At 42.3% G+C, this 72,089-nt stretch overlaps 1 protein-coding gene across 1 annotated transcript; it reads left to right on the forward strand.

Annotated features, from left to right (window-relative positions):
* The first annotated feature begins 18,255 nt into the window (after positions 1 to 18,255).
* Positions 18,256 to 57,267, forward strand: GPR142 (G protein-coupled receptor 142). The gene is made up of 4 exons (XM_069750738.1): positions 18,256 to 18,402; positions 38,747 to 38,806; positions 39,339 to 39,506; positions 56,117 to 57,267. The coding sequence occupies exons 3-4, from the start codon at positions 39,362 to 39,364 to the stop codon at positions 56,992 to 56,994; spliced, it is 1,023 nt and encodes a 340-aa protein (XP_069606839.1). The 5' UTR covers positions 18,256 to 18,402; positions 38,747 to 38,806; positions 39,339 to 39,361; the 3' UTR covers positions 56,995 to 57,267.
* The last annotated feature ends 14,822 nt before the right edge of the window (positions 57,268 to 72,089 follow it).

Raw genomic sequence — 72,089 nt, forward strand, 5'->3', positions numbered from 1 at the left:
CGATTGTAGTTGGTGGACTGCACCACCCTACTCATGTGTCTGCAAATGCAATGACACTACTGGCAAAGCAAGTCTGGTTGGCTCCAGGTTTTGGCAACTATGCAAGAGACTATTGTGCTGCATGCGCTATATGCCTGGCACATAATCCCGGACAGACAACAAAGACCCCTATGAAGCACCACGTCCGACCTCTCTACCCGTTTCAGCGATTACAAATAGACTTTATCCAGCTGCCAAAAAGTAATGGGTATGAGTATGTGTTGGTATGTGTGGACATGTTCTCGGGGTGGCCAGAGGCCTATCCAGTTCGGAAGGCTTCAGCTAAAAACACTGCTGTAAAGCTAGTTGCCGAACTGATACCCCGTTACGGTCTCCCTGAAGTGATCGAGTCAGATAGGGGTACTCATTTCACTGGAGAAATATTTCAAAATGTACTGAAAATGTTGGGTGTTGAAAGTCAGTTACACACTCCGTACCATCCTCAAAGTTCTGGTAAGGTGGAACGCATGAATGGAACTTTAAAATTAAAAATACAGAAAGCCATGGCTGAAACAGGAAAGCCTTGGACAGAATGCCTTCCACTGGCCCTTTACTCAATACGCAATACCCCAAGGGGTAAGACTAAACTGTCTCCATATGAAATTTTGTTTGGCAGGACTGCCAATTTAGGATGTTATTTTCCACAGTAACTTGTGTTAAATATTGAGTCATTGACTTCTTATGTGCAAAATCTTCAGAAACAATTAACTAAGGTGCATGCACAAGTTTTTGCTTCCCTTCCAGATCCTGACAACACAGAAGGAAGTCACAAGTTGGAACCAGGTGATCAAGTCTATGTAAAAAGACACACCAGAAAGGCTCTAGAACCAAGGTTTGACGGACCCTTCCAAGTCCTGTTGACAACACCTACATCAGTCAAGCTTGAAGGAAAGGCATCATGGATACATGCAAGCCATTGCAAGAAAAGCAGTATAAACTCATGATATTGATGTTAATAATGATAACCTCAACGGAGGCGTGGGATAGACTGAATTCTCTAGCCCCTTTGAACAATAGATTCGTACAACATCATAGAAAATTAGTGCATGACTTGTTAAACAATACACAAACCCTGACAGATTGTTGGATCTGTACCCATTCGCCGGTATCAGCCACAAGTATACCTTTTCTAGCAGTTCCCGTATTAGCAGAAGAAATATTCGCTTGGCCTAATTGTTCAGACAACCTGGCCAACAACCAAATTGGTAATGCTAGGCTGTGGAATACTACAATCGCCATACCAATTGTGGGATGGGTAGAATTTCCTTGGTGGCAGGGTAATCTCTCAGGGAGTAACACACATCTACAATATTTAGCATTTAGGGGAGGAAAATGGGTACCTAGAAATAAGACTGGATTAACTAATTTAGGACAGGTCCCCACAGAAAATCTACAGCTTAGTTTCAGTACAACCGTCCCCCCCTCTGATGCTTTCAAACCTGTAGTATTGGAAAGATACATACATAATAGAAAATGGAAACATTCTAAATTGTTCCCCCAAGGTGATGCAAACAGTTGTACAAGTAAGCTGGGGAACCTGGTTTGTAATAAATCCGATGAGTATATCAAAGGAATGCCTGTATGTGGGAATCCCGCAGCCGGGTACTGTAGCCCCTTGGGACAAAAACCCTCTTGGTGTATGCTTCAGAATGTATCTAGATTTGTGGACTAGGCTCACAGATTGGTATTGCAGCACTCAGCTCTATGGGATCTGCCTGAAGGTACATTTTGGATATGCGGAGAAGGAGCATATAAATGGCTTCCCGTAGGTATAAAGGGTACTTGTACATTAGGACGCCTAACCCCGGCTACATTCATAATTTCAAATAAACAAGTGAATATGCAAGCCGTGCCCAAGCACACACTGTATAAAAGAGCTGCAGATAACTCACCACGTCCCTCGGGGAGGCCACATATAGTACAAATGGGAATTCCTAACAAAATTGCTAGTACCATTTTTATTTATCCTATGTTAACACAGATGTGGGATAAATTAGTTAGAGCCACGGATTATCTAGATGATCAGATCTGGGATATATTGGATATACTAAACACTAGTATAGCTGTACAGAATCAGCTTATAATAGTCACTAACCAACATACCCTGGTATTGGATTACCTAACTGCCTCACAAGGGGGTATGTGTCAAATCATCGGACCCACCTGCTGTCATTATATAGACCCGAATAGTACTATGAGTATGACATTTAAATTAAAGGACGTACAACGACTCAGAGATCAGTATGACAAAGACAATGACCAGAATAAGGATAGCTGGTGGTCAGATACCTTTTCTTTTCTTAACCCAGCCAACTGGTTCAGAGGAATCGGTGGGTGGGTTGCTGGGATTATGCAGAGCATAATACATATAGTTATGATTATTGTAGTCATATACGTACTATTCCAGATTGTGCTCAAGAGTATCTCAGTATGCACAGATAAACTTTGTGTAATAGATGCAAGAGTATAAAGTTTTTTTTCCTTCTTCTCTTATGTTATCCTTTGCTAATACTGATTATTGCGCTTATTTTGCTATTCCTTTGTAATATCTGTACTTATTGCAAAACAAAGAAAAGGTTGCGAGAGTTAAACGGAAGAATTAATACTAGATTTGATTCTCTTATTGAATACAAGCATGTACATGTGTAATACCAAATAAAGGCTTTGTCTTTGGCCCTCTGGTAATAAAATAAATAAAAGAAAATGTCAAAGGGGGGAATTGTGGAGATCAGACTGAACTAAAGGAATCCATCTTGTCTTCTTCCTGAGAAATCTCGCTTACAACAAGATACATTTCTGCTGACTTGACATTTCCTTTTATGGAAGTAATCATGTGTGCATTCCTTCTTTCAATAGCAGCCTTTCATTCACCTTCCAGATGATGTAACTTTCTACTGATAAAGACTGGTATAGATTGTTTATGTAAGAGATAGTGAAATATGAGCGCTTGTGCGCATGTCTGTAAAAGAATAATTCTTTTCTATATAAAGGGAGGGCAAAGCCCAGAGAGAGAGTTGTGCTCCTGGGCTTCCCCTGTATATGATCACACAATACCTTGTTTGCGTGTCATTTACTCAGGATCCCTACCTCTAGTAAGCTAGGGACTGAGAAGGACTTAACAACTCTTAAGAGATGTAGGCTGCGTCCAGTCACAAATAGCCTGAACCTTGACGGGATCCATCTCAATAGTAGAAGGGGAAAAAATATACCCCAAAAAAGAAATCTTCTGGACTCCAAAGAGACATTTAGAACCCTTTACAAACAAAGAATTGGCCCGCAGGACCTGAAACACCTTCCTGACCTGCTGAACATGAGACTCCCAGTCATCAGAAAAAACCAAAACATCATCCAAATACACGATAATAAATTTATCCAGATATTCACGGAAAATATCGTGCATAAAAGACTGGAAGACAGAAGGAGCATTAGAAAGTCCAAAAGGCATCACCAAATACTCGAAATGGCCCTCAGGCGTATTAAATGCGGTTTTCCACTCATCACCCTGCCTTATCCGCACAAGATTATACGCACCCCGAAGATCAATCTTAGTGAACCATTTAGCCCCCTTAATGCGAGCGAACAAATCAGTCAACGATGGCAAAGGATACTGATATTTGACTGTAATCTTATTCAAAAGACGATAATCTATGCAAGGCCTCAAGGAACCATCTTTTTTGGCCACAAAAAAAAAACCTGCTCCCAAAGGGGACGAAGATGGACGGATATGTCCCTTTTCCAAGGACTCCTTAACATAATTCCGCATAGCAGTATGCTCTGGCACTGACAGATTGAACAAACGACCTTTAGGGAATTTACTGCCAGGAATCAAATCTATAGCACAATCGCAATCCCTGTGAGGAGGAAGCGAACTGAGCTTTGGCTCCTCAAAAACCTCCCGATAATCAGACAAAAATATCGGAACCTCAGAAGGAGTAGATGAAGCGATAGAAATCGGAGATGCATCATCATGAACCCCCTGACATCCCCAGCTTAACACAGACATTGTTTTCCAGTCCAGGACTGGGTTATGAGTTTGTAACCATGGCAGACCAAGCACTAAGACATCATGTAAATTATACAGTACCAGGAAGCGAATCACCTCCTGATGAACGGGAGTCATACGCATGGTCACTTGTGTCCAGTACTGAGGTTTATTCATAGCCAAAGGTGTAGAGTCAATTCCTTTCAAAGGAATAGGAACTTCCAGAGGTTCCAGACTAAACCCACAGCGATTGGCAAATGACCAATCCATAAGACTCAGGGCAGCGCCTGAATCCACATAGGCATCGACGGAAATGGATGATAATGAACAAATCAGCGTCACAGACAGAATGAACTTAGACTGTAAAGTACCAATGGCAACAGACTTATCAACCTTTTTTGTGCGTTTAGAGCATGCTGATATAACATGAGCTGAATCACCACAATAAAAACACAATCCATTTTTCTGCCTATAATTTTGCCGTTCACTTCTGGACTGAATTCTATCACATTGCATTATCTCAGGTGCCTGTTCAGAAGACACCGCCAAATGGTGCACAGGTTTGCGCTCCCGTAAACGCCGATCAATCTGAATAGCCATAGTCATGGACTCATTCAGACCTGTAGGCGCCGGGAACCCCACCATAACATCTTTAATGGCCTCAGAAAGGCCATCTCTGAATTTTGCAGCCAGAGCGCACTCATTCCACTGAGTAAGCACCGACCATTTCCGAAATTTCTGACAATATATTTCTGCTTCATCTTGCCCCTGAGAGAGAGCCAATAAAGCTTTTTCAGCCTGAATCTCTAGGTTAGGTTCCTCATAGAGCAAACCCAATGCCAGAAAAAACGCATCCACATTGAGCAACGCAGGATCCCCTGGTGCCAATGCAAATGCCCAATTCTGAGGGTCACCCCGCAGGAAAGATATAACAATCTTGACCTGCTGAGCAGGGTCTCCAGAGGAGCGAGATTTCAAGGAAAGAAACAACTTGCAATTGTTCCTAAAATTCAGAAAACTAGATCTATCTCCAGAAAAAAACTCTGGGACAGGAATTCTAGGTTCAGACATAGGCGTATGTACAACAAAATCTTGTATATTTTGAACCTTAGCAGCAAGATTATTCAGGCTGGAAGCCAAACTCTGGACGTCCATGATAAACAGCTGAGGTCAGAGCCATTCAAGGATTAAGAGGAGGAAAGAAGCAGTCAAGCTGCAATTAAGGCTAGGCAGCAAACACTGAGGAGGGAAAAAAAAAAAAAAAACTTCCTCAGACTACTTTTCCTCCTACTTCAGCCAAAACGATGACCAATTTTTTTAAGGCCGGCTATACTGTCATGATCCCAATGGCAGGGGATCACAAAAGGACAAGCACAAAAACAAAACAAGCTCTAGGGTGATGGAACCTGAGCTGACCGCGATCCCGAACCCAAACACACAACCAGCAGCAGCCGGGGAATGTGCCCACGATGATTCCTAGACGTCTCGCGCCAGCCGAAGGATCAACTTCGGAAACACAGACCTCACTTGCCTCCAGAGAAACACCCCACAGAAATAGCAGCCCCCCACATGCAACAACGGTGAAATGAGAGGAAAGCACATACGTAGTTATGAAAACAGAATCAGCAAAAATGAGGCCCGCTAAAGCTAGATAGCAGAGGATACAAAAGTGAACTGCGCGGTCAGCGAAAAACCCTTCAAAAAACCATCCTGAAATTACTTGAACTCATGTGCCAACTCATGGAACATGAGGAGTAATTTCAGCCCACTAGAGCAACCAGCAGCAAGGAATCACATATCTGCAAGCTGGACTAAGACAAAAAGTAAGCAAAACGTAGAGCAGGAAAATCAAAACTTAGCTTGTCCTGAAGATAACAGACGCAGGGAGCAGAGGTAAAAAGACACGCTGATTACATTGATAGCCGGCGAGGAAATGACAAAAAAGCCAGGTTAAATAGGAAACACCCATAACCTAATGGAACAGGTGGACACCAGAGACCGCAGAGAACACAAGTCACCCAGTACCATCAGTAACCACCAGAGGGAGCCCAAAAACAGAACTCACAACAGGTATCCAAGAAGTATCGTTTCTCCTTGCTGAGATTGACATGCTAAGCATGCCGAGATGAGGAGACTTAAAGCCGCAATGCTCTTCTGGGAAATATGCTAATTATGCAAATTGTCTCTTCAAAAGGAAGATAACTAGAACTCTAGTGCCACCTACTTGAAGGTAGCAATCCTACAAGTCAATGTGGACCCTTTAACAAGCCTTGTCACATGTCTTAGGATAATAGCTAAAATGATCTCCAATGCCTTAGAATGGAAAGCCAAGCCAGAGAAACGTGGAAGAAAACAGAAGACTACCATTCGAATGGATGTAAGAATAGCCAGGCTCAGCCAATGATCAGCTCCAGGATGATCAAAGACAGTCTCAAGTTACCTGTGAATGCTGTGACATTTAGAAGACGCCTGTGTGAAGCTAATCTCTTAGCAAGAAGTCCCCGCAAAGTCCCACTGTTATAAAAAAAGACATGTAATAAAGCGGATACAATTTGCCAAAGAACACATCAACTGGCCTAAAGAGAAATGGAGAAACATTTTGTGGACTGATGAAAGTACAAAATTTTGGGGGGGTCCAAGGGCCACACAGTCCGTAAGTCAACCCCCCAAACTCTGCATTCAAGCCACAGTACACTCTGGCAGTGATGCATGGTGCAAGCATCATGGTATGGGCATGTTTCTCTTACTATGGTGTTGAACCTTTTTAGCGGATACCAGGGATCATGGGCCAGTTTGCAGATATTAAAATACTTGAAGAGGTCATGTTGCCCTACGCTGAAGAGGATTTTCTCTTGAAATGGGTGTTTCAACAATACAATGACCTTAAAAACACGAGTGAACAAGCAAAATCCAAAATCTTGGTTCCAGTCCATGAAAATTGAGGTTATGGAGTGGCCAGCCCAATCCCTGGACCTTAATCTGATATAACACTTGTGGGGTGACATTTAAAATGCAGTTTATGAGGCAAAGCCAACAAATGCCAAAAAATTGTGGGATGTAGTCCAAGCATTCTGGGCTGGAATAACAGGTGACAGGGGCCAGAAGTTGGTTGACTCTATGCGACATAGATGTGAAGCAGTTCTAAAAAACTTTGGGGCTACAACTAAATATTAGGATAGTAATTCATAGGAATGCTAAATCCACAAAAAGATAGTACATATTGCGTAAAAAAAAAAGACAAATGCAGACACTGCTACTTTTTAGAACAGCTCAATGTTAATTTTTTGTTATTTTCTATAAAATAGTTAAAAATTATATACGTTTCTCTTCATGTTTTGAATTAGAAAACAGTGTGCAATGTTCCCAATGCTGGAAATAAAAACTAGTAAAAATATTTTGTGATTGACTCATGTTTTTGAACACACTGCTATTATTTTGAACATACTGTACATTCCCATAGAATGTAAGTCCGCAAGGACAGGGTCCTCTCCCCTCTGTACCAGTCTGTCACTGTAAACGTGTTTACTGTAAACAATATCTATAACTCTGTATGTAACCCCTTTCTCATGTACAGCACAATGGAATTAACGGTGCTATATAAATGAATAATAATAATAATTATTATTATTATTTATTCGTATAGCGCCATTAATTCCATGGCGCTTTACATGTAAGGAGGGGTATACATAATAAAAACAAGTACAATAATCTAAAACAATACAAGTCATAACTGGTACAGGAGGAGAGAGGACCCTGCCCCCGAAGGCTCACAATCTATAAGGGATGGGTGAGGATACAGTAGGCGAGGATAGAGCTGGTCATGCAGCGGTTTGGTCGATCGGTGGTTACTGCAGGTTATAGGCTTGCCAGAAGAGGTGGGTCTTCAGGTTCTTTTTGAAGGTTTCTATGGTAGGTGAGAGTCTGATATGTTGGGGTTAGAGGGTTCCAGAGTAGGGGTGATACGCGAGAGAAATCTTGTATACGATTGTGGGAAGAGGAGATAAGAGGGGAGTAGAGAAGGAGATCTTGTGAGGATCGGAGGTTGCGTGTAGGTAAGTACCGGGAGCTGAGCTGCGAAGATGCATACACAAAAGGTGCACATAGCCTCGACGGGTCCGTCAGAAAAACGGCCCCCGTGCACCCATTTTTTACAATCTGCACAGGATTCGTCTTTTCAACATTTTGACGGATCCTGTGCAGATTGTAAAAACGGAAGTGTGAAAGAGGCCTAAGGGTACCGTCACACTATACGATTTACCTACGATCACGACCAGCGATATGACCTGGCCGTGATCGTAGGTAAATCGTAGTGTGGTCGCTGGGGAGCTGTCACACAGACAGCTCTCCAGCGACCAACGATGCCGAGGTCCCTGGGTAACCAGGGTAAACATCGGGTAACTAAGCGCAGGACCGCGCTTAGTAACCCGATGTTTACCCTGGTTACAAGCGAAAAACTAAAAAAAAACAAACAGCACATACTTACATTCTGGTGTCCGTCAGGTCCCTTGCAGTCTCTGCTTCCCGCACTGTGACTGCCGGCCGTAAAGTGAAAGTGAAAGCACAGCCGCTGTGCTCTGCTTTCACTTTATGGCCGGCAGTCACAGTGCTGGAAGCAGACGGTAACTATGTGCTGTTTGTTTGTTTTTTAGTTTTACGCTTGTAACCAGGGTAAACATCGGGTTACTAAGCGCGGTCCTGCGCTTAGTTACCCGATGTTTACCCTGGTTACAAGCGAACGCATCGCTGGATCGCATCGCTAGATCGCTAGATCGGTGTCACACACACCGATCTAGCGATGACAGCGGGAGATCCAGCGATGAAACAAAGTTCCATACGATCTGCTACGACGTACGATTCTCAGCAGGATCCCTGATCGCTGCTGCGTGTCAGACACAGCGATATCGTAACGATATCGCTGGAACGTCACGAATCGTACCGTCGAAGCGATAGAAATGGTATAGTGTGACGGTACCCTAAGACTCAAGATAGAGGATGAAGGTAAGAAAACTGGAAATGGAATTGCAAGGAAATAAGTACTGTATATATAAAGGAAGTACAGAGTGTGATAGACAATTAGGATTGTGCACAGAAACCTACAGACAGTGTCAGCTCGCCGCTGTTATACTGAATAAAATGATACCTTGGTTGCTGAAATCCGTCTGGTGGTTGTTGTTTAATCTTTATTTTCAGTTTTGAGTTAATGATATGCCCGTGCCCCGGGGCGGCCTGTGGGAAGTCTTCATGTGGTGCTCTGCTTAGCTATTCATACTTATGGCTTACGACAAGTCACTGATCCCTCACTGACCTGCCCCCTAAGTTTATATAATGAATATTATATATATCTTGGGAAAAAAATCCCCTCTGCAGTCAGGTGGCACCTGCGCTGCAGCCTGATCACATATGTAATGTGTATGTAATTCATTTGTTTGAGGTTATCTTGAAATTCATTTAAAAAAAATCTGTTTGAAAATGGCACCGGCCACACCTGGGCAGTAGCAGCTATCGGTGTATATAGAGGTGATCCGATAGCTGCTACTGCAGAGGTGTCGGTGGCGCCATCTTTGAAGAGAAAAAAAAATCCTTCTACAAGATGGCGCTGGTGGCACCTGCACAGTAGCAACTATCGGCAAATCGCCCCAGTGGACCTGAATTGCAGCGTTGACCATTCTCTTATTGCCAAACACCATGGGTGGCATCATGAACAAATCCCCTATAAACTTTAATTTACTTTTATTGGATGCCCATGGCCCGGACCAGGTCACTGCTGCCGTGACCACCCCTCTTCCTTAAGAACCGTTGGACCCGGCCCGAGTACCCCATGGCTCTAGCGAGGGCTCCATTTTGGCATCATGAACAGGATGGACCGAGTCAAGTGTGCTTATCATGGGCTGGGTTGGCAAACGGTGCGAAAAGCTGTACCTGCCCACTGTAAAGACTTCAATGCAAAAATGACTTGTCCATCAGGAAGAGGGATGCACCTGCTGGTATGGCTGGTAGGAAAAGAAGAAGGATCCGCCCATGAAGGGTGGAGAATGGAAGGAGCATGTGTGGATGCGCGGGAAAGTGTGCTGCGGGAGAGGCAACAACTTACCCAGTGAGCACCATGGCGAGCGGCGGATGGAGACCTCCGGAGCATGGGATGGAAGTGGTGGACTCCCCCAGCCAACAGAAAGGTTCGGACCAGATGCCTGTGGTGGGCCCTGAGTTCCTTGGAGTCGAGGTGCAGGAGTTGAGTCTCCAGCTCCTGGAGACACAGCTTACTGCAGTCGCAAAGTGTAAGGAGGCCCTGCTGAAAAAAGTGTCTGAAAGGAGGGCAGCCTCGCGACCAGCATCCCCGACCCCAGCGGAGGAGGAGGAGGAGGCAGGCAGTGGAGAAACAACGGATGCATGTACTGTAACCAACCCTGCCCCGGTGACTGAGGAGACCCTTGTAGGCCCACTGAAACTTCCATCAGCCCTAAAACCCGGCCAGGTGTTTAAAAACTTCTGGGACTGGACGGCAGACATCGGAGATGGACAGGCGGCTTGCTGCAGCCAGAACTTATGTCCCGTGGGGTGCATATTGAGAGAGCGGTCATCCAGTGGGAGCACCAAAGGACAGACTTGATGGCGTTCCTGGGGGAGGCCCAAGAGGGGAGAAAACTGGGTAGAAACCCTCAGTTGGGAGGACTACTACCGGCAGTAAGTGCCCAGAAGGGAGGCAGACCAGCAGAGGACAATGGAGGAGCGGAAAATGAAGGCCAAGCCCCAGGCCCGCAAGGCTAGACATGCTGACTGGGGTCCAGTAAGACAGGCACCGTAGTGTCCTTTGACTTGAAAAAGGGATGGGGTTTCATCAAAGAGTCCGGGATGACCTCTGAACTCTTTGTAGAAGTTGAGAGCGACTACTAAGACAAGTTAAACTGAATGTTGGTGAAACTGAGTGTTTGTTCTGTTTAAAGACAATGTGGTCATGGACGGTGAATGGCTAGAACTTTTATTGTACAAAGTTAGCACTTAATCTGCTCCTTGTGGGTTTTACAGTAAACATTTAGAGTGTGAGTGGGACACTCCATCTTTTTTTTTTAACTCAAATAGATTTTTATTAAGAATAACATTGCATTTTACATGTTACAATCTGGTTTTCATTACAAATTTTACCACTATCAAACCCCAATATCCCCAACTTATCCACCCCTCCCAATAAGACAGCTCTCATCATTTAATATCACTTCCACAAACGATACTTAATGGATCTCATCACAATTAGAACCGCATATGCCATGTTTTGTCACCGAGTCAGGTCGGGACACTCTATCTTTAACAGAAGACCAGAGAACAAAAACCATCTGGCGTGGCCGAAGAGTGGTCCAACGAGGTGACCAGCTATGCCCTGTAGCCACACCCAGGGCCTACGTTGGGGGTTTGCGATGGGTTCCCCCATATTGCGCTCAGGACTGAGGACAGTGAGAAAGATACCCAGCTCGGGATCTCCCTATAACCTGCTGAACTTGATGGGGAAAACTTATTTTGGAGAAATGCTGTGTTTTGTGCTTTGTTGTTTATATGTAACGTTCAAGTGTCCAATACCTCCCATAAAGGGAAGAAAGAGTTACATGCAAGATTGTTTTACCCGTTTTACTTGTTGAATTGCAATTCAGAAAAATGTTTGCATGTTTTTTAACATTTATTTTTGTTACTCTGTTCCAGCCCGCGGACGTGCTGTGTTTAATGGGGGGAATGTGTCGCCCCTGAGGGTTCAGTCGCCACAGACGTACTGCACCTCAGCTAGAGGTGTGGTACTCCGCTCTCGGGTAAGGAGGGGGCACTACCCGAGACCCACACTAGCATCCAACACTATACCACTCCAGGCCAGGGGATCTGGGCAGACCCTATTGAGGGAGGGCCCCATCTCAGGCTGGAGGGGGAACTACGTAGAGGGTGTGGATGGAGAGTGTCAGTTGTGAGGAGTTGTCATGGAAACAAGAGAGAGGAGTTAGTCAGTTGAGGAGTTGGTGAGAAGTGGATGAGAGCAGATGTGGAGAGAAGGAAGGAAGGGGTCCAAGGGGCCAGGGAAGTGAGGAATCCACCTTGGGTGCCCAAATCCATGCTATCGTTGGATAGAAGGACCAGGTCGCAGTGGGGGAACCAGCCCCTAGACTAGCGGAGAACTACAAGGCTCAGCTAGCAAGCCGGAGGCTGTGGTAACTGTATGTGCCACAGCCACAACTACACATATTCGCTGAAAAGACAGCCACATAGGATCAAGGGGACCAGGGGGATGTTGCCTGACAGGACCCGAGGCTGCTGGCTTGGGACACTGTGTGTGAGGTGCGGGGCAGGAGGGCGAAGCCAGCAAAGAGAGACGGCCAGGGAAGGTACATGAGAAAGGGAGTCTTGGGAAAGTGAACCCAAATTTACCTGAAAGCTGGCTGGACCACAGTCCCAGAGGACACAGCACCCGGCAAGGGACTGCATCTAAAGGTACCTTCACACATAACGATATTGTTAACGATATCGTTGCTATTTGTGACGTAGCAACGATATCGTTAATGAAATCGTTATGTGTGACAGCGACCAACGATCAGGCCCCTGCTGGAAGATCGTTGGTCGCTGAATAAAGTCCAGAACTTTATTTGGTCGCTGGACTCCTGCTGACATCGCTGGATCGGCGTGTGTGACACCGATCCAGCGATGTCTTCACTGGTAACCAGGGTAAACATCGGGTAACTAAGCGCAGGGCCGCGCTAAGTAACCCGATGTTTACCATGGTTACCATCCTAAAAGTAAAAAAAAACAAACACTACATACTTACCTAACGCTGTCTGTCCTCCAGCGCTGTGCTCTGCATTCCTCCTGTACTGGCTGTGAGCCGGAAAGCAGAGCGGTGACGTCACCGCTCTGCTTTCCGGCTCACAGCCAGTACAGGAGGAGAGCAGAGAAGCAGAGCGCAGCGCTGGAGGACAGACGGCTGTAGGTAAGTATGTAGTGTTTGTTTTTTTTTACTTTTAGCATGGTAACCAAGGTAAACATCGGGTTACTAAGCGCGGCCCTGCGCTTAGTTACCCGATGTTTGGCCTGGTTACCGGCATCGTTGGTCGCTGGAGAGTGGTCTGTGTGACAGCTCTCCAGCGACCAAACAGCGACGCTGCAGCGATCCGGATCGTTGTCGGTATCGCTGCAGCGTCACTAAATGTGAAGGGGCCTTAAGAACTGTGAGTAAAGTGTGGAAACTGCACCCTGCTGAGTCCTCAGAATTATTTACTGCGTCCCCTGCCCTGCACTACAACATTTACCATCATCGATTTTAACACTTTAACTGCCCTGGGGCCTAGCTCTACCCGTGCAGAGCTGTAACATCTCTGCTGCATCACCTACCACCCCAGTGGACCAGAATAGCAGCGTCGGCCATTCCCTTACTGCCAAACACCACGGGTGGCGTGATGAACAAATCCCCTATAAACTTTATTTCCACTTTGGTGCAGAGAAGAGCGACCAAGGTTATCAGAGGACTGGGGGGTCTGCAATACCAAGATAGGTTATTACACTTGGGGCTATTTAGTTTGGAAAAACGAAGACTAAGGGGTGATCTTATTTTAATGTATAAATATATGAGGGGACAGTACAAAGACCTTTCTGATGATCTTTTTAATCATAGACCTGAAACAAGGACAAGGGGGCATCCTCTACGTCTGGAGGAAAAAAGGTTTAAGCATAATAAAAGACGCGGATTCTTTACTGTAAGAGCAGTGAGACTATGGAACTCTCTGCCGTATGATGTTGTAATGAGTGATTCATTACTTAAATTTAAGAGGGGACTGGATACCTTTCTGGAAAAGTATAATGTTACAGGGTATATACACTAGATTCCTTGATAGGGCGTTGATCCAGGGAACTAGTCTGATTGCCGTATGTGGAGTCGGGAAGGAATTTTTTTCCCCAATGTGGAGCTTACTCTTTGCCACATGGGTTTTTTTGCCTTCCTCTGGATCAACATGTTAGGGCATGTTAGGTTAGGCTATGGGTTGAACTAGATGGACATATAGTCTTCCTTCAACCTTAATAACTATGTAACTATGTAACTATGTAACTTTAATTGACTTATTGGATGCCCAGGGCCACGGACCGGGTCACTGCTGCCATGACCACTCCCTTAAGACCTGTCGGACCCGGTTCGAGTACCCCACGGCTCTAGCGGGCACTTCACTATGTTGGAAGACAAAATAAGCTGGGAGTGCTTTATTAAAGCAGGCAAAGTTGCTTACTTACATATACTGTATTTGGTATCAGACTCCAAAAGCTTTGTGTGTAGCCTGTAACAAGGGAGACAACTAGATCTGCATGGAAGTGATGGATACAAAACAGAAGACATATTAAAACTATTTGCAAAGTTGATTCATTTTCCAGTTTACTGAATGTGAATTCAGGAGATAAGCACTTCATCTGGGATCTATAGCTAGAAGAAAAGTAATTACAGATGATTCTTGTGTTAAGCACACGGTCATTAAGGCAATTATCAACCCAATGTCAACACACAGATGTAGAATATGATCCAGTGGGCGGGTGGGGGGAGGGGTATCAAAACAGTATGAAAATACTAAATAGGTAATGGGGCTGTGCATTCATTGTACTGAGCAAAAGAGGACAGCGGGGGCTTTAATGACAACCAAAGTCTTGAGCAGTGGAGGAATCACTGCATTCTGGGGTATTTTCATCATTTTGGAGTTGTAAAAAGCTGGGTGTCAGGTCTTATCTACTTAGTATTAATTTAAAGGGCACCTCCACTTTGGTGGTAATTTGTGCCTTCATATTTGCAAAGCAAAAGTCTCCTTGCTCAATTTGTTAAAAATTCAATTCAGTAAAATATTTACTTAAAGGGGACCTATCACTCGGCATTAATATGTAATTTTTTAACCAGATGTATAGGCCGCTGTTCTCCTGAATCTGGCGCTGTTTTCATTTTGCTCCTGTGCCCCTCTTTTTCAGAGATATGGCCTCCTATTCTGTTTGCGAATTTAGTCTTTTTTTTTCTATGTGGGCGTGGCCTTCAATTCATATATGGGAGTCTTCTTGAAGCCACGCCCAGCTGACTAAAATCACTAGAGTTATATACAGGGGACACATGGCCATATCTCAGAAACGGGGAAGTGCAGAAACAAAAGAAAAATATCGCCAGATTCAGGAGAACAGCGGCATTTACACATCGAAAAAAAAGTATACATTAATTACAAGTGATAATCCCTTTTAAGTGAATATTGTCTGAAAGGAGTTTACAATAACTTGAGCACTGAGATTTTTGCTTGACCACAGTGGATGTGAAATTTAAATAAATATTAAATACATAGGACCTGTCACTCAGCTTTTTACAGCTCCAGAATGGCAAAAACACCCCAGAATCTAGCGACTCCTCCACTGCTCATGACTTTGAATGACATGAAAGCTCCGCTGTCCTCAATTGTACAGTATAATGAATGCACAACCCTGTTACCTACATTGCATTTTCATGCTGTTTTGATACACCCAACCTTATGTGTAATTTTTTTTACAAATTTTTGTCAATAAATAAATCTGTTTCTTAGAAATCTGCATGACAACTCATGTGACCACTACATGAGTTGTCACCCAATTCTCCTGCCTAGTTGTGCTATTATCCCACTCCACTGATTAAGCATATACCGTAACTAGGGGCATTCTAAAGTATGGGAAAACCTGGTGACAACCCCATAGGAGCTGTAATCCCAGCCCTACTGGTTGTCAGCTAGAAACAGAGATATTAATGGGGCAGTCAGGGAGTTTTAAAACCCCTTAATGACCGCCAATACGCCTTTTAACTGACCTGACATATAAGAGAATATCCTCCCCATACAGATGACAATCCAGCATCTGTCGGCTGTACACTATAGCTGACAACTTGCTGCATCAGCCACGATCAGTGTTTGCGCCATCTAAATCTGTTTATCCCCTTAGATGCTGCTGTCAATAGTGACTACATCATTATAAATGGTTAACAGAGTGTGGGGGCTTCTTCTTTATCCCAATTGGTGCTCTCAGATCATGATTGTGTTGTCCTGATGTTTGCCGTGGAAATTCATGACCAAATAGCGGCCTTAGAGTCTGCCGGCTGTAGTAATCTGTTCAGAAGTTTGAGGCATCTAGGTGGTAAAAATACACATTTTCATTTCTGTCATACCACTTTGCATTAACTCCTGTAAAGCACCTGAAGGGTTAATAAACTACCTGACAGCAGTTTTCAATATGTTCAGGGGTGCTGTTTTTAAAATGGTATCACGTTTGGGGGTTTCCCAATATATGGGACCCCTAAAGTCACTTCAAACATCGATAAGTCCCTAAAAAAGAAATTTTGTAAATTTCTTTGAAAAAATGAAAAATTGCTGCTATATTTTTAAACCTCCTAAAATGCTAACAAAATAAAATAACATTTTACAAATAGTCCTGATGTAAAGCCGACATGTGGGAAATGTTATTTATTAATGGTTTGCTGTGGTATGACTATCTGGATTAAAGGGATAATCATTCAAATTTAGAAAATTGCTAATTTTTTACCTTTTTCTCAAATTTTTGATATTTTTTTATAAATAAACACAAAAAATGTTGAACTAAATTTACCGTTATCATAAAGTAGAATGTGTCACGAAAAAACAATCTCAAAATCATTGGGATTTGTTGAAGCGTTGCAGAGTTATTACCACATAAAGTGACACTGGTCAGATTTCAAAAATTTGGCTCGGTCACTAAGGGGTTAAGGTTAAAGGTCTTTAACAGAAAATATTGTGAAAAATGCTCTTAAGCCTTACAATAATATGACCTAAATGTTTTTTGTACAGATGGTGGCAGATAAGGGGCCAAACATCTGCCATCGCCGTGCCTATCAGTCTACCTGAGCCCTATCAGCTCTTAATGGTCCTGACTGTGTAACTAGACTGGGAAATCCGATTGTTGAGCAGATGCATAGTCCAGGGTGTATACACCATATTCATCGCCTGCCTTTGTGACTTTCTCAGCCTAAGATAATGATCTAAAAACATCCTTGGCGCCACCGAATGACTCCAGAGCTCCCCAGCACATAGAACGCTGGGCACGGCACTGTGATGTCACTCAGCGCCATAATGCTACAGTCTGGGGGCGGGGCTACTGGCTGCTGGTGATGTCATCAGCGGTAAGGCCTGAATGATGAGTGTGCGGAAGAGACCGGGATAGCTAAAGAACCAGGGGCAAAATACAGCTTTATTAAAGGGTAGTCTGGTCTGGGGCTTTTATTTAGGGGAGTATGATTTGGGGTCTGTATTAGTTTAGGGACTTTGGAGGGTCTCTATTTCTTGTCTGGTCTAGGGTCTCCATTTATTAAAGGGTCTGTATTTATTTAGGTAGGACATTTTAATTTTAATTCCAAACATGAAGGGTATTAGGCAGGAAACAAACGTTTTGCATGCCTCTTTATACCTTCAGAATATCTTGGGTTTCTCTTCTCAGTAGTTGGTCAGTAGACACAAGGCAAGCCCACAAATAACAGTGCTGGCCAAGCTGCAAATCCCAGAAAGTTGTCAGCCACACAGTGCCCCTGGATAATGCCAGTGACACTCCATAACAACACAAGCTACACAGTGAACCAATAACAGTGCCCGCCACACAGTGATCTCTATAAGAGTTACAACTACACAGTGACCCCAGTTCCAGCCACAATGATGCCCATAACAGTGTCAGCCAGCGATGCCCATAACAGTGTCAGCCAGTGATGCCCATAAGTGTCAGCCAGCGATGCCCATAACAGTGTCAGCCAGCGATGCCCATAACAGTGCCAGCCAGCGATGCCCATAACAGTGTCAGCCAGCGACGCCCTTAACAGTGTCAGCCAGCGACCCCCTTAACAGTGTTCACCAGTCAGCAATGGCCATAACAGTGCCAGCCAGCGATGCCCATAACAGTGTCAGCCAGCGACGCCCCTTAACAGTGTCAGCCAGTCAGCAATGCTCATAACAGTTCCAGCCAGTCAATGATGCCCATAAAAGTGCCAACAGTTCATTGCCTCCTTATAGCGCCAGACTGTGATTTCATAAGTGTCAGCCACACAGTGCACCCCCATAATAGTGCAAGCCACACAGTGACCTCATGACAATGCCAGCCACAGTCACCCCTATAACAGTGCCAGCTACACAGAAAGGTAGAAAGTTCTATATGACCCAGAGTAGTTTATCCAGTATATCATATATATGTATAGAGGAACACACCTCCTCAGTGTCACACAGCTCTCCTGTCATTACCCCAGCAGCACATCCTGCAGCCTCTCTGATCTCACCATGCCTGGAAATAATGTGCTCCTCTGATAACCTCCAGTCTCACACAAGCCCAGGTAACAGCAGGGATGGAGTGAGACCAGCAGCAAGGTAAGAGGATTCACACCATCATATGTCCATTACATATCTATTCATATATACAGCCATACCTGCCCTTTTCAGTCTATCTCTCTCTCTCTCTCTCTCTCTCTCTCTCTATCTATCTATCTTTTCCAATACCATATCTATCCATTAAAGAATGTATTTATTTTTCCATCAGTCTATCTCATATTTATCCTTTTCTATGTATAACTATATAGCTAGTTAGCAGTCTATTAATTTCAAAATTATCCATCTATAAGTTTCACATCTATCATTTTAACATTTATCTATCCCCTATCTATCTATCCCATATCTATCTATCTATCCCATATCTATCTATCCATCTGTCTGTCTGTCTACTGTATCTATCTATAACATTTATCTATCCCCTATCTATCTATCTATCTATCTATCTATCTATCTATCTATCTATCTATCTATCTGTCTGTCTGTCTGTCTACTGTATCTATCTATCTATCCCATATCTATCTATCTATCTATCTATCTATCTATCTATCTATCTATCTATCCCATATCTATCTATCTATCTATCTATCTATCTATCTATCTATCTATCCCATATCTATCTATCTATCTATCTATCCATCTATCTATCTATCCCATATCTATCTATCTATCTATCTATCCCATATCTATCTATCTATCCCATATCTATCTATCTATCTATCTATCTATCTATCTATCTATCTATCTATCTATCCCATATCTATCTATCTATCTATCTATCTATCTATCTATCTATCTATCTATCCCATATCTATCTATCTATCTATCCCATATCTATCTATCTATCTATCCCATATCTATCTATCTATCTATCCCATATCTATCTATCTATCTATCTATCTATCTATCTATCTATCTATCTATCTATCTATCTATCCCATATCTATCTATCTATCTATCCCATATCTATCTATCTATCTATCCCATATCTATCTATCTATCTATCCCATATCTATCTATCTATCTATCTATCTATCTATCTATCTATCTATCTATCTATCCCATATCTATCTATCTATCTATCTATCCATCTATCTATCCCATATCTATCTACAGCTCTGGAAATAATTAATAGACCACTGCAAAATGTTCAGTTTCTCTGATTTTTCTCTTCATAGATATATTTTTGAGTAAAATGTAAATTGTTCTTTTATTCTATAAACTCCTGAAAAGGAGAAATGGTCAAAATTACAAAAAACAAGCAAACAGTGTTTTCAGACCTCAAATAATGCATAGAAAACAAGTTCATAATAGTTTAGAAACAACAATACTAATGTTTTTACTCAGGAAGAGTTCAGAAATCAATATTTTGTGGAATAACCATGATTTTTAATCACAGCTTTCATGCGTCTTGGCATGCTTTCCACCAGTCTTTCACACTGCTTCTGGAGCAAAAATGTAAGCAGTTCTTCTATGTTTGATGGCTTGTGACTATCCATCATCCTCTTGATTACATTCCAATGGGGTTCAGGTCTGGAGATTGGGCTGCCCATGACAGAGTTTTGATGTGGTGGCTGCTTATATTTTTGCGCCAGAAGCAGTGTGAAAGACTGGTGGAAAGCATGCCAAGACGCATGAAAGCTGTGATTAAAAATCATGGTTATTCCACAAAATATTGATTTCTGAACTCTTCCTGAGTAAAAACATTAGTATTGTTGTTTCTAAACTATTATGAACTTGTTTTCTATGCATTATTTGAGGTCTGAAAGCTCTGGGATTTTTGGGGGGGAATTTTGACCATTTCTCCTTTTCAGAAAAAAAATACAAAATGTATTGCTTGGAGATTCGGAGACGTTGTCAGAAGTTTATAGACTAAAAGAACAATTTACATTTTACTCAAAAATATACTCTTTAGAGAGAAAAATCAGACAAAGTGAATATTTTGCAGTGGTCTCTTAATTATTGCCAGAGCTGTATATATAAGTCTAGCATGAAGACAATGTGTTTGCTCCCTGTAGACATGATATGTAGTCCGATTTTGTGCACTACCAAAGGTTAACAATGTACAATTTACACAATGTTACTTGAACATGTTATGGCAGTATTATTTAGGAACACATATACCTGCACTTTATGGCAACATTATTTAGTAATGGTTATTACAGCGCTGTATTGTAGTGTTATATAGAAATAGTTATAATAGCACTTTATGCCAGTATTATTCAGGGACGGTTATTACAACACTCCATGGCAGTATTATTTAGGAATAGGTATTACAACATTCTATGGCAGTATTATTTAAGGACGGTTATTACAATGCTCCATGGCCGTATTTTTTTAGGAATAAGTATTACAGTATTCTATGGCAGTATTACTTAGGAATAGTTACTGCAGTGCTCTATGGCAATATTATATAGGAATAGTTATTACAGTGCTCTAGAGCAGTATTTTTTGGGAGCAGTTATACCAGCACTTTATGGCAATATTATTTAATAATAGTTATTATAGCACTATATAGCAATATTATTTAGGAATAGGTATTATAGCATTCTATTGCAGTATTATTTAGGAACAATTATTACAACAGTCTATGGCAGTATTATTTTGGAACAGTTATAACAGCAGTCTATAGCAATATTATTTAGGAATAGTTATTACAGCACTTTATGGAAGTATTATTTAGGAATAGCTATTAAATCTCTCTATGGCAGTATTGGCATTGGCTTGGTGCAGTTATTACAGTACTCTATGGCAGTATTAGTTAGAAACAGTTACTACAGCACTCTGGCCAGTTACCAAAGCACTTTAAGGCAGTATTATCTAGGAACCGCTATTACAACACTCTATGGTATTATTATTTCTGAACAGTAATTAAAGCACTCTATAGCAGTATTATTTAAGAAGTTACTACAGTACTCTATATAAATTGAAAGATGGCCGCACATGGGCATTTCTCTAGGATTATTCCAATGGAAGTTGAAAATAGCTGAGTTTGGCTACTTTATGAATTTCTATTGAAGTGAATAAAGATAGAGGTGCATGCGCCTCCAACTCTCCATTCACAACAGCCACAAGATGGAGGTCATGGGACTCCCTTTCTTGAGATCAATGTGGGTTCTAGTGCTAGGATTTATGGGACATCATCAAAATGTGCCATACATTTCTGAGATGGGAATAACCCTTTTTAGCACTGTTACTAGAGCACCTAATAGCAGTATTAATTGGGCATTGTTACTTGAGCACAGTATTGCTAAGGACCGGTTAATTCAGAACTGCAGTGCTGGATTTTTATTTGATATTTTGATATATTTGATATGGCAGTACTTTCAGGCACTTATACTCAACCACTATACGGTGGTATTATTAAAGTACTGTAACTAGAGCACTTAATGGCAGTAGTAATTGGATAATCTTGCTTAAGCACGGTACAACGGTATTTTTTATGACACTCTTACTGGAGCGGAATTAATTAGGCACCAATTCTTGGTCACTTTTTGGAAGTGTTTTTATGTACTAATATTTTAGGTTGAGCACTGTATGGCAATATCATTTAGATATTATTATTCAAGTGCGGTAGAGTTTAGGTATTGTGCGGCTCAGTGCACATCATATTTGCATTATACAATAATACACATTTATCCAGTATAATTATACTTTTGCATCAACTGTATTGTAAGTAGGGGACAATTATGCTTCTCAATAAAAGGCATAGTGTAGCCCAGGTCTCTCCATGTAGCATAACACCCAGTGTATGGTGCGCTATGTATTTCCATCCTCCCGTACAGTTGCAGTGAGATCAATGTTATTGATTGCTGGGGGTTCTTGTTGGAGATGAGTGGTGAGGGTTTTGGTGGTGAAGTTTTCACACAGATATATAACATTTCATGGAACATCAACTCTCAGAGATATGTGAGCGGAGTCTATTCCTGCACACTCTGCATTTCACAAGAGTCTATCTTAGCGCAGCTGTCACTGGAGATATATCTAGTCGCATCTTCCTAATCATTAAAACTTGGCTGTGCTGTACGGATGGGAATAACGCGACAGTATGGCGGGACTACAGTTGGAAGAAAAATAGCCATAATATTAGGATTTTGGCGCAAATGCACTTTTCACACTACACACACTTTTCTTATCACACTGCAGTGCCACAACTTTGTCAGTCATAGTCCCTTTCATAAAGCACAGTATGCTTATTGGTTGCAGTTTACTGTAGGTGGTGACAGGGGCGGACATACCATTGGGGAAACCCATGCAGTCGAACAGGAAACCAAGAGGTAAGGGGGCCCATTTCCACCTCCAATGCAGGTGGAATTGAGCATTATCATGAGCAATTTGGTCTGCATAGGGCCTATATACAGGGTGGGCCATTTATATGGATACACCTAAATAAAATGGGAATGGTTGGTGATATCAACTTCCTGTTTGTGGCACATTAGTATATGGGAGGGGAAAACTTTTCAAGATGGGTGGTGACCATGGAGGCGGTTTTGAAGGCGGCCATTTTGGATGCAACTTGATAAATGGCCCACCCAGGTGTATCCATATAAATGGCCCACCTGGTATTGGTCTTGTAGAGAGGGCTTCTCCTTACTGTGTCCACCAGTGGGTGGCGCTTTACAGATGAACATTCCAGATCTTAACTTGAACAGCTACTAAATTACAACTGTTATATTTGCGATGCACTGTGATGGACTCGAGCTCAAATAGATTAATCAATATTTATATTTCTTCAATCTTGCTTCCATGATATACCTGATTTACTGAAATCATTTTCATGCTTTCTTTTTTTTTAATCTTAACTGTTCTTAATGTCTCAACCCTGAAGTTGTACTTAGGGGATCTCGTTCTACACTCCCCTAGATTACTCATCTGTTTTTGTTATATTGTTCTAGATATATGTTGTGTTACCTTAAGTGTTTTTTTCTATTGATACACGGACTGCTACCTGACAATTGATATCTGTTATGATCTGGTAGTTTAGGAACAACATGAGACAAGCTCTGAAGGAGGTGGTATCTGTACTGACCGCAAACCCTGAACCTAGCAGCGCAACTAAAAATAGCCGTGGGGGGTACCTGACGCTCCCTAGACCCCTCGGCACAGCCTAAGATCTAACTTCCCCTAAAGATGGAAACAGGAAACCTATCTTGCCTCAGAGAAAATCCCCAAAGGAAAGATAGCCCCCCACAAATATTGACGGTGAGAGGAGGGGAAAATAACATACGCAGAAATTAAATCAGATTTTAGCATAGGAGGCCAGTCTAGCTTGATAGATAGGACAGGAAAGGATACTGGGCGGTCAGTATAAAAACTACAAAACAATCCACATAGAGTTTACAAAATCTCCACACCTGACTAAAGGTGTGGAGGGTAAATCTGCTTCCCAGAGCTTCCAGCTAACAGAAATAATCCATACTGACAAGCTGGACAAATATAGAATGCACAGAACAATAAGTCCACAACATGTGGACTGAAATGAGCAAAGCCAGAACTTATCTTTGCAGAACTGGTCAGGAAACCAGGAGAATCCAAGCAGAGATGTGAATCCAGCCAGGAAACATTGACAAGTGGCACAGGCTGAAGAAAGAGCCAGACTTAAATAGCGGAGCAGAAAAGACGATAAGTGGAGGCAGCTGATGACAGCTAACTCCAAGGAGCAGCCATACCTCTAGAAACCACAAGAGGGAGCCCAAGAGCAGAACTCACAAAAGTGCCACTTACAAACACCGGAGGGAGCCCAAGAGCGGAATTCACAACAGTACCCCCCCTTGAGGAGGGGTCACCAAACCCTCACCAGAGCCCCCAGGCTGATCAGGACGAGCCAAGTGAAAAGCACGAACCAAATCGGTAGCATGGACATCGGAGGCAACAACCCAAGAATTATCCTCCTGGCCATAACCCTTCCACTTGACAAGATACTGAAGCCTCTGCCTCGAAAAACAAGAATCCAAAATCTTCTCAACCTCATATTCCAACTCTCCCTCAACCAACACCGGGGCAGGAGGGTCAACCGAGGGAACAACGGGCACCACATATCTCCGCAACAAAGATCTATGGAAAGCATCATGAATGGCAAAAGAGGCAGGAAGAGCCAAACGAAAAGACACCGGATTAATAATTTCAGAAATTTTATAAGGACCAATAAACCGAGGCTTAAACTTAGGAGAAGAAACCTTCATAGGAACATGACGAGAAGACAACCAAACCAAATCCCCCACACGAAGCCGGGGACCAACACGCCGACGGCGGTTAGCAAAACGTTGAGCCCTTTCCTGAGACAACGTCAAATTGTCCACCACATGAGTCCAAATCTGGTGCAGCCTGTCCACCACAGAATTAACACCAGGACAATCAGAAGGCTCAACCTGCCCAGAAGAAAAACGAGGATGAAAACCAAAATTACAAAAGAAAGGTGAAACCAAAGTAGCCGAACTAGCCCGATTATTAAGGGCAAACTCGGCCAACGGCAAGAAAGACACCCAATCATCCTGATCAGCAGACACAAAGCATCTCAAATAGGTCCCCAAGGTCTGATTAGTTCGCTCAGTTTGGCCATTAGTCTGAGGATGAAACGCCGAAGAAAAAGATAAATCAATGCCCATCCTAGCACAAAAGGCCCACCAAAATCTAGAGACAAACTGAGAACCTCTGTCAGACACAATATTCTCCGGAATGCCATGCAAACGAACCACATGCTGAAAAAACAATGGAACCAGATCTGAGGAGGAAGGCAACTTAGGCAAAGGTACCAGATAGACCATTTTAGAGAACCGGTCACAAACAACCCAGATAACAGACATCTTCTGGGAAACAGGAAGATCCGAAATAAAATCCATGGAAATATGCGTCCAGGGCCTCTCAGGGACCGGCAAAGGCAAAAGCAACCCACTAGCGCGGGAACAGCAAGGCTTGGCCCGGGCGCAAGTCCCACAGGACTGCACAAAAGCACGCATATCGCGCGACAAGGAAGGCCACCAAAAGGACCTAGCAACCAAATCTCTGGTACCAAAAATCCCAGGATGACCAGCCAACACTGAACAATGAACCTCAGAAATTACCTTACTTGTCCATCTATCAGGAACAAACAGCTTCCCCACTGGACAGCGGTCAGGCCTATCAGCCTGAAATTCCTGAAGCACCCGCCGCAAATCAGGGGAGATAGCAGAAAGAATCACCCCCTCCTTAAGAATGCCAACCGGCTCCAGGACTCCAGGAGAATCAGGCGAAAAACTCCTAGAGAGGGCATCAGCCTTAACATTCTTAGATCACGGAAGATACGAGACCACAAAATCAAAACGGGAGAAAAACAGGGACCATCGAGCCTGTCTAGGATTCAGCCGCTTGGCCGACTCGAGGTAAATCAGATTCTTATGATCGGTCAGGACCACAACACGGTGTTTAGCTCCCTCAAGCCAATGTCGCCACTCCTCAAACGCCCACTTCATAGCCAACAAATCCCGATTGCCGACATCATAATTGCGTTCCGCAGGTGAAAACTTTCTGGAAAAAAAAGCACACGGTTTCATCGAAGAACCATCAGACTCCCTCTGAGACAAAACGGCCCCTGCCCCAATCTCAGAAGCGTTGACCTCAACCTGAAAAGGAAGAGAAACATCCGGTTGACGCAACACAGGGGCAGAAGTAAATCGGCATTTAAGCTCCTGAAAGGCCTCAACAGCCTCAGAGGACCAATTCATCAAATCAGTAAGGGGCTTAACCACACTGGAAAAGTTGGCAATGAAACGGCGATAGAAATTAGCAAAGCCCAAAAATTTTTGAAGACCCTTCACAGATGTGAGTTGGATCCAGTCATGAATAGCTTGGACCTTAACAGGATCCATTTCTATAGACGAGGGAGAAAAAATAAAACCCAAAAAAGAGACCTTCTGAACTCCGAATAGGCACTTAGACCCCTTCACAAATAAAGCATTATCACGAAGGATCTGGAACACCATCCTGACCTGCTTCACATGAGACTCCCAATCATTGGAAAAAATCAAAATATCATCCAAATATACGACCATGAATTTATCAAGATAATTGCGGAAAATATCATGCATGAAAGACTGGAACACAGATGGAGCATTAGAGAGCCCAAATGGCATCACAAGGCATTCAAAATGGCCTTCGGGCGTATTAAATGCAGTTTTCCATTCGTCACCCTGTTTAATACGAACAAGATTATATGCCCCTCTGAGGTCAATCTTAGTAAACCAACTAGCCCCCTTAATCTGAGCAAACAAATCAGTAAGCAAAGGCAAGGGGTATTGGAATTTGACCGTGATCTTATTAAGAAGACGATAATCAATACAGGGTCTCAAGGAGCCATCCTTCTTAGCAACAAAAAAGAAACCCGCTCCCAATGGTGACGAAGAGGGCCGAACATGCCCTTTCTCCAAAGATTCCTTAACATAGCTCCGCATGGCGGCATGCTCTGGCACAGACAGATTGAAAAGTCGTCCCTTAGGGAACTTACAACCAGGAATCAAGTTAATAGCACAATCACAGTCCCTATGTGGAGGAAGGGAACTGGACTTGGGCTCATCAAATACATCCTGGAAATCCGACAAAAACTCAGGGACCTCAGAAGAGGGGGAAGAGGAAATTGACATCAAAGGAACGTCACTATGTACTCCTCGACAACCCCAACTAGTCACCGACATAGTTTTCCAATCCAGCACCGGATTATGTTCCTGTAACCATGGAAATCCCAGTACAACAACATCATGCAGGTTATGCAACACCAGAAAACGGCAATCTTTCTGATGTGCAGGAGCCATGTACATAGTCATCTGTGTCCAGTACTGAGGTTTATCCTTGGCCAAGGGTGTAGCATCAATGCCCCTCAAAGGAATAGGGCTCTGCAAAGGCTGCAAGGAAAAACCACAGCGCCTGGCGAATTCTAAGTCCATTAAGTTCAGGGCAGCGCCTGAATCCACAAATGCCATGACAGAAAAGGACGACAATGAGCAAATCAGGGTCACAGATAAGAGAAATTTAGGCTGTATAGTACTAATGGTAACAGACCTAGCGACTCTCTTAGTACGCTTAGGGCAATCAGAGATAACATGAGCCGAATCACCACAGTAAAAAACACAGCCTATTCTGACGTCTGAATTCCTGCCGTTCTATTTTAGTCAAAATCCTATCACATTGCATAGGTTCAGGACTATGCTCAGAGGATACTGCCATATGGTGCACAGCTTTGCGCTCGCGCAGACGCCGATCAATCTGAATGGCTAGAGACATAGATTCGCTCAAACCGGCAGGCGTAGGAAAGCCCACCATAACATCTTTAAGGGTTTCAGAAAGACCTTTTCTGAAAATAGCAGCCAGAGCCTTTTCATTCCATTTAGTGAGCACAGACCATTTTCTAAATTTCTGGCAGTATAACTCTGCCGCTTCCTGACCTTGACACAAGGCCAACAGGGTTTTTTCTGCATGATCCACAGAATTAGGTTCATCCTACAATAATCCGAGCGCTTGAAAAAATGCATCTACACTCAATAATGCCGGATCCCCTGTTTCAAGAGAAAAATCCCAGTCTTGAGGGTCACCACGCAGCAAGGATATGATGATTTTCACCTGCTGAATGGGATCACCAGAAGAACGGGGTTTCAAAGCAAAAAACAATTTGCAGTTATTTTTAAAGTTCAAAAACTTGGATCTGTCCCCAAAAAACAAATCAGGAGTAGGAATTCTGGGCTCTAAAGCCGGAGTCTGGACAACATAGTCCTGGATACTCTGTACTCTTGCAGCAAGTTGATCCACACGAGAAAACAAACCCTGAACATCCATGCCAAAGCATATATCCTGAACCACCCAGATATCAAGAGGAAAAAAAAGACAAAACAAAGCACAGAAAAAAAATGGTTCAGAACTTTCTTTTCCTTCTTTTGAGATACATTTAATTCATTTTCGGCCACTTGTACTGTTATGATCTGGTGGTTTAGGAACAACATGAGACAAGCTCTGAAGGAGGTGGTATCTGTACTGACCGCAAACCATGAACCTAGCAGCGCAACTAAAAATAGCCGTGGGGGGTACCTGACGCTCCCTAGACACCTCGGCACAGCCTAAGATCTAACTTCCCCTAAAGATGGAAACAGGAAACCTATCTTGCCTCAGAGAAAATCCCCAAAGGAAAGATAGCCCCCCACAAATATTGACGGTGAGAGGAGGGGAAAATAACATACGCAGAAATGAAATCAGATTTTAGCATAGGAGGCCAGTCTAGCTTGATAGATAGGACAGGAAAGGATACTGTGCGGTCAGTATAAAAACTACAAAACAATCCACATAGAGTTTACAAAATCTCCACACCTGACTAAAGGTGTGGAGGGTAAATCTGCTTCCCAGAGCTTCCAGCTAACAGAAATAATCCATACTGACAAGCTGGACAAATATAGAATGCACAGAACAATAAGTCCACAACATGTGGACTGAAATGAGCAAAGCCAGAACTTATCTTTGCAGAACTGGTCAGGAAACCAGGAGAATCCAAGCAGAGATGTGAATCCAGCCAGGAAACAAACATTGACAAGTGGCACAGGCTGAAGAAAGAGCCAGACTTAAATAGCGGCGCAGAAGAGACGATAAGTGGAGGCAGCTGATGACAGCTAACTCCAAGGAGCAGCCATACCACTAGAAACCACAAGAGCTCAAGAGCAGAACTCACAAAAGTGCCACTTACAACTACCGGAGGGAGCCCAAGAGCGGAATTCACAACAGATATCCCTCTATCATGGATATATGTACGCTTGCTCTCAGGACTCTTGGACATTTCCTGTATGGATCAGGACATTTGACATACTCTGCTTGGTTACTATATAATACTGGTCCTATTGGGTTTTATGTTTGTGTACTGTTTCTTTGTTCTGTATTTTGAAAATTCAAAATTAAAAAAAAAAAAAAAAAATACAACTGTTAAAACCCTCCTTCCAGAGGTCATTGTTAACTCTGGATAGACCTCAGGTAACTGTTGCCTGTGTAAGGAGGAGGCGGACACCGTCGGTGCTCCACCTCTCCTTCATGCTGCTCCCGTGCACCTTATATGGTACCTGGATGGTGTACCTGGATGTTAACATGTTAATGTTTCTCTGTTGTTCAATAATGCGTAATGCTATACTGTATACCACTTATGCTTTAATGTTATACACTATCAAATGTGCTGTGTTTGCCAAGTATGATTGTTGTGCTGTGTTTGTTATGCTTATGCACATGCTAGAGGCAGGGACAGAAGGGGATAATTTAGGGGGCTGGACTTGCAGCCTCAAGGGAGCAGGAAGCTTCTGCTTCCTAGTAAGAGCCCAGGCATGGCTGCCTGAGGCAGGGTGTGTGTCCCCGTCTGGGGCACAGGTGTGTCCCTGCCTGGGACAGAAGGAGCCCCCATCTGGGGCATATGTGCGTCCCCGTCTGGGACATAAGAGACCCCCATCTGGGGCATAAGTGTGCTCCCGTCTGGAACAGTGAGGACCCCCATTTGGGATATATGTGGATCCCCGTCTGGGACAGAAGGAATCCCCAGCTGGGTACTTCAAGTTGCCAAGGACTGCCAGGCAGTGGAACAAGGCACAAGGACTGTGTTGATGCCCCACCAGAGACTTTGGCTCCGGAGAGCTTGCTGAGCTTCATGGACTTTGCTGCTGCAGCCGTTGCTGTGTTTAGGGACAGAATAGGAATCATTCATCTCTTTTTCATTTTTACACCTTTATTATTAAAATAAAAGTTGCCACTGTTGGCCCTATACATTGTGAAGTGTTTGATCTTGAGGACGTCATCCCATTGTGGATAACAGCTGCAGGACAGAGGTAATCCACTGTGGCCTGGGGCTGGGACTAGAACTGTGATTTCATGTGCAAGGGGCCGGGGTGCTCACTGACTGTGACACGGCTAGGACTACCACCCTGTGCCACCTTGTTACATTTTGGTGTAGTTGGCAGGATTGAAAACAGCAGCCCTGAAACCCTAAGACTGTCAGAGAAGGATCCGGGGTCTACGACCAGGGCGGGAGTGACTGAGATGGGGTTCCCAGCAGATTTCCCCATTGGAACCGGACGAGAGAATGACAGTGACTCTGAGCTTGAGCTTTGTTGTCCACCGTGAAAGAATTAAATATGGCGGCTGAAAGTGATGTGAACATATTGTCAATGATGGTGGTTGCTGAAGATTTAAAGATGGTGCCGACCGCTACCAAGAAGCTGGTGGCCGTTGGCGCGAAAGTGAGAAATGTTGCCGCTTTTTGTGGGCATCATGGAGATTTGGTGCCAAAAGGCAGGGGGTTGTGCCCCCTTGTGAATAAGGCCCACCCTAAATGGGTGCGGGTGAAGAAGAAGTTCCCACCCATACAGCAGAACCCAAGGAAATGGGTGGAGCAGCTGGAAGCGACTCCGCACATGAACAGGTGGTGCCCAGAAGAGCAAGATGGCATGACAGGAATAGAGATGCCATTGCTGAGTGAGTTACTGGTCCACCGGTAAGGAGGATTGTTGGGAGCCGGAGCGCTGTGGATGCAGAGGACAGCCAGATGCAGCCACAGTGAGTGCGACGCTTACCCTCACCTCAGTCCCCGCACTTGTTTTGACCCAAGGATCGGATGCTGCGGCGGCCACAGTGGTCTTCGACATCAAGGAGAAGCAGGCGCAGGAGGCGCAGTGTGTCCGGCGATCGCTTGCAACGACCGCAGCTACTGCAGTGAGACAGAGGGCAGAGGGGCCCTTAAAGGAAACAGTGACCACAGGCGGGTCACAGGAGTGGGAGGCTCCAAGTTTGTTGAGTGAGCCGTTACCAAAGGAAAGAGGAATAAAAATGTATGTTGTGCCAGTTTCACCTGAAGAAAATGTGAAGAGACTGTTCCGCGTCACTTAAGGGCAAAGAGCCCAGTGCGACACCAGGACTGAGGTGTCAGGAGTGGCCATCACGGTCACGGAGTAAAGTACTGTGTATTGTTTTTTGCCCTCCTCCCAGTTTGTTTGCGCCCATTGGCGCACCCCTTGCTGGATCACAGGGCTGAAACCCCTGGGGTTGGTTACGGTGGACTATGTGGGTGGCTACTTCAGAACTGGATTGTGTTACCCCTGGACTGGTCCCATGTTATGTGCAGCCCACTGCTGTCAAAATCCCATGGTCTACTAAAAGGAGGAATGGGGAGAGCTAGAGCAGGAGGACCCAAGGAGTGATCCGGGTCAAGACTGTGAGAACTGTGTTAAGTGGCCATCGGGCCAAGGTCTAGCCAAGGAATGAATATGGGGAGTGCATTATACTTTATTGATGACTATGGGGAGTGCATTATACTTTATTGATGACTATGGGGAGTGCATTATACTTTATTGATGACTATGAGGTGCATTATACTTTATGGATGACTATGAGGTGCATTATACTTTATGGATGACTATGGGCTGTGCATTATACTTTATGGATGAGTATGGGGGTGCATTACACCTTATGGATGACTGATGATGATGATGGGTGCAGTATACGTTTTGGTGGAATATGAGCTGTGCATTATACTTTAAGGAGTTCTATTGTCTGTGCATTATATCATATGAAGGATATGGGCTATGTATTATACTATATGGAGGACTGTGGGAAATGCATTATATTAGATAGATATTGAGCACGATGGGATGCATTATACTATATGGATGACTATGGGAGTGTATTATACTTCATGGATGACTATGGGCGGTGCATTATACTTTATGGATGACTATGGGGTGTATTACACTTTGTGGAAGACTATGGGGGTGCATTTTACTTTATGGATGACTATGGGTTGTGCATTATACTTTATGGATAACAATGGGGAGTGCAATAAACTTTATTGATGAATATGGGGTGATTTATGGATGCCTATGGGGGTACAGTATACTTTAAAGATGAATATGTGAAGTGTATTATACTTTATTGATGACTGTGCGGGTGCATTATACTATATAGAGGACCATGGAGGTGCATTATACTTTATTGATAACTATGGGGGTGCTTTGTACTTTATGAATGACTATGGGGAGTGCATTATACTTTATTGATGACTATGGGGGGCTTTATGGATGACTATGGGGGGTGCAGTATACTTTATGGATGAATATGGGGAGAGTATTATACTTTATTGATGACTATGCGGGTGCATTACACTATATGGAGGACTATGGAGGTGCATTATACTTTATTGATGACTATGGGGGTGCTTGTACTTTATGCATGACTAGGGAGTGCACTATACGTTATGGTGGACTATGAGCTGTGCATTATACTTTGTGGAGGACTATGGTCTGTGCATTATGGAGGACTGTGGGGAATGCATTAAATTACATAGATATGGAGCACCATGGGATGCATAATACTATATGAAGGACTATGGGGGTGCATTATACTTCAGCTATGGGGCCCCATGACTTCTATGTACACCGAAGGGGGAGTATAATGGTTTATTTTCTTCTATACATTAAAAATTAGCGGCAGAACGGGTGACATAAACCAGGATGGGGCCAAAATGAGGGACACACATATGCTGTGTATATATATTTTATTCAGGATTGGAGATCACCAGTCCAAATCTTGCATCTGGGCTCTTCAGACTCTAGTTACTCCACTGGGCAGGGGCAACCTAGAAAGGGGCAGATGTAAGGGGTGGCAAAATAGGCAAGTAGATAGAGCAGGATGAGAGTAAACTTATATCTAGTAGTACTTAGTGCTATTTGATGGGAACTATATTGTAGTGTTGTTCAGATGCAGCATATTATTTGGGAACTACTGTATATGGTAGTAATATTTAGGTGATATATGGCAGTATCTTGGCTTCATTATTTGAGCAAAAATGTCACCCAATATCTCAGCTTCCAAAGTGCGTTTTGAATGGAAAGGGTTAGCCGGCTCCCTAAAATCCTGATTACATACACTAAACATGAAATGTATTGACTATCCCCTCCCGGTGGGCTGCTACTGGAGCGGAGAACACACATATTAACAACATCAATTATCCCTAATGTCTTTATTTACTCGGAGCGGTCGATAATAATTTGTATTTTGGCTTTAATGAAATCAGTCGAGTGAAGCACTGTGTGCCAGAGTTAACCTCTTGTTTCCCAGAAGTTGGGATATTATGGTTTGCCTCTGCTAGGCATGATGTAGGGTTTTCCATCAGCCACAAATTAAATGAGTACCTGAGTGAGTTAGGGGCAGAACTTACTCAGAAAAGGCTTCATCACATGTTACAGCAGTGACTTTGTGCAAACCAGCTCCATTCTCCAAATATTCTGCACCATAATGAGCCCTTCGATACTTTGCCTAACATAGTGCCCCCATACAATGACAGTCATAGTGTACACGTCCTCACACAATAGAAGTTCTTTCATACAGTACAAGGTATAATGTGCCCCCCATTTATTGTCATCTTCTGTGTGCATCCATACATTATCAGCCATACTATGTCAGTGCTTTGTACAGAGTGCCCTCTACACAGTGTTAGTTATAGTGTGACAACCCCTCCATTGCAAGCATCTTTAGTACTTAGTAGAGCCCCTCTGACTATTAGGACCTGCTGAAAACATAATGCATAGCTAGACATCAGCTTCTGACTAAACAATCTAAGCCCATTCTTTATGGGCAATGTCCTCCAGTTCACTAATATTCTTGGGTGCGTTGCTACTACCTTGTTCAAATCCCCCTAAAGATTTTCTATGGTGTACATGTCAGGTGGCTAACACAGCCACTCCAGAATCTTCCAGAGTTTCTTCTGAATCTAAGCCTTGGTGGACTGTGAGGTATTTCTGGATCTTTGTCCTGCCGAAAGCAAGGCAGCCCCAGAGCATCACGGAGTCACCACCCTCATTTACTATAGGCATCACCGAGCTACCACTATCTTTTACTATAGGCATTACAAAACCACCATGTTTCACTGAACTCAGGGTGTTCTTTTCATCATATGCTTCACTCTTTCTCCTCCAGACATACTGATCAAAAAGTCTTCCAGCTTAATTTCATTGCTGTACAGAGCAGAACCTTAAATGTGAATTATTTAAATGGCCATTTCGGGGCCACTTTTTTGTGATTTTGGGTCAGTGAAGATGGGTCAGTGGAGATGACATTTTGGCGTTCAGATATGGAGACCTTCAGCATTTAGAATGAGCTTTGCTGTGCAAACCGAAACCACTGCGCCAGCAGCCACCAAATATTGCAGTCACTCAAATGTTTTTGACCCCCTGCAAAAGAGCAGAAGATATGAAAATGTTGTTAATAAACCAAATTTGCAATGTGAGTTAAATAATTTTGATCATATGTCCCAATACACTACCATGCAAAGTTTGCCTCCCATACAATGTCAGTTGTAATATAATTTTCCTATTCATTCAATTCCAGCGACTTTGACTACCTATACAGTGTTTCCTTCTACAGTATACAATGTGACCTCATATAGTTCCAGTTTCAGTGTCTCCCTTTTTATGGAGTTCCAGTTCTAAAGTAACCCCTATACAGTGTCAGCTGTAGTGTGCCACTTGTTCTGATGTCACTCAGTGAGCTCCTATTTAGTTCCAGGCGTAGTATGTTGCCCATAAAATTCAAGTCATATTGTGCCAGAAATCATCACAGGAGGAGTTAGCTATCTGTACCATAAAGGCCTTTGATGTTGACATGAAACCATGGTGGTCCTAGCTTGAGATCTAACACTGATCCTAGTTCACATGTCATGCACGTCTAATTTGGAGCAACCCTTTTAAGAGGGATCTTTCACAGTAAGTTTATTATCCAACCATGTCATAGAGCAAGAGTCGCTGATTGGGTAAATATATAATTTAATAGGGAAAATATTCAGTATCACTTAGTAATTTCTTTATTTAAATCTCTGCCCATAAGTCCAGAGGGCGGAGTCCCTCTTAAGAGGGAAAATTACAATTATTTTTTAGGACCGCCTTCCAGACTTTGGCTAAGCTAGGTTTTTATCAATGAATTACAAGAACTACTGAATCATTTCCCACAAAATTATATATTACTCTGCTCAGCTCATTCTGCTCTACATGATGGCAAAATCAGATAGGGCAATATTTTTAGCATGACAAGACCCCTTTAAGAGGAAATTGAGGTATTTTTAACTATAGACCACTCACGATGCAGTTTTCTTGTTATCTTCTTCTTGCAGTAGGACACATCCATATTTTTTATGCCATTCCTCATATCCATACTAATTTTTTTCAGAACTGATCTCCCTAAGTTTGTTATAGCAGAGTCATGCTATCTGGTTAGTCATGTGAAAATCATTATAATGAGGATAATAAGCGTTCTCTCTTTACTCCCTGTGGAGTCTTATAGTAGGATCTACCACCCGAGAACATAACATAGAACTATAGAAAAATTAGGCCTAATTAGGTCCAAGGAAATTAACGATCATCTTAAGACTTTTACTACGATCTGCTTGTTCATATAATGAGTAATTCTTACATGGAGGAAAGGAATTCAAAACATCTGAGGGGTACTTTGGAGGTATAATGGAGGGTCCCTAAATAGAAAAATCTTCCAGAACTTCTTAAAAGTTTGTTCTGGCCTGTAAGTAGAGTAGCATAGCTGGTCTGTCCAATGTGGTATTAAGCAGGTCGAGCCTTGGTCCTTAAAGAGGAACTTTTGCATGATTTTTCGCTCTATATGGAGTGCATCCTCCAATTGCCGCTGCTCTTCTGATCCTGGAAGTTTTTCTTTCTCTTCTGTGCCCCTCAGCTCCAAAGTTACTTTCCCCGGTAATAATGGTGCAGATCTTCCCTTCAATCAACTGGGTATATACCACAAAACTTCTCAGTGGATGTTTGTTTTTTATCCTCTGAAGTTGAGAAATCCAAACACAACCCTTCCTACAAAGAAGTTCTTTGGTATACGTCCAGTTGGATCAGGGGAAAATTTACATTATTAATACCCTGGGACATTACTTTGGAACAAAGAAGTACAGAAGAAAAAGTGCCCTAGATCAGTGGAGCAGCCAAAATTGGAGGAGATACTCATTTTAGAACAAAAAATCCTGAGAAAGGTCCTCTGCAGAGAAATGTGCTCCGGAGCTTCTCTTTTCATTTTAAAATGGTACTGTGAGTCCTAACTGTCATCACCCATTTTCGAGATATGTAGCCAAATCATCAGTCTCCCTGTCAATCTCATGTAGTTTTGCTGTGGGGCATCTTGTGAATTAGTACACAAGGTGCCCTCCTATATTGAAATGCAAATATAACAAAACCAAATGGGCTGGTGTGCGTCACGGCCTAATAGCTTTTAAGGTTTTGTAATTATTTTGATGCTGAGTCACTTCTCATGGACAAGCTGGATAGTCGAGGGTCCAATTTCAAGAGCCAGGAGACTACATCATAAACAGAAGGAAGAGACAAAGTCGTAGTCAGGTAACAGTCAGAGGTCAAAATACCAGGAGGATAGCGGATCGGAGCAATGGGGTTAAACTGACTGATGGTCAGAAAGAAGTTCATGGTCAGGCAGCGATATATCATCAAGTAAAATACAAGGCACAGATTAAACCAACCCCACTTAGCTAAAGCTATGGCTGACAGCTATCTAGAACTGTCAGTTCAGTTAAATAGAGGAATCAAGGGAACCGGGAGCACCTAACAAGAGCTCAGCACCTTCCAGTCTCAGATTGGACGGCCGAGCTGTTAATAAAAACAAAGAAAGCTCAGCATGGCCCTGCACCAGAGGGGAAAACTGAGCTGTCTATCACTGCACAGAAAGCTCAGCATTCTTAAAAAATTAAAAATACTCCTCTTCCTCCAATCATAGAAGGAAGTGCAACCATTAGACAGTAGACTGTCTGTGCACTGTACTGGTCACAGATAGTGCCATCTTTTGGCTGTTTTGAAGTGGGTAAAGGGGCTAATGGTATATTTGACTGTCAGTAATGGGAACCACAATAATGGTTGGCCACAGTTTGTCTGTCATTGTAATTCAAATTTAGTTAGCGCTATAATTGGTACTGTATGGCGTAACACTATAGATGGCAAGTTAGTGAGCAATGTGTAGCTCACACTTATAAAGGGTAATAGTTATGATGCCAGTGTGTGGTAGACACTACTGGTTGGCACTGTTATTTGTGGCTGGCACTATTGGGGCAATGAGTGATAACCACTGTTATTAATAGGACACTATGTGAATGGAACTAGTATGGACTCTGTGTGAATGGCACTGGTCGGGAGTTGGCACTTCTATGGGGACGCTGGTTGAAGTTACTATTGGGTGCACTGTATGGCTGGCACTTCTGAAGAGGGAATGTCTAGTCATGACTATTACAGGGGCACTCTGTGGATAGCACAAATATGGGGTTAATTGGCACTATTAGGAGAGGGTGATGTATGGCTAACACCGTCATGGAGGCACTGTATGGAAGTAATTGGGATACCACAAGTAGCTAGTAATGCTGTGGCACAATGTGTGGCTGGCATTTCTGTGCAGGAGCTATGTGGCTAGCACTTCTGTAGTGGTACCTTGTAGTTAGCACTAATAGGGTGTGTGACATGCACTACTGGGAGAAGAGCACAGCGTAGCTACCACTATAAAGGAGGTAATGTGTCAATCTTACTATTGGGAGGCACTGTGTGGCTGGTACTGGCATGCGGTGAAAATATGTGGTTAGCACTACTTGGTGGACAAATTTTGATAGCCAGTTGTTGTGGGCACTGTGTGGCTGACTTTCATGGTTGTCACTGTGTGCCTGGGACTGTTATACATTGGTGGATTTGGTGGATGCTTGGTAAGGAACTCCATGCAGCTGTCATACCAGCTCAGTATTGCCTTTAGGTTGCCCATATCTGTGTATGCATAGATGTAATTTAGAGTAAAGTGTCGGTAATATTCATGGCACTATCTCTAGTACTAGATTTTCTCATCAATTACTTTTTTATATTTAGCTCACTTGTAATGTCAGGAATGAATGGAGGTAAGCCAATTATGTCATTACATCCCGTAGTGTGCAGAAACCATGAAACAGAAGGGTGGTGGATAAAGTGCAAACACTGTTAGAGCAGCAAACTGGATTCTGCACTGCAGGAGCCTGAAAAAATTATAAAATGCTTGTCAGAGCAACCTTAAAGGGATTTTTGAGTGATATGGGAATAGAGGTAGGGAGAACCTGTTTCTTGATCTTCCAATCTATGTTGGGGGGGAGGGTAATTCAGGAGTGGTCACTCTCCATTGAAGAGATTGGAGTTGACTTAAAAACCAATTAACTATGTCCAGCCTTTAAAACATTTTCCCAACATAGAGCTCAAAATCGCCAATCAAGGGTACCAGAGTTGGATCTTCCACATATCAGACATTTCTTCCTGTTGAGTTATTGTCCTACTGCCCATGACTGATTTGCTTTGCTTAACCAACTAAACTTTTTATTTTGCAATTATAGCACTGGGGACAAATCTACTTCAAGATGTGACTGCAGATCCTCAAAACTCTAGTTCATATGGTAAGAAAGTTAGTTAAGTTAGCAAGCAGTTTGTTCCGAGGATCTTGGAGAACATTTCCAAGTTCTTCTGTAGATTTTGGCAAACTGATTTGCTTCTCTATTAGGAGCTTATACAATATGGACTCTGAGGAGGCTACACCATACAGTGTTTCGTCATTATAGTCCTGTACTATCTTGGCCATTTTTGGGGGGTTTACTGTGCTCCTATAAAAAGAAACTGGATCAAATTTGAAGGGTTCATTATCCGTCACTTCTTCTCAAGTGTTTCATGAAAATATGATGGTCTTGACTTATAACCTTCTCAGGTGGAACCTAAGTCTTTTACTATGATTTTCATGAAGACCACCATAATACTTCCCTAAAGGTGGTTGTTTTGGGGGATTCAGATATTTCTGCACTGCAAAAATGTAATACCCAACCAGAAGCATAGCCTTGAACATTTTACTGAAAGTGTCATTTTGAGGCTAAGACATTGTAGTAGTTATACATTTTGTGGATAATGAAGTCAACATCTCCATTTTTCTCTCCCCAGAACTGCACTTATGACTTCTAAAGATGATCCCTTTACAAAATACCAGTGAAAACAAAACATCCATGTTGGCAGTGGAAGAGGAAGGCCAAAAAACAAACCCTTCCCCTTGTGTGCTTGGCTATATACCAGTTATATATTATAGTGTACTACTTGGTTTTGGTTTACCAGGTGAGTGTAGAAGCTTGTTACCCATGCCCTAGCATGAGTTTCCCAATGAACTTCAATATATTTGTACAAATGTTTTGTGATAGCATTTGAAAAACCATTTAAGTTACCCTTGGTTAAAACCTACTAAAAGCCAAAGACGGTCTCTCAGGATAATCAACCTAGTAGTAGCAATAGTTTATTGTTGAAGGTTGTCACAGCTCAGATTGTCATACCATCACCACTAGTACAGCCATCACTCTATTAAAATCAATTGTTTCCAACACTTAAAGGGAACCTGTCACCTGAATTTGGCGGGACTACGGAGGACATAGAATGAACTTCAATCCAATATTGCGGCCAGCATGCAGCCAGTGGGTAAGGAAAGGGTGAATCAAACACCCAATAACTCCGCCCATATGACCGAAAACCAATCCTGCCAAATTCAGGTGACAGGTTCCTTTTAACATGAGATGTCTTCACGCTATTGAGGCCATTGGTTTTCCAATTCATATGTTGTGCCATCTCTTTGGCCACTGGTCCAATCTAGTGGACTTAGCCCGAGCATACTTGACATATAGAAATTAAGAAAACAGCATTTAAATCCTATAATCTACCTAATTATTTATTGTTCTTTGGTATCTTTTCACTTTCCGTTTTCAAATTCTTTTAATTTCCTTCCTCCTGTTCTGCTATATCTTTTTTCTTTTGTTTTCTCCCTTTCTTCTTCATACATTTTCTTCTTTCTTCCTTTTACTTCTTTTTTTTTATTTTTTGTTTTCTTACTTTTTAGCTTTTACTTATTATTACTTTTCATTTTTTTCACACTTTTTCTCCATTTCCCCTTCCTATTTTTGTCTTTTCTCCGTCCTCTTTTTTCCACCTCGTCTTTTTCCTTTGTCATATTCACTTTTTTTTTTTTCTTCTCTTTTCATTGTTAATTTTCTCCTTCTTTGCTTCTCTTCTCTTCTTTTTCTGTTTCTTTTTTCTTCCTATTTCTTCTACTTTCCTGTTTAATTGTTCTTACTTTCTTCTTCTCTTTCCTTCTTTCTTTTTCAACTTTCTTTTTTTTCCTGTTCATTCTGATTCTTCTTTATATTATTCTCTCTTTTTAGTGTTTTATTTTCCTTCTCTTTTCTTCTTTTTCTGTTTCTTTTTTTCTTCCTATTTCTTCTACTTTCATGTTTATTTGTTCCTCCTTTCTTCTTCTCTTTCCTTCTTTTTCAACTTCTTTATCTTTCTTTTGCTCTTCTACTTTTTTTTCCTGTTCTTCTCCTTTATATGTCTTTATTGTCTTCTTTAGTTTATTCCTCTTTTAGAATTCTTCCTATTTTTCTTATTTTTCCTTTACTTCCTTCTTTTCACTTGTTCTTAACTTTTCTTCTTCCTTTTTCTTTTTACATCTACTTACTTTATTTGTCTTACATTCTCTTCTTTATTTTCTTCTTTCTCCTTTTATTTTTTGTCTTGTTCTTCATTTTCTTCTTGTCTCTCTATCTGTTTTTCTTCTTCACATGGTAAATATACATATAATTTTATATCACTACTCCCATAAGTTTGTGTGATACCGAAACCACATGTTTTTCTCTTCATGTCTACGTGGGCAAGGTTTGTATAATTGGTCATTAATTACGTTCAGCTACATTGCCCTGGTAACATGTGGCTGATTACGTGAGAACACCCAATGATTAGCACATTATTCATAATTCTTATATTAAATCCATGTAAAATGTTTCAGGGAGAGGGACAGAATATAGGTGACACATTATTTATCAATTTATACAGGATACATGGATCAATTGCTGCAGCCTTGTTAACCCCTTTAAGAGTTGCAATGAGGGGCAATTAACCTCTTAATCTGGGTGCATAATGAGTGTAAGGTTCATACAAATGACGCCTTGTACATGCACCAACACATTAGGTGTATAAAGGGCAAGTATGCCATATGTTTCATGCAAATGATAACAGGAGACTAACTTCACAAATCTGCTGGAAAAAAATGCCTACCGGATTCGATGAAAGACAGCCACAATTAGATCCCAGAAAACACAGCAAGGAAAATCCATGCATTTTAGAAGGAATCTCGTCATTACACTGTGAGCTAACACCTCTGTGCAGCCCTGGTGTTTCAGTGTCTGTACTGATGGTGCTTTGATGATTTGACGTATATTGTTTATGCCAGGAACTTTAATGCCCACATAACTACTATGGCTCCTAATTTAAGCTCAATTCTCATCTGTATCTTTGAACTTTCATTTTTCTGCAGCCCCTCATGGTTCAGTATCTGTACACATGGTATGGTGCTTTGTTAATTTGACATTTTTTTATGACAAGCATTGTGCTACACATATAACTACTTTTCGTTCCTAATTTTTTGTTCAGTTCTCATTCATAGCTTTGAATTCACATTTTTCTGCAGCCCCTGATGTTTCAGTGTCTGAACATATGGTGCTTTGTTGATTTCACAAATGCAGTATGTACGTCAGGCACTATTCAGCATATACATTATAACTACTGTCTCCTTACTGAAAGTTCAATTCTTATTCATAGCTCTGAGCTTACATCTCCCTGCAACCGCTGATAGATCAGAGTCTGTACATATTCTTAATTGATTCAAGAGATATAGTGTTTCTGCCAAGAGCTATGCTGGACTGTTTTGTGACATATACTGTATGGTTTAACTAAAATCCCAATATCAAAAAGGTTGGGACACTGTGTAAAATGGAAAGCAAAGAAAAATGCAATCATTTGGACATCTCTTATAGGCATATTATACTCAGAACATAGAACAGATCAGAAGGTGAAAGTTAGACATCTTTCAATTTCATTTGAGAAAAACATACGGTAACTTGTTTAGAAATTGATGGCAGCAACACGTCTCAAACGTTGGGGGAAGGTTAAGAAAATGGTGGAAAAGTAAGTGGTAATAATGAAGAACAGCTGAAGGGTCAATTTCCAACTAAGTCACATGACTGTGTATAAAAAGAGCATGTTAGAAAGGCAGAGTCTCTCAGAAGCAAAGAAGGTCAAAGAAGCACCAAGCTATGTCTAAAAACTGTGGAAAATTTTCAGAAAAAAAAGTTCCTCAACTTAAAATGCAAAGATTTGAAATATCTCACCATCTACAGAACATACTATCATCAAGAGATTCAGAGATTGTGGATAAATCACTGTTCACAAGGGACGAGGCAAAACGTTCAATATTGGAAGCTTGTGATCTATGGGTCCATAGAGGGCACTGATTTAAAAACATGCAATATTTGGTCTCAAGAATACTTCCATGAAGGGCTCAGGAATATTTCCAGAAATTATTGTCTGTGAACACAGTTTGCAGTGCTCAATCATGCAAAGAAGAAGCCTTATATCAACACAATTCAGAAACGCTGCCGTCTTCTCTGGGCCGAAACTCATTTAAAATGGACTGAGGCAAAATGGAAAACTGTTCTGTGGTCAGATTAATCAAAATGTGAAATTCTTGATGAAAACCATGGATGTCGTGTCCTGTGGACTAAAGAGGGGAGGAACCATCCAGCTTGATATCAGCGCCCAGTTCTGCACCTCTGATGGTATGGGGTGGCATTGGTGCTTATGGCACAGGCAGCTTACACATCTTGAAAGGCACCATTATTGCTGCACCATATACCTATATTTACTGCTGGTCATGCAGCCATTCTGATACATCTGTTCTCAGAAACACAAATCTACTTAAGGATGAGAACAGCACAAGCCTGAGGCGGTGTAATCGAAGACAAGGCTTTATTGTCTATTTACGATGTATAACCTGTACTGCTGATTTTGCTGATTCACTTTACTCCTGTAATGCAGTTACATGATGCAGCACCGACAGCTGTCCTTTATATTTCATACATTGGCCATGACACGTAGGGTGAATATATTTGCCCCCAAGTGCAAAAGGAAACATAAATTCTATAAATAGGGGAAATTACATTTCTATGCATTTCCTCATTTTATGTGAATGTGTCATTCTGCATATGAATACAATTACAGTCTAAGTGTCAAAAGACGAGGCTATAAGAAAACCGATTCGAAAACTCTTTATGGTTGGTAAAGATCGATGTGGGCTATCAGGTGGTTGCTAATTCCTTACCTTAGGTGTCATGCCGTATATGTTAATGAAAGTGACTGTATGAGTAAGATGCACATAGTTGAAAGCTGTGAGAGGAGCAGAAGAGGAAAAGTGTCCATAATCCTTAGATAAATGCCAGACAACAAATATCTTTCCAGATATCCATGCACATGAACCCCACGCAAAGTGTTTACTATTCTCCATGTAGGGAATGTAGCAAGATGTTGACTAATCTCCCATTTGGGTTCAAGTTGCTTTATCTCCTCCAACAGAAAGTAGCAACCATAGTAATCCATTCATAACGCAATGGAAAGTTGTTTTTGGTCACCTGGTCACCCAATTGCACCCAAGTATATTTAAAGCCCGCATTCACTGATCCTACTGAAATTGGCAAATTCCTACATCTTCAATCTAACATATATGGGTATATTCTTGTATGCAGTTAGGTGACCTGATTACCAAAGACAACTTTATGTTGCCCATTATAGTTGTAATTTCCTTTACCTATTTCCATTAAAAAAAAATGCAGATTAGAAGAATAGTGGCAGACCAGAAGTCACTACACCATCTGTAGTTTGCACCTAGTATATACTGGTTCTCCGACAAGAAATCAAACTATAGGGAAAGTTCAATATGGCGTAATTTAAAGGTTTCCAATATGTCGGTACTTGAATATATATTTTGAAAAGTTCTGCTGTTGTTCATCGTTAAAAAAATTCAACCTTCTGATCTCTCCACATTTACCGATGCGCTAGAGCTTGTCTTGCCGCTTTAACACCTCTGGACTTGCAACCATATAGTCATCTCACACTTCAGGCTCAGTCATAGTCTTAGGACCACTTCCCAGTTCTTTTTGTGAGACTCACTCCTCACTCTGGTATCTGTGACTACTCTCCATACTCTAAAATTTCATCCTCACAGTACAACAGAACAGTACACTCCTGGATCACTAGGCTCTTAAACCTGTCCTTGGCCCACTGGCTACTTCAGATGCACCTGTTGCCTACTGGTTGCACTTGCCTGGCTTTGGCTATGGTATCTACTTTTTGTAGCTTGTTTTCTCTGCTGTACTGTGTTAGATCTCCTGTGCTGTGTTAACTCTCATCTCACTGCAGTGCTGTGTGTGACTATAGAATCCGGGGCAAGAGCCAAAAGGGTACTTCACAAACACAGGGAAGAGTCAGATAATGGTCCGAGGTCAAAATACCAGGAGGATAGCGGACCAGAGCAAAGTGGTTAAACAGACGTATGGTCAGAACAAGGTCCAAGGTCAGGCAGCAATATATCAACAAGCAAAAATACATGGCACAGAGTAATCAACAACTCTTTGCTGAAGCTATGACTGAAACCTATCTGGGACAGCCAGATTAGTTATTTAGCTGAATAATCAAAATAACCGAGAGCACCTGATGAGAGCTCAGCACTTCACAATCTCAGATTGGATGGCCGAGCTGTCAATAAAAACACAGACAACTCATCATGCCTCTGCACCAGACTGGGTAACTGAGCTGTCAATCACTGCACAGACAGCTCAGCATGCCCCTGCACCAGACTGAATAACTGAGCTATCAATCACTGATAGCTTAGCACTAAGTGGTGGAATCGTTCCATGCATAAAAGAAAAATGTGGATTTCTCTTTAATAAGACATCAGATCTCAAATATCAAGGTATCATTTTATTCAACTTCCTATGACCTACATGCACATATAGATGGCATCTTCCTGGGCAATATTGAACAATATATTACAGTGCTCGGGTAAATAATTCCAAGAGTCATAGGCTATGTTCACATTTACGCTAGTCTTCTCATAGTATGTAACTGATAATAACTATCACTATGCAGCAGAGTGGAACCTTGTCCTATTACAAACACAACAAAGCACATTTACAGCTGTCTACTCACAGAGCTATCAACTTTTGCTGAGCTTCCCGAACCCTCTCCCCACAGGCTTTCTGTGATATGGAAGCTTATGCATAATGAGACGGCACCTGCAGCGGCAAATTTTTTTTTAGTGAGACAAACTTCACTTCTGCTGTACTGTCTTAGCTCTGCTGTTCTGTGTTAGCTGACCCTATTGACTATGTGGGACACATTAGCTTCCCATCATTTGTCCTTCATTTTTAAGGAAAAAAGTGCAGCATGTTGTTTTACATCTTCAGGTTATTTTAAGGAATCTGTATCAAAAGTAAGAACCTCCAACACAGCTGTGAGCCTACTCATACAGTGTACTTTTTGGAAATTACCATTGAGTATTACCTTGAAAATTTACCTTCTAAAGGGGTGGTCTTCCCAAAGAAGATACCTACAATGCAAAAAATATATTATGGAAAATATTGACTGACATTTGGTCATATAGGTGATATTATAGTACAAATAATGGCCAAATAACACTACACATTGCCCCAATGAACAGTGCTATGTATTGTTTGGTCAATGCCACTTTACATGAAGATGAACAGCACAGTTTAATGTCTATACAGTGCCCTTTAGTAAGACTTTGATCAGAAGTGGTGCCATTCAGACACAAAGTTAAAGGGGCCTCTTTTAATTACTTTAACCCCTTCGATCAATGACAAATCATAGCACAGTACTAGCTCCAGTAAGAATGGCAACATCGCCCGTGCCAGATCTAATTTTGCTAGTCAGTGTTAAAAATATGAAAGTAATCATCTGCCAGAAGTTGCACCACTGGTTTTCCTCAGCATTCATTACTCTTCATGATTTCCGCTACTTTAGCCAAGCGTCTCCTAAATGTAATTTTCCATCAAGAGATGGTAAGTAGTCTTGTCCTTCAAAAATGGCCTCAATGAGCATAGATCAAGCCAAGTGTGCACAAATGTCCTCTAGTTATTTGCCATCTTTACATGGGCACACAATCTTGGACATTGGTTATCACTATGCGTATTTACTTTACAAAATGTCCAGACTGGCCCATAGCTGTATCTCCATAGTGAATAGTGCTGACGTGACAGCAATCACAGTGCCGACAGATGCTCTGTGTTACCTTAGTGTACCAATGTCACAATGGTGGAAATGGATGATTATGGATGTTAATGCTTGGGCACACATTTATCTTACAGTAATTTACACGTCACTTGACTAGAAGACTATACCAACGTTATACTATTGTCCCTAAATACATAATTGCTCATATTGTACAATATAAGGCTATATTCTATGACTGACCCTACTTAGTCAGATCTTGGGTTTCAATAGGAGGAATGCTTTGTGTCCAAAAAGAGTTGGCAGTGAGCTCTAGCCTATTCACATCCATCATGGAAGAAGTCCTTCCATTCAGGTTCTAATCCCCTCTACAGGATCTTACATTAGACAGTAAGGAAAGGATAGTATTGAGCTACTGTGAAAAAAAGATTCCACAATTTTTTGGCACATGAGATTTAGTTGTCCACCCTTTCTCGGAGAAACAATTAAAAAATGTGGTGACCCACTACGCACATGTGCTCTTACTTTATATTTTTAGGGCATGAGTCTAAGTCAGTTTTTTACACCAGCAAGACTGGATCATGTTTGGTTCTACCAGACCAAACTAAGACTCTTAGCTGTAATGACTATAATATATGATTACACATTATATATCATTAATGGTACTTTGTTATACTTTATTCATCTTCTTTTTACTACTACTATTATATTTTTTTTAATTTTTATTAGACCTCTCTTTCCTCTTCTATTTCTTCATTTTATCTGCTCTTTTGGTTGTCAATTATAATTTTCTTATTTATATACAAGATACAAGCTATATCGCTGTAACTCTCGTGTATATATATATATATATATATATATATATGCACAGTACAGACCAAAAGTTTGGACACCTTCTCATTTAAAGATTTTTCTGTATTTTCATGACTATGGAAATTGTACATTCACACTGAAGGCATCAAAACTATGAATTAACACATGTTGAATTATATACTTAACAAAAAAGTGTGTTAGGCTACGTTCACATTTGCGTTGTTGGGCGCAGCGTCGGCGACGCGATGCAACCAACAACGTATGTGCACAACGCAGCGTTTTGCGACACATGCGTTGTCATAAGATCCTACAGATCAGGAATTTTGGTGCAGGGAAAAAGCTACAAGTAGCGTCCTCTGCGCCCTGTCTTGTGTGTCTATATGACGCATGCATCATAAAATGCAGTACAACGCATACCAGCGCATGTCCATGCGCCCCCCATGTTAAAGATAGGGGCGCATGACGCATGCATCGGTATGCGTTGACGACGCTGCACCCAACAACGCAAATGTGAACGTAGCCTAACAACTGAAATTATGTCTTCTATTCTAGGTTCTTCAAAGTAGCCACCTTTTGCTTTGATGACTGCTTTGCACACTCTGGGCATTCTCTTGATGAGCTTCAAGAGGTAGTCACCGGAAATGGTCTTCCAACAATCTTGAAGGAGTTCCCAGAGATGCTTAGCACTTGTTGGCCCTTTTGCCTTCACTCTGCGGTCCAGCTCACCCCAAACCATCTCAATTGGGTTCAGGTCTGGTGACTGTGGAGGTCAGGTCATCTGGCATAGCACCCCATCACTCTCCTTCTTGGTCAAATAGCCCTTACACAGCCTGGAGGTGTGTTTGGGGTCATTGTCCTGTTGAAAAATAAATGATGGTCCAACTAAACGCAAACCGGATGGAATAGCATGCCGCTGCAAGATGCTGTGGTAGCCAGGCTGGTTCAGTATGCCTTCAATTTTGAATAAATACCCAACAGTGTCACCAGCAAAGCACCCCCACACCATCACACCTCCTCCTCCATGCTTCACTATGGGAACCAGGCATGGAGAGTCTATCCGTTCACCTTTTCTGCATCGCACAAAGACACGGTGGTTGGAACCAAAGATCTCAAATTTGGACTCATCAGACCAAAGCACAGATTTCCACTGGTCTAATGTCCATTCCTTGTGTTCTTTAGCCCAAACAAGTCTCTTCTGCTTGTTGCCTGTCCTTAGCAGTGGTTTCCTAGCAGCTATTTTACCATGAAGGCCTGCTGTACAAAGTCTCCTCTTAACAGTTGTTGAGGAGATGTGTCTGCTGCTAGAACTCTGTGTGGCATTGACCTGGTCTCTAATCTGATCTGCTGTTAACCTGCAATTTCTGAGGCTGGTGACTCGGATAAACTTATCCTCAGAAGTAGAGGTGACTCTTGGTCTTCCTTTCCTGGGGCGGTCCTCATGTGAGCCAGTTTCTTTGTAGCGCTTGATGGTTTTTGCCACTGCACTTGGGGACACTTTCAAAGTTTTCCCAATTTTTCGGACTGACAGACCTTCATTTCTTAAAGTAATGATGGCCACTCGTTTTCTTTACTTAGCTGCTTTTTTCTTGCCATAATAGAAATTCTAACAGTCTATTCAGTAGGACTATCAGCTGTGTATCCACCAGACTTCTGCACAACACAAGTGATGGCCCCAACCCCATTTATAAGGCAAGAAATCCCACTTATTAAACCTGACTTGTGAAGTGAAAACCATTCCCGGTGACTACCTCTTGAAGCTCATCAAGAGAATGCCAAGAGTGCACAAAGCAGTCCACAAAACCTAGAATATAAGACATAATTTCAGTTTTTACACACTTTTTTGTTAAGTATATAATTCCACATGTGTTAATTCATAGTTTTGATGCCTTCAGTGTAATGTACAATTTTCATATTCAAGAAAATACAGAAAAATCTTTAAATGAGGTGTGTCCAAACTTTTGGTCTGTACTGTGTACATATATATATATATATATATATATATATATATATATATATATATATATATATATATATATATATATATATAGTGGGGAAAATAAGTATCTGATCTAAAAATAAAAACCAGAAATAAGTATTTGATCATCTACCAATCAGCAAGAGTTCTAGCGCTCACAGACCTGTTAGTTTTTCTTTAAGATGCCCTCCTACTCTGCACTCATTACCTGTATTAATTGCACCTGTTTGAACTTATTACCTGTATAAAAAACACCTGTCCACACACTCAATTAATCACACTCCAAACACTCCGCCATGACCAAGACCAAAGAACTGTCCGAAGGACACTAGGGACAAAATAGTAGACCTGCACAAGGCTGTGATGGGCTACAGGACAATAGGAAAGCAGCTTGGTGAGAAGGCAACAACTGTTGGCACAATTATTGGAAAATGGAAGAAACACAAGATGACTCTTCCTCGGTCTGGTGCTCCATTCAGATCTCTCCTCATGGGGTAAGGATGATTCTGAGAAAGGTCAGGAATCAGCCTAGAACTATATGGGAGAACCTGGTCAATGACCTGAATAAAGATGGGACCACAGTCTCAAACATTACCGTTAGTAACACACCACGCTGTCATGGATTAAAATCCTACAGAGCCCTCAAGGTCCTCTGCTCACCCCAGCACATGTCCAGGCCTATTTGAAGTTCGCCAATGACCTTGTGGATGATCTAGAGGAGACATGGGAGAAGCTCAGATGAAATAATAGAACTGTCACAGTCCCAACCGTGAAGCATGATGGGGGAAACATCATACTTTGGAGGTGCTTTTTTGCAAAGGGGACAGGATGACAGCACCATATTGATGTGAGAATGGATGGGGTCATGTAGGGCAAGATTTTGCCCAACAACCTCTTTCCCTCAGTAAGAGCATTGAAGATGGGTCATGGCTGAGTCTTCCAGCATAACAATAACCTGAAACACACAGCCATGGCAACTAGGAGTGGCTATAAGAAGCATTTCAAGGTCCTGGAGTGGCCTAGCCAGTCTTCAGACCTGAACCCAAATCTTTGGAGGGAGTTGAAACTCAATATTGCCCAACAACAAACTCGAAACCTGAAAGATCTGGCGATGATCTGTGTGGAGGAGTGGGCCAAAATCCCTGCTGCAGTGTGTGCAAACTTGGTCAAGAACTACATGAAATGTATGACCTCTATAATTGCAAACAAAAGTTTCTGTACCAATTATTAAGTTCTGCTTTTCTATTGTACCAAATACTTATTTCATGAAAAAGCAAATTACCGGTATTTAAAAATCATACAATGTGTTTTTCTGATTTTATTTTTTAGATTACGTCTCTCATACGTGAAGTGTACCTACGATAAAAATTACAGACCTGTCCATTCTTTGTAGGTGGGAAAACTTGCAAAGTCGGCAGTGTATCAAATACTTGTTTTCCCCACTATATACTATGTATATTCCCTAATCATATTTTTTTCTTATTGTTTAGGAGCACTCGGTAGAGGGTCTATTTTATTTTGTTATAGCTTAGATACTTTTCCTGATATATTGCGTGCGGTGGATGGTTGCCGTGGTGATGGTGGGGATGAGGACACATCCTTCCTCCAATCTCGTGCAGTGCCCCTGTGGGTGGAACATCACAATCGGAGGGGCACCGACTTGCTGCCACTGGCTATTGCAGGCACAATCCCCTCTGTTAGATGGTGCAATTTATTACCTGGCCACATGCGTGGTCTGCGCCATCAGCGGGGATAGATTATATAGTCTCTTCTGCACCGTATTATCGTGTCAGCTCCTATCTAAGATGGGTCTGTACAGGTTTTGATAATGATCAAATCTTTCTTTTCCTTTATGGCACAGCCCATTTACGCGTCTTAGAGAAGGGGGACAGAGTATGAATCTCTGATAATTGGTCATATATTAACATGCATACAGCACACAGCAGTGTTTAATTATATTGCAATTTTAACACACTATTTAAAGCACCCCCTTTTACATTATGCCATGCCTCCTGACGAAGCCCAGAGCGGTGAAACGAGTGTAGAGGTGACTGTAGCCCCCCTTAGTGACCTCTCACAGTTATAGGCACATAACATCGTGTCTATAGGAAATTAATTATTATGGCTAGCTATTTTACTTTCTAGCACGTTCCATACTTTATGTCATCACCTGGGATCTGCCTGTGCACTAGCTAGAACTTTATAAACAATAAATGACATAATGGTATGTATTCGTTTCTGCAATATTTTGTATACGTAATCTTTCTATCTGTAATCTGTATAATTTTCAGGTTACACATACAGTATAAAGTATTATTCCAATTTATCTCATGTTATTGCAAATGCATCTATAGATCTATTATACCCAGTTATTTATTGTTATATGCAATGCCTTTTGCTTGACTATTATGGTATCAAAATTTCAGCTGATGGTTTTTGTGGGTTTCTCTTTGCATCCCGAACAATTTTCCTGGCATTTGTCACAGGTGAGGATGTTACCTTTAGTAGCCATTCAAACCCATTTGTGTCAACTTCTGTGCATGTTACCAGGTCAAAATCACCAGGGTATGTGAACTTTTGATCAGGGTCATTTGGATATTTTGGGTTGTCATTATGATTTAAAAGGAAAAAAACACAGAAGTTTGACAATAAATGGCTTCACCCAACGACTAACTATGAGTGGAGAAAAAGGTTTGGTGTTATCATTCATATTCTCTGAAAAAAGCCAGGAAAGCAAAAATTCAGCAGGGGTATGTAAACGCTTGAGCACAACTATATATGATATATATGTCACACACATTGATGCAATTGTCTATAATACGTCACAAGTGTAGAAATTGATTACAGGTCCTTCTCAAAAAATTAGCATATAGTGTTAAATTTCATTATTTCCCATAATGTAATGATTACAATTAAACTTTCATATATTATAGATTCATTATCCACCAACTGAAATTTGTCAGGTCTTTTATTGTTTTAATACTGATGATTTTGGCATACAACTCCTCATAACCCAAAAAACCTGTCTCAATAAATTAGCATATCAAGAAAAGGTTCTCTAAACGACCTATTACCCTAATCTTCTGAATCAACTAATTAACTCTAAACACATGCAAAAGATACCTGAGGCTTTTATAAACTCCCTGCCTGGTTCATTACTCAAAACCCCCATCATGGGTAAAGGCCCCTTCACATTTAGCGACGCTGCAGCGATACCGACAACGATCCGAATCGCTGCAGCGTCGCTGTTTGGTCGCAGGAGAGCTGTCACACAGACCGCTCTCCAGCGACCAACGATGCCGGTAACCAGGGTAAACATCGGGTAACTAAGCGCAGGGCCGCGCTTAGTAACCCGATGTTTACCCTGGTTACCATGCTAAAAGTAAAAAAAAAACAAACACTAGATACTTACCTACAGCCGTCTGTCCTCCAGCGCTGCGCTCTGCTTCTCTGCTCTCCTCCTGTACTGTCTGGGAGCCGGAAAGCAGAGCGGTGACGTCACCGCTCTGCTTTCCGGCTCACAGCCAGTACAGGAGGAGTGCAGAGCACAGCGCTGGAGGACAGACGGCTGTAGGTAAGTATGTAGTGTTTGTTTTTTTTTACTTTTAGCATGGTAACCAGGGTAAACATCGGGTTACTAAGCGCGGCCCTGCGCTTAGTTACCCGATGTTTACCCTGGTTACCAGTGAAGACATCGCTGGATCGGTGTCACACGCGCCGATCCAGCGATATCAGCAGGGAGTCCAGCGACGAAATAAAGTTCTGGACTTTATTCAGCGACCAACGATCTCCCAGCAGGGGCCTGATCGTTGGTCGCTGTCACACATAACGATTTCATTAACGATATCGTTGCTACGTCACAAATAGCAACGATATCGTTAACAATATCGTTATGTGTGAAGGTACCTTAAGACTAGCGACCTGACAGATGTCAAGAAGGCCATCATTGACACCCTCAAGCAAGAGGGTAAGACCCAGAAAGAAATTTCTCAACAAATAGGCTGTTCCCAGAGTGCTGTATCAAGGCACCTCAATGGTAAGTCTGTTGGAAGGAAACAATGTGGCAGAAAACGCTGTACAACGAGAAGCGGAGACCGGACCCTGAGGAAGATTGTGGAGAAGGACCGATTCCAGTCCTTGGGGAACCTGAGGAAGCAGTGGACTGAGTCTGGTGTGGAAACATCCAGAGCCACCGTGCACAGGCGTGTGCAGGAAATGGGCTACAGGTGCCGCAGTCCCCAGGTAAAGCCACTTTTGAACCATAAACAGCGGCAGAGGCGCCTGACCTGGGCTACAGAGAAGCAGCACTGGACTGTTGCTAAGTGGTCCCAAGTACTTTTTTCTGATGAAAGCAAATTTTGCATGTCATTCGGAAATCAAGGTGCCAGAGTCTGGAGGAAGACTGGGGAGAAGGAAATGCCAAAATGCCTGAAGTCCAGTGTCAAGTACCCACAGTCAGTGATGGTGTGGGGTGCCATGTCAGCTGCTGGTGTTGGTCCACTGTGTTTCATCAAGGGCAGGGTCAATGCAGCTAGCTATCAGGAGATTTTGGAGCACTTCATGCTTCCATCGGCTGAAATGCTTTATGGAGATGAAGATTTCATTTTTCAGCACGACCTGGCACCTGCTCACAGTGCCAAAACCACTGGTAAATGGTTTACTGACCATGGTATTACTGTGCTCAATTGGCCTGCCAACTCTCCTGACCTGAACCCCATAGAGAATCTGTGGGATATTGTGAAGAGAAAGTTGAGAGACGCAAGACCCAACACTCTGGATGAGCTTAAGGCCGCTATTGAAGCATCCTGGGCCTCCATAACATCTCAGCAGTGTCACAGGCTGATTGCCTCCATGCCACGCCGCATTGAAGCAGTCATTTCTGCCAAAGGATTCCCGACCAAGTATTGAGTGCATAACTGAACATTATTATTTGTTGGTTTTTTTGTTTGTTATTAAAAAACACTTTTATTTGATTGGATGGGTGAAATATGCTAATTTATTGAGACAGGTTTTTTGGGTTATCAGGAGTTGTATGCCAAAATCATCAGTATTAAAACAATAAAAGACCTGACAAATTTCAGTTGGTGGATAATGAATCTATAATATATGAAAGTTTAATTGTAATCATTAATAATAATGAAATTTAACACTATATGCTAATTTTTTGAGAAGGACCTGTATATACATCTGGATATTTTGTGATATAGAATATTATCTTACTTGTTTGTTTGGCTTGTTAATTTTGGTGTCAGTTTCCCAAATTGTTTATTTGTACTGGGAATCTTGGGAAAGCCAATTTTCTTTTGGGGACCCATAGTCTCTTTGTCTGTTTTTTTAGCTGACCCCACACTGTATATATATATATATTGTCTATATTGATATTTTGAACAAAGAAGTTACTATATCACATTTACAGTCCCAATTTTTTTTTGTCTTTTTCTAGTTTAAGATTTGACTAACTGATACTATTACTATGAGCTAGACAACTTTGGTCTTGTTAAGATCATCACAGGGTTCCACCGAATCAGACCTACATTACCTTAAAAATGCAAATGGGAGCTGAACTCAGATCATCATATTTTTATATTGGGCTTGCGGTGTTGCATCCTGACTCCTTTGACTATGTTATGACAATGCCTCATTTTTGGATTGTGCTTTGCATTGTTTTAGTATTTCCTAGATCCATTTGAGGCCTCTTCTCAGTCACAGTCCCAAGAAACTGCTGGCTGTTTTTTGCTATTATGCCTCATACCTACTGGTTCTGACAAAGTCCTGAACCTAGTATCTCCTTGTTCCATCCAAGGCCTGCTCCTGGACGCTGCACCCAGCATCTCTTAGTTTCAACCCTGGTCTACTCCTGGACATTGCCTCTGATATTTCCTTATTCCACCGCCTTGCTGCTCCTAGATAGTTACTGGTTCTCACTCTGAAAAAGTCTCTGGATCATCATTTAGCTTCAATTCCTAGTCTATTTTTACACGCCGTGTTCCTCATCACAGATCCTATTCTGCTCTCCATGTTGTTGCTTTCAGCTTCTAGCCTCTTCCTGGACTCATCCTCTTGTCCCATGCTCCAAGTTCCTGAACAGGCTTCATAGGCTTCTTCCATTTTCCATGTCTGGTCTTGTGCTGTCATAGCAATATTGCTGCAAATAGGTGACTACTATGAGGGAACAAAATAAGGTGTCCCTCAGACTTTGAACTCCAGCATAGCCATAGTAAAACCATTTTCAGTTCTTTCCAAATATCAAGAAGCGTAACAATTACCATAGGGATCCAATGATCAGAGGTTAAATCAACATAGGGTTCTACTAAGCTGAACTTAGGGCTTCATAAGATCTCAGTAATCCAAACTTATGTCACTATAAGATTCCACTGGACTAAATAAAGAATACCATAGTTTTCTATTACATCTAACTTATATTCCCATAGGGTACATTAAATAAAAAAAGGCTGAATTCTTCACAGAGTAGAATATATATCCTTATATGTCCATAATGAGAAAAACATGGCTGCTTTTTCCTTAAAATAGCACCACACATGTTAATAGGTTTTGTCTAGAATTGCAGTATGGCTCTTTTGAAGAAAGTGGGGCCATGTTGCAATACCACACACAACCTAGTCAAATGTGGCTAACTTTTTTTTCAGTTCCGTCAGGCACGTGGGATGTTCATTAGGTATAGCTATTTCTAAGAGTTGCCCAACACTACATAGATTTTTAGAAACAACTAGAAATTTACCCAGACACTATGTGTCAGGCAATACATGTAGGACTCTGGATTTTTAAAAATTTCCATGTTCTTTTCTTCCAACAGTAAACATCCTAACAGCTTTCGCCCTCTCAAAGCTGGCGTCCAGGACCAAGAAATCTTCCTACTTCTACCTTCTGGCCCTCACCACCTCCGACATCTTGACTCAGATTTTTATCATTTTTGTTGGCTTCATTCTTCAGACCGCCATCCTCCATCGCAAGGTGCCCAACGCGTTCATTCATATGGTCAGTGTCCTTGAGTTCTCCTCCAACCATGCGTCCATCTGGATCACTGTCATTTTAACCATGGATCGATATGTTGCTTTGTGTCTTCCCTTACAATATCGCTCTCTCTCCTACCCAGAACGTACACGTAAGATTATTGTAAGTGTTTTTCTAGCCTCATTTGTGACCGGCATACCTTTCTACTGGTGGAGTGATGTATGGAGAGAACCTCGAGCACCAGGTGTGCTAGACCGTGTCCTCAAATGGGTCCATTGTTTCATAATTTACTTCATTCCTTGCACCTTCTTTTTTCTCATCAATACCATCATCATCCTTAGGCTCAGAAGGAAGTCTGAGACCAAAAGGTACAAACTTCGAATAGGCAAGACCACAGCCATACTCATGAGCATCACAACTGTATTTGCTGTGCTATGGGCTCCTCGGACCATAGTCATAATCATTCACATGTATGTATCGTCTGTCCACAAGGACTGGAGGGTCCACTTGGCTATGGACATTGGAAATATGTTAGCTTTACTGAACACCGCTGTCAATTTCTTCTTGTATTGCTTCGTGAGTAGGAGTTTTCGAGATATGGTGAAGGAGATTCTTGGAATGCAACGACCCTGTCGCACAGCCGATGGAAAAAAAAACCCAAGTGACAACTTTTCCGACTCTTTGAATCCTCTGGAGGTTCCGCAGGCAACAACAATATAAAGTGATGCTACAACAGATGAATGACCAGTTTTCCAATATAACATTTGTCCATTATGATTGCATGTCAGTCTAAATATAAAAACATGCATGATGGAAGATTATTTAAGATCATTGCAATATAAAACTGTAGGATCTCCATATGTCTCCTATGTTTAACACATATACGATGCCAAATGTGTATGTATGTATGTGCTTCAGGAAGGAGGAAAGAGGAGAGGTGACCACAGATAATTTATGTGAATGTACGAACAAATAAAGGAAACTATCAGACACAAGTTTTGAGGGTACAGTGAAGTCTAATGAGTCGATGGCAATGAACAAACTGTCTTTTTCGCCCCACTCAACCTGGCAGCCGGCAAGTTAGCAGACTACCAGCCATAGACACCCTATGAATACTATGTCTTAAGGCTTCCATACATATTAAGTTTGACCAAAGCATACAATTTCGAAGATACCAATCATTCAATGTGTTTGGGGCCCCCGGCCAGGTAAATAAAGCCCGGTAGACAGTAGACTAATGGCAGCCAAATACGCCCTTATTGCCCAACAGTCCAGCCAACATGTGTATGTGGACCCCAGACTATTAATTGTCGGGTGAGATGAGGAACCAGCATGTCTGATTTTGGCCTGATGATGCTCTTCTAGTTCTCCCGGAGATAAGCCACCGCGTCTGTAAGTGGCTCTCTCATAGAGAACAGAGGAGCTCTTGGCAGAGATAGGAAAGCCAGCCAGAAAGGCTCTCGGCCAAGCCATCAAATGTGTATAATGGGCATAAGGTTCAGGTAGTTTGAATGTAAAAGCCAGATCCTTTTGTTCTCAGCAAAGATAAGCCTTGATGGCTCCTAGTTGACAGTCAGGGTAAGGAACCCCAGAGCAGCAATTAAAATGGGGCCCACTCCTGGCATTACATAAGATAATTACACAATTTGATCTAATTTATTAAATAATGTGTGGTCCATACAGAGTGGGTGTCCTGATAATGGAAATACTCAGTAATTGGGCCGTTAAGAGAAATCCAATGTGATCCAAGGACCTCTGGGAAAGATCCTTTTCCGCTTATCAAAGGTATCTAAATACACATAGGTGGATGGCCAACACTGACTGTATGAAATTGGCCTGGTCAATATAACCCCTACTGGACCTTTAGCACTGGCTGTTTTACAGGATGTTGATTCTTCCCTTCTCTATGAGAAAAGGTAGGGAGTTTTTTAATAAAATTTGTAGTCAAAAGTGCTCATTAGCATCCCCTATACACAGAGCCGGTGCCAAAGGGTGCTGGGGCTCACAGAATCTGTGGGGTCCACTTTGTCTGGTTTTAATTTGCACCACCGTACATGTGAAAGTTCAAACGGCATGTATTGAGCGAATTAGAAGCTGAGACGGCTTCATACAGAGTGGGTGCCGGCTGTGTTATGGAGCCGGAACCCAAATCTAAGTGCTCTGATTGCTGCAGCTTAACACCTTAGACGTCGCTGTCACTAGTGATGGTGGCATTTAAGATGTTTGAAATGAAGGAAGGTGTCCCTTCAAACATAAAAGAGGAGGCAAGCTCTAAAACACGGAACCACACCACCGCCAGGTGAATTTTGAAGGAAAGAAAATTACGGATAGTATTGTGTTATAGTGCACAAGAAAAAAACAACGCATTTCAAATGTAATAAAGCTCGAAACGCGTTGGCTATAACCACATTTTAATCACAACCAATAAGTCATGGATTTTAACCATTGATATCTTCATACTTGAAGCTCGACTATCTGCAATTTCCTCTTGTTGTCCCCTCAAAACACTCATCACCCCACCACCACCTCACCCTTGCAGCATAGAGGCAGGGTGCCGTCAGCATTGTCTTGGCGGCTAAAGGCCCCTGTGTTTACCATGTTTGTACAGCTATGAAGAAGATTAGAAATTTGACACTATCCTGTAATATTGCAATATTGCAATTCACTGTACAAGTGATCACAGGTTCAAGAAAAATCGAAAAAAAAGAAAAAATCTATAAAAGATTATATCACTGACCTTTTTTAGAAATGTAAGTAAAAAGTAAAAACAAATATTTACATGTTTGGCATTGCTTAGCGCTGCTTGCATAAAACAAATAAAATATCATAATAATTATCTCGTACTGTCAATGCCATAAAAAAAAAATCTCCATTATTCTATGAACCCAGTAAGTCTTTATTATATTGGTACCTTATAGCAATAGGGCAATGCATTGTGGTATCATATGGGCCTATAATCCCATTATTATCTCTCTGCCTCTGCAAAAGATGGTCAGGGGTGGCAACATGCAAAAAGATGAAAGTTATTCCCTTGGCTGATACCAGAGAACAATTGATTGCACAGAAAATGGCCCTGAGGGTTATTGCCCCTTTAAATGGAGGCTGAATGTCTACATTTACCCACTTGCAGACATGGGGGTCTGTTAGTGGATCCTTTGAATAGTGCAATGGTCACAGAATGTATGTGTTAGTGGGGGAGTCAAGGAAGATAAAACTGCCGAAGTAGCAGCTGCCATGAGCCTCAAAGGTAAAGGGATCCACTTGTGCAAAAATCCTTTTTCTTAATAGTTCCCCAATATATTTTAACCTACAGTCGTGGTCAAAATTTTTTAGACTGACACAATTTTTGGTTTTCATAACGTTTGCTGCTTCAGTGTTTTTAGATCTTTTAGTCGGATGTTTCTACTTTTACTGGAGTACAATTATCAATATTTCATACTCTTTACATTGCTATTGACCAAAACATCAATCTTCTACAATGATACAAAATATAAAATGTCAGTCCTTATATTTCACGACTTCTGCTTTTTCCCCTGGCAGCTGGATTTTGGCTTCTGGGCCAAAATCTGACTAATGACCGCCCGTTCTTGTCTAGTCAGTGCTTGGAGTTTATCACAATTTGTGTGTTTGTTTGTCCTCTCACTTTTTGAGGATTGACTATACAGTCATGGCCAAAAGTATTAACACCCCTGCAATTCTGTCAGATAATACTCAGTTTCTTCCTGAAAATGATTGCAAACACAAATTCTTTGGTATTATTATCTTCATTTAATTTGTCTTAAATTTGTCAATGGAACTAAGGTCTGGGGAGTTTCCTGGCGTGGACCCAAAATTTCAATGTTTTGTTCCCTGGGCCTCTTACGTTCACATTAGCGTTTTGCGGGGCTGCGTCGGGCGCAGCCGCGGTGACGCATGCGTCATGTGCCCCTATATTTAACATGGGGGCGCATGGACATGCGTTGTCTTGCGTTTTGTGATGCATGCGTCTTTTTTGGCGCAAGCGTCAGGGCGCAGAGGACGCAGCAAGTTGCATTTTTTTTGCGTCCAAAATCATGCCAAAAAAGGACACATGCGTCACAAAACAATGCGTTTTGCATGCGTTTTTGTTTGCGTTGTGCGTTGCGTCGCCGACGCAGCACCGCACAACGCAAATGTGAACGTAGCCTTAGTTATCTCTTTTGCCTTGTGACAAGGTCTCCATCAAACTGGAAAAAGCATTGTCATCATCAAATTGCTCTTGGATGGTTGGGAGAAGTTGTTCTTGAAGGATGGTTAGATCTCATTCTTTATTCAGGCCGTGTTATTAGCCAAAATTATGAGTGAGAGCCCTCCATGGATGGAAAGCCCCCACACTCTCAGGATGCTTTATTGACAGACACAGGACCAATGGTAGCGCTCACCTTTTCTTCTCTGCAAAGTCTTTCTTCTAGATGTCTTAAACAGTCTGAAGGGACTTCTTCAAAGGAAATAAGTCCCTGTATTTGAGTAAAAGTTACTTTCTCTGATGAAGCCTCTTTAGTAGTGTTGAGCGATACCGTCCGATACTTGAAAGTATCGGTATCGGATAGTATCGGCCGATACCCGAAAAATATCGGATATCGCCGATACCGATATCCGATACCAATACAAGTCAATGGGACATCAAGTATCGGAAGGTATCCTCATGGATCCCAGGGTCTGAAGGAGAGGAAACTCTCCTTCAGGCCCTGGGATCCATATTAAAGTGTAAAATAAAGAATTAAAATAAAAAATATTGTTATATTCACCTCTCCGGCGGCCCCTGGACATCAGCGGGAGGATCCGGCGTCCGGCACGGCTTCTTTCTTCAAAATGCGCGCCTTCAGGACCTGTGGAATGACGTCCCGGCTTCTGATTGGTCGCGTGCCGCCCATGTGACCGCCACGCGACCAATCAGAAGCCGCGACGTCATTCCTCAGCTAAAGTCCTAGAATGAGCGCCTTCTAGGACCTGAGGAATGACGTCGCGGCTTCTGATTGGTCGCGTGGCGGTCACATGGGCGGCACGCGACCAATCAGAAGCCGGGACGTCATTCCACAGGTCCTGAAGGCGCGCATTTTGAAGAAAGAAGCCGTGCCGGACGCCGGATCCTCCCGCTGATGTCCAGGGGCCGCCGGAGAGGTGAATATAACAATATTTTTTATTTTAATTCTTTATTTTACACTTCCGATACCGATACCCGATATCACAAAAATATCGGATCTCGGTATCGGAATTCCGATACCGCAAGTATCGGCCGATACCCGATACTTGCGGTATCGGAATGCTCAACACTACTCTTTAGATTGTTTGGGACATCTGAAAGAATGATTGTCCGGAGAAGAAAAGGTGAGTGCTACCATGAGTCCTGTGTCTGCCAACCGTAAAGCATCCTGAGACCATTCATATGTGGGGGCTTTTCATCCATAGAGGTGCTCATTCATAACTTTGACCAACATGGCCATGAATAAAGAATAAGATCTAAACCTCATCCAAAAGCAACTTCTCCCAATGGTCCATGAGCAATTTGGTGATGAACAATTCTATTTCCAGCATGATGGAGACCTTGTCATAAGGCAACTGTGAAAACTAAGTGAAATTTTTTTTTTAATGTTTGGATCCCCAGATGTCAATCCCATTATGAACCTGTGGTCAATCCTCAAAAATAAGAACAATGAAATTGTGATAAACTCCAACCACTGATTAGACAAGAATCAGCCAGGATTTGACCCAAAAGCTGATATTCAGCTGCCAGGGTGAAAGGCAGAAGTCTTCAAAAATAAAGGACAACACTGTAAATATTGACTCTTAAAACTTAAAGTATTTGTTAATAACAGTTTTAAAAACTAATAAAATGTTGATAATTGTACTGCAGTAACAATTAAAACATCCAACGAAAAGATCTGAAAATACTGAAGTAGCTAAGTGTGAAAAACAAAATTTGTGTTAGTCTCAAAACTTTTGGCCTCAACTGTAACAGGATCTCTGCATGTCTAATATAATATCCCCACCAGGGGGCGCACTAAACACAGATTTCCTCGGACTGATTATAGCAGGGATACGTTTGCGGATTAATAAAGCTTTTCTCCAAGGAATCATTCAAGACCTTGAGGCGACCTTGTATTTTATACGCAATCACATTGTAGCACTCGGCTTTCCGACTGCAAATTTTCCTAGCTAGTGGAACCATGGTGTGTTGTTCAGAAGTTTGGAAAAGCTGGGTGACTGCAGCTCAATTAGCATTTATTGTTTGTGAAAGTTCTTTTATATTTTTAGTAATTGTTTCTTTAAATAAACTGAAGGGCACCTGTCTGGGTTAAGTCTAAGGGGAGCTGATGGCCACTGTATCAAGAGAGATGCCAACAAACCAAAAAAATACAGGATTTAGATACAGGGCTAAGATGATTGAATGGATTTTTGCACCAAGCAAAGGAAATGCTTATTACGACTATGACACGAATGAACATATCTGGATGAAAGGGTTTGGCTATTTTAACATTGACGTATTAGGGGATAAATGCATAAAGACCAAATAGTGCTTTTCCAGTGGTCTAAACTGGATATCAACTCATGGGTCTTATGTGGCTTTTAGTGTGCTTCTGTCCTATGCCAGGAAGCTGTTGGTAAAGGCAAGCAAATAAATGTCATTGTCATAAAAAATGATGTCATTTTCTGAAATATTTTGGGTTTAGACCTGTCAAAATTTTCAAGATCTCTCTCCTGTCCCACTATTATATATTGTGATAGGGTCACCTGGCATACTCCACTCCTCCAAGTCATTCATACCTCCCAACCTTTAAAGACGGGAAAAAGGAACACATACTGTGGAATATTGTGGCAGTTTTAAATTTTCGGTTAAGCCACTTCCTTAAACTTGCAAATTCCTTTGCATGTGCCCACACAGAACTACTGCTCCTAGTGAAGCCCATTAATGTGCTCATACAGTATGGTACCACTTTCATGGCCAACACAGTCCTCTTAAACAGTATGATGCCCTCACAGTACATTTTCCTTACACAGTATGATGCCCCCACCGACAGGAGGATGCCCCGGGCCCTACAGCCATTCCCACTCAAACAGCGTGATGCCCCACACAGTACATTCCCACACACAGCATGATTTCACCACAGTCCCGCTCACACTAGTGATGCTGCGTTTGCGAATAAGCCGGCTCTCTTCAGCGAAAAATGGGAGCTGACATCCCAGAGAGACTCACAGTCTCTAAATGTCTTTCACTAAGGTAAAATGATGGTGTTCGGCAGCCGAAACCCCACCACAAATAACCAGTGCTTCATTGGTTGGCTGGAGATGGGCAGAGATTTCTTCTGTGGGTGGACAGGGTTTCAGCAGCAGTGGACACATACTGTATTTAATAGTTTCGTTTGAGATTCCAAATGGCCGGCTCTTTTTGGTGTGCAAAACCAAGTGATCCAGATCACCAAAAAGAGTTAGACTACCCATCACTCCCTCACACAGTGTAATTCCCCATAGTCTTCCACAGTACATGTCACCATACACAGTTTGATGCCCTCACTACCACTCACACATAGTGTGATGCCCCCACAGTTCCACTCAGAATAATAATAATAATAATAATTTTTATTTATATAGCGCCAACATATTCCGCAGCGCTTTACAAATTATAGAGGGGACTTGTACAGACAATAGACATTACAGCATAACAGAAATACAGTTCAAAACAGATACCAGGAGGAATGAGGGCCCTGCTCGCAAGCTTACAAACTATGAGGAAAAGGGGAGACACGAGAGGTGGATGGTAACAATTGCTTTAGTTATTCGGACCGGCCATAGTGTAAGGCTCAGGTGTTCATGTAAAGCTGCATGAACCAGTTAACAGCCTAAATATGTAGCAGTGCAGACACAGAGGGCTAATAACTGCATAAAGTGTATGAGAACATGATGCGAGGAACCTGATTGTTTTTTTTTATTTTTTTTTTTTATAAATAGGCCACACAGGGATCGTTAGGTTAATGCATTGAGGCGGTAGGCCAGTCTGAACAAATGAGTTTTTAGGGTACGCTTAAAACTGTGGGGATTGGGGATTAATCGTATTAACCTAGGTAGTGCATTCCAAAGAATCGGCGCAGCACGTGTAAAGTCTTGGAGACGGGAGTGGGAAGTTCTGATTATTGAGGATGCTAACCTGAGGTCATTAGCGGAGCGGAGGGCACGGGTAGGGTGGTAGACTGATACCAGGGAGGAGATGTAGGGTGGTGCTGAGCCATGGAGTGCTTTGTGGATGAGGGTAGTAGTTTTGTACTGGATTCTGGAGTGGATGGGTAGCCAGTGTAATGACTGGCACAAGGTAGAGGCATCGGTGTAACGGTTGGTGAGGAATATGATCCTGGCTGCAGCATTCGGGACAGATTGGAGAGGGGAAAGTTTGGTAAGAGGGAGGCCGATTAGTAGAGAGTTACAATAGTCCAGACGAGAATGAATAAGTGAAACAGTAAGAGTTTTTGCAGAGTCGAAAGTAAGAAAAGGGCGAATTCTAGAAATGTTTTTGAGATGCAGGTAAGAAGAGCGAGCCAGTGATCGGATGTGGGGGGTGAATGAAAGGTCAGAATCAAGGATGACCCCAAGGCAGCGGGCATGTTGCTTTGGAGTAATGGTGGAACCGCACACGGAGATGGCAATGTCAGGCAAAGGTAGGTTAGTAGAGGGAGAGAACACGAGGAGTATGATGACCCCACATAGCACATTCTCTCACATACTGTATGATGCTCCCACAATCCACCACACAGAAAGATGCCCGACAATACATTCCCGTGAACACAATATAGAGCCGTCATAGCCACCCACACAGTTTAATGTAATGCCTCACAAATCCTCACACAATACATTGCCCCCACATTCCCCCATACACAGTATGATAGCTTCATAGTTCTCCCACAAAGTATGATCACCAACAGTCCCCCTCAATCAATTTGATGCCCCCAAAGGCCCACACACAATATGATGGCCCCACAGTCCTCGCAACACAGTATCATACCCTCTGCCAGTACAGTCCCCCACACAACGAATAAATATCCCCACAATTCCCCACATGCTGTGATTCCTCTGCAGTCCCACATACACAATGCAATACACCCGCCACCCCAACCCTCATACAGAGTATGATAGTTAGATACCCAATCAACCTCCCTCACACAGTATAATGCCCCTCCCTCACACACAGAATATGAAGACCCTATAGCCCCCTATACACAGTATAATCCCTGCTCTGCTCCTGTGGTACTGATCTGGTCTCTGTTGCCAGTTTAGGTAATGCCTTCAAGTCAAGTGAAATTCCCAGGCCAAGCTCTACGTAGACAGCTCACTGCTCCACCATATATTCAACTGTATCTGTGTTTTCAGAACACATATTGGGGACATAATGCAGACCTCCTGGGACAATAGAACAGTTCTTTAAATGCAGGACGGCTGGGAGGTATGGATAGAATACAAACACAATACATATAGAATACAACTGCCCGTGTGTCCTCCAAGGTGAAGAGAACATAATAGGCGGCATATATCCTTTTGGTCTGCCACTGTGACGTCCCACTCTAGGGGGCTCTTGGGTACTAATCAAATAGTTATCCAAATCTACATTCATTATGGAGTCTGCAGGCTTGATATTCAATAATATTTTACTTAGGACCCCACCCTCTTGGTGGAACAGGTGTGATTGAACTCTCTCATATATCTACTGGGATTGGGCATGTCAAGATGGGAGATAATAAATAACCGTAGGTAAAAAGCTAAAAGTAGAAAATTCTCTTCGGTCACGGTCGCAGGCCCTGTAGGCTCCAGGCAAGGAAACCTACATGTTAAAAGCTCAGTTGTATTCATACCTGGTTCTTCTGGTTATGTAATGGATGATATTTTCTGCACATGACACAACATTGGAATAAGTCAGGTGTGACTGCTGGACAGTTTTGGCCCAGGTGGACAGAGGAGCTGGTACACATTTAACATTTACATTAACTAATCCAGGAAGTGTTCAGCTGTACCTACGTTAGAGTCTATGGAATGTATGTAACATGTTTCCAGAAAACGTCCTTGCGAAAACCACCGCACCACTTGGTGACTCACATCATTCTTCTTTCACATCAACACTCAATCAAGGTATACCTCGTAAAAGAGTCACTTGACATTTTCAGAACATTTTAAGCATCGCTCTATTAGCTCAGGATTCGGAACACCCACTTCAGAGTATCTTTCCCTCGCCCCTTTAAGGCTCATTTTTCATATTTAGTCGTTACGTCAAGGAGAACATTATTTTCTATACCATCTTGTTTTTTTGCACATTGCCCCCATATTTTCTGATTTTATCCCCTTTCGAAATGCAGTCTGTGGTGTAATCAGATAATCACCAAGATTGTCAATCCTGGCTGATCTTGGAGAGCAAGGCTGCAGTCAACCATGTGTTACATTTGGTATTACATGAACCCAGTTACATAAATAGTCATCCATATAATACAAGGATAACTTAAATCCTCCAAAATGGGTTCTCTTCATGTGACAATTCCTTCAAATTTGTGTCCACATTTAGGTCAATTTCACACATCTGATGTTAACGATCCAAGCACAGTCCATAATGTGGTCCTATAAGGCTGTTGAAATTGGGTCAGGAGAACAATGGATGAACTGGAAAGCATGGTTCATACTCAGACGGTGAATTTCGAACATGTAATACTGGCCTTAGAGTAATAACATCTATTACGCATTACCTATTAGGGCAATCCATTAGCTAGAGTAATGCTTACAGTGAGCTCCTCTTCCTCTGGAGGACACAGCATGTCCATATATTACCGAATATTGATATATTGGGGTACCATGTAATATTTCAAGTTTCCTGTGGAGGAGCTGCAAGTTAAGTGAAAGCTGGATTCCCCATCAGATTGTGGAGAAGCTGCAGGTTAAGTGAAAGCTGGATTCCCCAACAGATTTCAACTGATCGATGTGATTATGTTTTTATCAGGGGACTGTGCTAACAAAAAGGCATGGTACAATGAGGAAAGAACATTTAATTTTCATAGTGATTTGATCTAACCTGTAACTTGATTTAAAAAAAAATGAGTTATATACCTTGTAAAAATCCCTGAACTCCTAAGACTCTGCCACTCGTTTTTGTTTTACGCTGCACTACTACATTATAGAGATACTCACATTTCTTTCTGCTGGAGTGCACTATGTGAAATCTCTGCTTTGCAATCCAGCTAAGTGTTTCTTCAGAGTCTTCTCTGTGGGCGTTCACATTCACCCCTCCCTCTCAGACACTACCAATCACAGCTAATCAGGTGATGATGTAGCAGTTTCAGACATTGCTGAGCTGTGATTGAAAGTGACTGGGAGGGAGGGGTGAAAGCGCACGCCCACAGAGAAGACTGAAGAATCCCACAGTTGGTCTGCAAGCAGATATTTCACATAATGCGCTACAGCACAAATAAACGTGATATCTCTGCAATGGAGTGACTCAGTGTAAAAGAAAAAAGAGCAGCAGAATCAGGGGAGCTCAGAGATTTTCACAGAGTATTTAACTTATTTTTTTTGAGCAAGTGGCAGGTCATCTTTAAGGTAGCCAATACATACGCGTGTTCCTCATCTGTTCCAAAGAATTTTGTTGGAGTCATATGATGGTGTGTCATCTGTCTATGATGCTATATAAAGTTTCATCTTATTCTGACTTATTGTCTTATTTCCAGGAACAGTTACCCAATGATTATCATTTTCCGAGAGTATCTGACAGTTCCCTACCATCCTTCACATGTTGTGACTTGCTGTCCGTGAAGGTGATGTTTGATGAAGATCTTAGAGGATTGTACCAACAAAGACCAGTGGCCTGTTCCCATAACAGCCTGCATGACTGTACACAAACATTTCCCTGACACGTAGGTTTCTTTCAATCGTCATTTCCCCACACCACGCCCTAATGGGGAGAAACCTGTCCTAAAATAAGTAAAACCACTATCAATGAACTCGTACATGGCTACAGTTATGATTAATGGTGGACCTATTAGTTATGTGTGGGTAGAGGAGTGGAAAAAGTTCTAGACTCTGTACCGACACAGTTTTTGGTAATAAACTATTCAAGACAATTTAGCAAATTATGACCTCTATGAGGAATAAGTGATAACTGGTTGGCGGGGGGCCCAGCAATCCTGAAATTAAGGGGTGGCCACTCATGTGCACCAATGCTCCATTCATTGTCAACAGGACTACTGTCGATAACTGTGCACTGTCTGTACCTCTGGCATTCCTATAGACAATGAATGGTGGGCTATCACTCCATTTTCAGCACTATGTAATGGTCAGACCCTTGAGAATATCAGAATATCCTTAGGTATACCCAGGCTCTGACATAATAATAGGCCACAGAGGTTTAGTAAATGACAACTCCATTTGGAACTTACTTTATAGTTGATGATTTCCAATCCACCTTTTAGGTTCTCCAATCTTTACTCCTGGTGGGCCTAAGGAACTCTAGTTCCAACACTAACTGCAAGAAGAACTCTGTGTTCTTCAACTTAGGGCTGTGAGATATCATGGAATGTGGAGTAAGAGCAGTGCTATCAATCATTCTATAACCTACCCACATTATGTTTACTACCACTCTAGACACTGGGCACAATACATCTGTTCATTTCTTTGTTTGGTCCAAGGTTCTTCAATCCTTTTTTATTCTCACTTTTATCATTCTTCAAATTTATATTTCCACTATGTAAAAGATAGCATAGAAAAAAGAAGACATAAAAACTATATTTATTAGATATGCATTAAAAGGATGAAAAACATCCAAGAAACAGACATACATACAATAATGATAATATATAAGTTATTACGATAAAAATGCAAATGTAGGGACTTGCTACCAGCGCCCTATACAGTTACCTATTCTGTTGCCTGCCTACCAGCAGAGGTTGGCACCCTAGGAGGTACGATAGTGGCGCCCTCTTCTCAGCGGCTGTTCTTGTTGCTCCCATATGACCCTAGAGTTGGAGGGGGACATGTGAGTATATACAGATATAGGTAGAGAAGGGATCGCACAGTAGTCACTTGGGTCACTAAACAGATAGTGGTATGGTGCTAATCGATCCAAGAACAAAGAGAGTATGTAATGTAATTGCTAGACAGGACTATTGGATTGGTAGGACTGGTAAAGGGGTACAAGAAGCAGCTGGTGGTAGTGAGTGACCAACCCACAGACTTGGTATGCTGCAGTGTACAGTCAACAGTAGTGACCCTGCATAAGACCCTGCACTTTTGCCAGACCTTTGGACACGTGATCATGATGTCACCAAAAGTTTTTCTTTCCTTGTAAACTACATTGATTATGCAGAACTGACATTATCAGTGCAGTTTCTGTTTTTTTCATATACTCGGTACAGCAAGTATCTGTTAGGGCTAGCGGAACGCACCAAATAATAAGACAGATAGAGTATGGTGCGTTCGCAGCCCGGGGTCCACCGTGCAGAGATGGAACCTGCTGCCAAGTAATGACGGACTATATGGCGGTACTCATAAGTATACACACGTGGGTTAAACTTCACCCAGCGTGAAGGAAGCGATCCTGTTGCGTCACAGGACCGCGGTACCGCACATAGAGCGCGAGCAAGTAGTCAGCGAACTCAACCCCAACTAGGATTGAAGTCCGATTAGACCCTTGCTGGCACAACACCGCAACTGGGTGTGTAAGGAAACTCAATAACAATATAAAGGCACAAGAGTGCATGCGGTGCCGCACTGACGAACGCCACTAACCACCCAGGCTTGGGTAAGGAAAGCACAGAGGAAGTGCACGGCGTCGTACTGGCGGTCACAGCAACTGGACGCTGTAATGTGTGATTAGTGCTGTAGGCTAAGTCGGGCGCTAGATAGCAACCATACACCTTCCGCGAACAGACATTCAATAGGGTAGGGGTATCCAAGGACGACTTGCACTCACAACATACACACATTAACAATTGTACACTAGCGCATGGCCGTGCGGTCATGCGCAGTTTATATAGTTGCAGCACAGGAAGTGGCCACAGAAACTTTGCCCTTCCAAGACCTGCCAAGAGGACCAATGGAATGTGCTGCAGAGCCTGAGCACAAGACCCTCGATCTCCAACGGGAGATCTTGCCCTGGGCATGCTCAGTGTGTGCAGACAAGGACTTAGTCCCAGAGAAGTCCGCTCGCTGCTGACCAGCACTAGCTTTAATGGCAGGAGCTGAAGAAGCAGCAGTAACTCTCTGTACAGAGTGAGACCGAGCAAGACGCTGGGACCGACGTCCTTGCTGAGCAGACTCCACTGCGGCTGGATGAGAATGGGAGACCGCAGCGGAGATGGCTCGAGACTCCCCCTGTGCAGAAGCGGGAACTCGAGACCTAACAGTATCTGACTTCTAAATAACATTAAATGTCTAATGTTATAGTGGTAGGTTGAACTATTAATTTTATATAATCACTGATTTACAAAGTCACCATGAGCACATGTAACATCTGATGGTGTCAATTCTACGGTCTGCGCTTGTAATATAGCACTCTAAGGCTACGTTCACACTAGCGTTGTGCGCCGCTGCGTCGGCGACGCAACGCACAACGCACGCAAAAACGCGGCAAAACGCACGCAAAAACGCTGCGTTTTGCGACGCATGCGTCGTTTTTTGCCGAAAATCGGACGCAAGAAAAATGCAACTTGTTGCGTTTTCTTGGTCCGACGCTTGCGGCAAAAAAGACGCATGCGTCGCACAACGCAACAAACAAAAACGCATGCGTCCCCCATGTTAAATATAGGGGCGCATGACGCGTGCGTCGCCGCTGCGTCGCCCGACGCTAACCCGACGCACACTAGCATAACGCTAGTGTGAACGTAGCTTAAAAGACACATACCGTCGCATGTGCACAAACAGAATGTCACAAGTGGGTCACGTCCTCCTGGGAGATCTGGGGTTACAAAATTACTAAGTATTGTGAATCGCAGATCTTCCATTTTGCCTGGGCGTTTGTGTTTTATATTAATTTAATTTTTTTCCTTTGGTGCTGAAGAGGTTAATGACCTTTTCTATGCTGGTTAGAAATTTGCAGCTCCATCTCTTGGCTGTTCCTGTCCTGGTCATTTCCTCTGCCTGTAAAATCCAGGGCTGCCACTTTTGGGGCCCCATACTGGCAAAATTTTCGGGGCCCCCTTGAAACTCCACCCAGGCTCCACCTCAGCCCCGCCTCCAGGCTCCACCCCACGAACTGTCCACAGTACCACCGCTCTCTCTTGGAAAATCTCCACTTCTCACCTATCACACATTGACAGTTCCCATCACCAGATCACACATATAGCCGGCAGCTTTTGTTTTGGCCAAAAGATTTTTTAAGCCGCCACCATAACACGGTAGACACTTTTGGCCGGGCCCTACTCTACTGTAACCTACTAAATATTTGTTAAAATATGCAATACAATTTAGGTATATTTTTATTTATTTTTCAATTTTTAAAATGACCTATAATACTACATACAAGAAACAAATACCACCGCACTATGACCAGATGACATATTACCACCACAGTGATCGAATAATATAAAATACAAGGAACAAATACCGCTACACCATGACCAGACCGCATATAACCACAAATAACTGAATACTACAATACTGATCAGTAATAAAAAAAACCCCACAATACTATCACCATCAGTGCCATTATACACAGGAGATGTGTAATTAGTAAGCAGTGTCTGTGTACAGGTAATACAGTGATCACCGGTGACATTATACACAGGAGCTCTGTATATAATGTATAGGTAATACAGTGATCACTGGTGACATTGTACACA

Source organism: Ranitomeya imitator, chromosome 2 (genome assembly GCF_032444005.1).
Source record: "Ranitomeya imitator isolate aRanImi1 chromosome 2, aRanImi1.pri, whole genome shotgun sequence".
NCBI lineage: Eukaryota > Metazoa > Chordata > Amphibia > Anura > Dendrobatidae > Ranitomeya > Ranitomeya imitator.

What these genes read in the sequence shown, in the direction of transcription:
- GPR142 (XM_069750738.1), top strand. Translation starts at nt 39,362, where the DNA reads ATGATCCCTTTACAAAATACCAGTGAAAACAAAACATCCATGTTGGCA. An exon ending in ACTTGGTTTTGGTTTACCAG is followed by an intron (nt 39,507 to 56,116) that starts GTGAGTGTAGAA and finishes TTCTTCCAACAG; the next exon opens with TAAACATCCTAACAGCTTTC.